Source organism: Papaver somniferum, chromosome 3 (assembly GCF_003573695.1).
Source record: "Papaver somniferum cultivar HN1 chromosome 3, ASM357369v1, whole genome shotgun sequence".
Taxonomy (NCBI): Eukaryota; Viridiplantae; Streptophyta; class Magnoliopsida; order Ranunculales; family Papaveraceae; genus Papaver; species Papaver somniferum.
The window spans coordinates 211,471,994-211,544,082 of NC_039360.1; the positions used below are offsets into that span (position 1 = coordinate 211,471,994).

The following is a 72,089-nucleotide window of genomic DNA, read 5'->3' on the forward strand; positions in this document are numbered from 1 at the left end:
TTTCTTATGCAACTGAAATAAAAGGAGGGTGGGTAGAAAAACTTATTAGATACTAATTACTCAGGTATCTAATAAGTTCTACCTACTATTAGATTTGAACCAATGACTCCCGCCGTATGAAAGCAATACTCTAACCACTAGGTTAGGTAGGTAATTTATCATCACAAAGAGAAAGAAAGGGGCTTGTCATATCGATGAATTATAGATGCAATCTTATTTCTAAGAAAAACCAATTCTTGGCAGGAAACAGATCAGAAGTTATCATGTTGGATCATAGAAGATTCATCTTGACAAGAAATTATTTCCATGATAAACTATCTATCACAAGGGCTATAGCTCAGTTGGTAGAGTAACTCATTTACACGCGCACCAATGTTTTTCAAGGGAGTCCATCATGCAATAAACAAAATTGATCTTATTGATAAATCTGTGTCTTACTCTATATATTCGAGGGAACAATAGCCTGACAAATATTTGATTCGGTCCACTTTGGGTGCCAATTTAGGCTCCAAAAAGAAACCATCATTGATTTGATAATTGATAAGGTGTATACACGGCTCATTCAATGCCAGACATAATGAGTATAAGGACCTCAAAAAAATATCTTTTTGTACTATGAACTTTAAGGTGTATGAAGTTTCATATTTGACTCTTTGAGCAGCGCGATAGAGACTCCATTTAACTTAGGTTGATCTAGGCCAGAGGCAGACCTACGTCAAGGTAACTCTTCTTTGAAACACTTTGGTATTTCTCCTGGATCATAATCTAAATAATGAATCAGAGCACGTGGAGCCATCTCGTTATCTTTCTGTTAAGAAAAAGTATGGCGGACTATCTGACATTTATATCAGTTGATGAAAGAGCCCAATGCAAAAAAAAAAAAAAATGCATGTTGGGTGTTCGGAACAGTTCGAATCATTTCGATAATAAGAAGTTTGATCCGTTTTACCGAAAAGGTCTACGGTTCGAGTCCGTATAGCCCTAAAAATTTGTATAGTTTTCTTTTCCTCATTCCTATTTGTTGGTTGTAGTCGGACGGTCGTTTGGCCCATCGAAATATAATAATAATCACATGCTCCGAGCAACCCCCATGGGTGAGCATGAACCGGAAAAAATTCATTTCAGTAATACGATTATTTAAAATGCCATATTTATTGAAGAGAAAAAATGTCATATTTTTCTACCCGAAAAATCAAACTGTCACTATATTCATTCCTTTTTCTACTTATTAGATAAGAGGAGGTAAAAAAAATCAAACTATCACTATATAAGGGGAGGTAAAAAAAAAGCTTTTTCTCTTTTTCACCGAAAGATTTATTATATTCTGGTGGACCTGAATTCTAGGCCAGACTTTTTAAGAGGCCGAAAAATATTTTTGGGGTAAACTCAAATTTCTCTTTACTCAAGTATTTTTGGCGTTGAATTCTGAGATTTTTATTTCCCTTCGTGTTACTGGCACATTGACGATGTTAGAGGTTGGTGCAAGGTTCGAAAAACGGGTCACGGCCCAGGTCACAGGTACTAGGCGTGACCGTTATAACGTGTTTTGACGGGTGTGAGCACGTTTTGGGTCAAAAACGCGTTATATAGGAATAAAACGCGTTTTTTTGACGTTTTTTTTAAAATAACGGGTGTGATAACGGTTAAATAAGAAAAATAAATAATTTGTGATCTGAATTTCCTATGTAACGGTAATTACAGCTGTGAAAACGGTTACAACGGGTCTAAATAACGTTGTTACTACATTTTTTCATTTTTTTTGGTTTAATTTATTTATTTGATTTTTTATTTATTTGTTTATGGGTTTTTAACATACAAATTTATGGATATCTAGTAAAATTCACTACCCTAAGTCTATGACTTATAACAATGCATTGTAGTTATCGTCTACCGACAATATTTATACACGCATACTATCACTATCCACTTGATATGTTCAAGTTGTCACTCGAATAGTTCAATGCATTCCCCAATATTTCAATAATGCATATTCGGATTCAAAAGCAGTCAAAAATTTGTTGTCAAATAATACTCCTAGGCTCTTAGCTACTTGCTACAAGACTAACCAACAAGGAATATAACAGGAAGAGAGTCAGAGACTAGCTAGAGAAAAAGAGAGTGAGAGAGGGAAGTCAGGGAGTCGATTTATCTTTTTCTTTTGCATTTGGAGGTGTGTACAGTATATGCTACATGTGGTCTGTACTTTAGAGTTCAGACTCAAAAGTTAAAGAAATAAAACAAAAAAATAAAATAAAAAGAGTAGTTGGTTTCATGATCAAAGACATAGCTAGCCTGTGCTTATATACGCATGCAACGAGATTCCAAATGTTTCAAGAATATTTCGATTTGCTAGCTATTATGTCTTCTTGCCCAAAGGAATGCTCTAAAAGGACAAGAAGAGAATTGAAATGAAATCAATACCTCTGGTTCTCTGGTTCTCTGCTTCTTGCTCAAAGGAATGCTTTACATTTTGAATTTCTCAAATACAAGTTTAAGAGGTAATATTAATTATTTTTTGTAGATTTTTCATTCAATTAGAGATATAATTTATTAATAAGTTATTAATTTATTTATTATCGTTTTTTTTTTCATGATGTTAGAGTAGTGAATATAGATGTTTGAGAAATATCAATGTTTTTTTCTTTCATGATGTTTGAGAAATATTGAAGAAATGTTAAGTGAAGAAATGTTTCATTCTATTAACGTATATTTACTTAATAAATGTTTCATTTTTATCTAAGAAATGTTTTAAGAAATATAGATTTTTTGTTCATTTTATTATCATTTATTTAAGAAATGTTTTAATAAATGTTAATATTCATAATTAAATAGTCCATCAACTTGAATCAGTTGGCACGTAAAAAATCATTGTTTCTTTATAAAAATCAGTTGGCAAGTAAATAGTCCATCAACTTGAGGCTACACGATCCTTAATTTCAACTTTTAATATTCAAGTTGAGTAAATGACTAATGCAACTTGTGATTTCTAATTATAATGCTACTCTAACCATTTTTATATTGATGGAATATGTCCACTTAACTTGTATTTATATATGTCACTTATTGTTATGTGAAATTTCCTACTTACAGAATATAATGGAAGGATCAACATCTGCAAAACGAGATGTTTTTCATGCATATTGTACTGTAATGAGTGATGGTAAAAAGTTGAAGTGTAATTTTTATGAAAAAAAAGTGTCTGCGGGAATTTCGCGTTTCAAAATGCATTTGGCACAACAAAGAGATACAATTACTCCCTGCATGCATGTGCCACCTGAGATTAAAAATTTAGCAAAAGTATGGGTGCAAGACAGAAACAAAGCAAAACGGCAACGAGTACTAGAAACTGAATATGAAGATACAGAAATTCAAGATATGTATGAAAATGAACCGTGGAACCCTGTGCATGATATAGATGAAGAAGAACAAGCGCCGATAACACAAAACAAAATGGGCGGGTTATCTAAGTTGAAGAACCTTTTTGGACGAAAAAGTAAGAATACTAATGCCGGAGAAGGTACATCACAGCGTCCACAGGGTTCCACGGTTATACCTAGTTCTTCAATGCGTACACCACACCAAGCACCTAGGATGTCTGTAGATATGGGAGGACAATATAATACTAATAGGGATTCTCAACCTAGCATGGCGAATTTTGGGAGAAGTAAAACATGCCGGGAAAAAGTTGATTCTTCTGTTGGACGTTTTTTCTATGCTAATGATATTCCCTTCAATGTGGCCAACTCAACTCAGTACCACGAGGCATTCAATGCAGTTGCAAATTTCGGAAAATCATACAGAGCTCCGTCTTCCTATAAGTTGTCGAACCCATTATTAAGGCAGGAAAAACAAAGGATTCAGAAGGATGTGGTGTCGGTCCAACGAAATTATTGGAGAGAGTATGGGTGTACACTCATGTCAGATGGTTGGAAAAACAAAATTAACCATACGATTGTAAACTTCTTAGTTTACAGTGGCCATGGGACAGCATTTTTGAAAAGCGTTGACATCGAGCATAATCGGTTGACAGCAGAGTATTTGATGAGTTTGTTCAGACCGGTTATAGAAGATATTGGTCCGACAAATATTGTTCAAATAGTAACCGATCAAGGATCCCAATTCAAAGCCACAGGTAACTATTACAACTTAATTTAATTACAGTTGTTTATTTTTATATATTATTAATTTATTTCTCATTTTGTTTTAATAGGTATGAGATTGGCCATAGAGTATGGTACATTTTTTTGGGTACCTTGTGCAGCTCATGTGTTGGATTTAATGTTGGAAGATACTGAAAAGTTCCCCTTTGTTAAAGGTGTGATTTCAGAAGCTATAAAAATCAGTAAATTTATTTATAATCATGGTTGGGTTCTTGCTAGATTCAGACAACATTCTGGGGACGCAATCTATTGCGCCCTGGCTTAACAAGGTTTGCGACAAATTTTATCGCAATCAAAAGTATCATTGATCAACGTAATGCAATCGAGAGTCTTTTTGTAGACCAAGAATTTGTGAACTCGCCAGAAGGAAAAACTCGTACGGCTAAAGATGTGAAAAACATTATTTTGAATGAGATTTTTTGGCACACATGCCAAAATGCATGCATGATGGTTGGTCCTTTATTGAAAATGATCCGTTTCTTGGATTCAGATAAACCTACCATGGGTTATTTGTTTCATGCACTTGCTACATGTGTGGAAACTATAGAAAGGGGTTTGGGTAAAACTCGAAATAATTCTATTGTAGGTGTGATTAACCGACGATGGAAAGATCAATTGAGTTCTCCTCTTCATGCTGCAGCGCATTTTCTGAATCCATATTATATCTACAACCTAGCAGCCAATCTCATCAACAATGAAATTTCTCAGCCCCAAATTTGTCTCAGTGAAGTTATATCAAAAATGATTAGTAGCCCTCAAGAACAAGCGACATGCATGCTAGAGGTGTGAATTTTTATTAACAATTAATTTCGTAATTATATGAATTTCTATTCACAGTTTTTGATATTTTTAGGCGGGAAGAATGCAAATGATGCAAGGCCAATTTGCATCACCATCAGCAAGATTGGCTGCTCTGCAAGGTGATCCTGTAAGCTGTTGGTTGTCATACGGTGCTCAGTTTCCATCACTCCATAGGATCGCGGTAAAGATACTAAGCCAGACAAACACATCGTCTGGATCCGAGAGGAATTGGAGTGTGTTTGAAAGAATTCACACCAAACTACGCAACCGTTTAGTTTCGTCAAGAATAAACGATTTGGTATATGTTCAGTACAATTTAAGATTGGAGCAGCAAAGAGTTCAAGGTAAAGCAAAGCGACATAACATCGATGTCCACGATGTTCATAGCCTGCTGACAGATGAAAATATGCTTGATTGGATAGCAGGGGATGATGAAACACCAGTTTTACCCCAGGAAGAACATTGATTAAATGAATTGGAAGAGGAAGCAGCTAATAATCCAGAGCCTCTCCCTCCACCATACAAATGGCATGATCCAGAAGTTGAAATCTCATATCAAAGGTTGCCAGTGAGTAACTTTGTTTATGACTTTGGTAACCTAACATTTGGAGACAATACACAAGGTCATGAAAATGAAAATCCCATATACAATTCTCATTACACTGAAGATCGTCCAGAAGAAGATACCCGAGGAATTAATGAAGAATATAATTCCAATATTAATATCAATAATGAAGTAGATAATCGTAATGATAATGAGGAAGAAGACTATGGTTTTTAATTTCAAACTACGACAGCCAAATGCATTACGCGAACCAATATGAGGCGGAGGAAGAGGAGGAGGAATCAACTGAGAATCGTCGAGAAAACAGAAAATACTTGAATAAGTCGAAAAAAAATGCCGGTACAAGTTGGTTTGTCTAAGTTTAAAATTTCAAGCACTACTGTCACTAGGTTACTTATTGTAAGTTTATAAAATTTGAAGTGTTTAATGATTATTTATGAAATTTTAGTTGTAAGTTTGAAATTAAAAATTGTATAAGAATTTCTCCAACTCAAATTTTTTTTTCTTAAAAACGGGTTTAACCGGTATGAAAACGGAAAATACGGTGTAAAAAACGTGTGTTAAAATGTTATTTAGAAGAAAAAATACTGAAATATTAATTTTAGAAAAACGGTAATCACATGTGTGAAAACGGTTATAACAGGTCTAAATAACGCCATTTTTTCCTATTTATCGGTGTTATTTAGGTAAGCGTGTTGGTGAGCCTCACGGGCATGGTATATGAGCGTGAGCGTTATAACGGACGTTTTTTCGGTAAAAACGGCCGTTTTTCAAACCTTGGGTTGGTGAACTAGGAGGTTTGAGGGTGAGATTAAAAGCTCTAATACTAAAGTTGGCCCATTACATTTTAAAAAGAAAGAGCTAACTAGCTTGCCACTTGACAGTTGATATTTTTTGAATATTAGTATTATTTTGAGTTGGATCGATCCAATGGATCATCACTCCAAGACAACTAACAAGGCTTCTCTAAAACTGATGAACCTAATTTTGATGGTGGCCTCTGGCCCACTGATATCGATCTTTGAGTCTTTGACCATTCATGACTCTTCTTCTTGTGTTGCTTTCCTGAATTGTGTTTTGCTTAAGATCAAGGGTACCTAAGTTTCTTTTCCCCGTATTAGTTGTGTGGTCTGGTGTTCTCTACCCAAAAATGACAAAGTGCTTGTACAATTGTCTTGCGTTAATTTGCGTACATGGAGTGCTTTGCCTGTAATCTTTAACAACCACTAACAAAATTGGTCTTTCTCCTAATTTTTGTTTTGGTTCTTATTAAGTGTGATCTTTAGCTCAATTTGATCGGTGGGTGAAGAAAAGTTTATGAATTAATCTTTTGGGTTTGTTCAGTAATTTGGTTATAATTTGTTTTTATCCACTAAACGAAAAGTTAGTATCTTAAAGAATTGGTAATTCTAAATTTTCACCCTCAACGGTCAGAACAAGCAAACTCAAGCAAATTGGTATTACCACAGAACAAGGCAATATTGGTAGTTTAACAAGGTAGAACTATATCGTTTCACTTCATTGATACCACGTCGTCACTTGGATATACCTCAAATCTTTGTCTATATAAAGGCGGAGGTCTTTAGCATTTAGAGCACACAAACCTCGACCTTCACATAAGCTGTAAGAGAAAGGGAGAGAGACAATAAAGATTTCAGTGGTCTTTTTCTTAATTCTATTGGCAGTAGTTCTCTCTTTTTGTCTTTCGGTCGACGGCTCACAAAAGTTCACCGAGAAGAAAGTGAGTACTAGTAGCTATGGTTATGATGACCATGACAAGAAGGATGCTATTGGTTATCCTAATGGTTATCAAACAGGAGCAGAAGTTTACCAGGATGATAAAGCACAGCTAGACAGTTATTATGGTGGCGATAAAGGGGACAAGAAGAAGTGTAAGGACTGCAAGGATTGCAAGAAGTGTAAGGAATGTAAGAACTGCAAGAAGTGTAAAGATTGTTCACATTGCAAAGACTGCAAGAAGTACGATAACTGCAAGGACTGTTATGACTGCAAGGATTGTAAAGACTGCAACGACTATAAAGATGACAAAGACTGCAAAAAGTGCAAGGACGACAAAGACTGCTGGAAATGCAAAGAATGCCAGAAATGCAAGGATTGTTCATACTGCAAAGACTGCAAAGACGGCAAGGATTGTAAGGACTGCAAAGACTATTACGATGACAAGGATTGCAAAAAGTGCAAGGATGACAAAGATTGTAAGAAATGCAAAGACTGCCAAAGCTGCAAGGATTACTCATACTGCAAAGATTGTAAAGACTGCAAAGATTGTAAAGACTGCAAAGACTATAACGATGACAAAGATTGCAAGAAATGCAAAGACTGCAAAAACTGCAAGGACTGCTCATACTGCAAAGACTGTCAAAACTGTAAGGATTGTAAAGACTGTGAATACTATAAGGACGACAAAGAATGCAAAAAGTGCAAGGACGACAAAGACTGCGAGAAATGCAAACAATGCCAAAGCTGCAAGGATTGTTCATACTGCAAAGACTGCAAAGATTGCAAGGATTGTAATGACTGCAAAGACTACAAAGACGACAAAGATTGCAAGAAATGCGAAGATTGCCAGAAATGCAAAGACTGTTCATACTGCAAAGACTGCTATGACTACAAAGATTGTAAGGACTGCAAGGACTGCAAAGACTGCAAGGACTGTAAGGAATGCAAAGACTGCCATAAATGCAAGGATTGCAAAGACTGCGACGACTATAAAGACGATAAGGACTGCAAAAAATGTAAGGACGACAAAGACTGCAAGAAATGCAATGAATGCAAAAACTGCAAGGACTGTTCATACTGCAAAGACTGTGGAGACTGTGGAGAATGTGAAGATTGCAAGGACTGTGAAGACTGCAAAGACTGCGAGGACTGCAAAGACGATAAAAAATGTTATGACGATAAATGCGAGCATGGAAATTGAGTCACCAGTGTGTACGTCACCGGTGACTACAAGGATGTTGTTCGAAATGCGGCACTGTGACTGTGTTAACAAGATTCTTGGGTTGATTTCGATGTACTATTATATAATGATGCACTACAATAAATCAGTGTGAGCGACTGCACGGGTGGATGCCCATGTGTAGGCATAAGTTTACATGCATATCTTATGCATGTACCCTATTTAATCATGTAATGTAATTAATGCTATAATAATGTTGTGTGTTGTGTATTAGATTGTGCTGAAACATACATCTCCTTTTTTTCTTTGAAAGGCAAGGAAATTTGGAACAGACCGACGACAGAATGAGAATTGATCAATCAGACTTCAGGCTGAAACCAACAGGTCCAACACCTATGCTATATCAATAAAATAGAACTAAAGGAAATTTTGTTTTTCTACCTCAAAACGAACTGATTTTGCTTGTCGCTCTAGGAGTCTCCCTAAGTCCCAACCGTACACCTCGAAAGGACATCTAGGATATAAGAGGATTCTACACCTCGCAAGGGCTGAGACTTAGTTGTAGCCTTGTAGGCTCTTCAGATTAACGGAACATTTGGGGTCCAACACCTATATGCGGGGGTCCAACAGTGGTTGGATGTGAACGGCTGAAAGAAAACATATTTAAACCGCTTATAGACGGGGAGAGTGGGGCCCTTCCCTGGAGAAGAGCAGGGGGCCACCTATGGGCACCGCAATTGTAAGATCGAAAAAGTTGGACAGACCGAGAAATAAAATCCCCCCTAAAAAACCGTCTGAAAAGCTGTCACATGGCCGGACTCCCTGTTGTTTTTCGTGGGGTCCATCGGGTCCACAAAAATAAATTATGAGACAAAATTGAAATTCGGTTTTTGTGTGGTTTGACCTAGGGCTGCACAACGGGTAGGGTGGGTAGGATATGACCTATATCCGCCACCCTATCCGTTTACTGGCGGTTAAGAAAAAATTTTACCCGCCATCTTACCCGCCATTAAACGGGTAAGATCCTACCCAACCCATTCTCTGGCGGGTCGGGTAGGGTGGCGGGTATAACCATTTTAATTGCCTTCCAGAACTGAAGGAAGACGTAGCAGGTCGCTCAGACAAGAAGGGTTTATGGCAACAAAGGTCTGATGAGACAAGTTCTGTGGGAAAACCAGCTCACAAAGAGAAGAAGACACTGCTACGAGTGGCACGGATTCAGTATTAAGTTTAGGTTCGCGAGAATTTTCTAATTTAATTGTTGGATATGCTCAGGTACATTCAGTGGTTTCACCAAATTCTCGTACCGCCTCGCTGATAAAGTAAATGACCCGTATCCTTACCCTAGTTAGTAAGTTCGCGAATGATTCGCGAATCATTCGCGAATTTTTCCGTATCACGAATTTTACCGTCTTATTCGCGTACGTTTGCAACTCCGAACCCAAGTCGCGTATTATGTGGCATTCCCGGATTATTCGCGAACCGTTCACGAATTTTACGTATTCCGAATGATACGTCCGCTTAATTCGCCATAAATTCTTTAGCTTTTACTTTTCAAAGACTCCACTTTTTGGGCTTTACTGCCTTCCGAGCATACACGACCGAATATTAGACGTGTTGTAATTTTTACAAAACAAAAACGACTGAAGAGATTTGAAGGTGAAGGTGAAGGTGAGAGAGATCTCAAACTCACTAACCAAGCATCTAAACCACCATACGACGTCCTCTTAGATAACTAATGTTGTATATATTATTAATATCATCATATTAAGTTTATTTTTTCTTTAAATAACTCAGACATATGCATAAAAATTGGTCTATGACCTTATAAATACAAATTATTTGTTATATATAGATACCGAATTTTCAGAGCCGAACTCACATTTATAAATCGAATTATACACGTACGTATGCCGTTCCGAATTACTGACGAATCACGTCCCGTTGACCGAATTTTGGACCGAATCTAGATTTTACAAAACCGTATGATACTCGTACGTTTGCCGTTCCGTACGTTTGCCGAATCCCGAATTGCTAACTAGGATCCTTACTTCCTATTAGCTATTATAATTGAGTTAATATTGTTTTTTGTTTGTTTGCTTTTATAAATAAATGATAATGTATTTAGTTTCTTCTACTTCGTTTTGTTATTACTGTAAGTAACAAGAGTTTATATTTCAACTCACGTAAATGTATCTCAAAGATTTGACAGGATGCGGCATTTCTTAATCAAAAATCGTATTTGTGCTTCAAGAGATGATTGTAATTTCTTCCTGAAAGTACCTTCAGGTTTACTCATCGGACGCGATAACATAACAACTGAGGTAGAACTCATGTAGGGCTGCACATCGGGTAGGGTGGGTAGGATATGGCTTATACCCGCCACCCTACCCGTTTACTGGCGGTTAAGAAAATCTTTACCCGCCATCCTACCTGCCAAATAGTGGATAGGGTAGGATACGATTAAAAAACTGGCGGGTAGGGTAGGGTTGGCGGGTATGGATAGGATATGTGCACCCCTAATTTGACCACATGGTGTGTTTACAACCACTCTTTTAAGATATGTGAGGAGGCAGTTTATTTGTAATTTTCTTCGACGGTTTATTGAGACTTTATGATGCTGTAGTTATATGCATCCATTCTTAAAAGGGAAACTTTTCATATTTCTTTTACAGAACTAGTCATAAAAATCTAAGGTTGTGGTACAAAAACCCCTTTTAAATGTTGGGATCATTAAAACTCCATTTTAAACAAAACTGACACAAAACTCCCAAATTCTTAAAATTTGATACAAAAATTCCAAATTTCAAAATTGGTTTCATCAAACTCTATGATGTTTCTTCAAATTCTATGATGAAACCAAAATCAATTTCATCAAATTCTTTAGCGTTTTGTGTTACTTTTATTTTTTTAAGTTTTTTGTATTACTTTTATTTTGATGGGTTTTTTTGTGGATGAATAGTGACATCTTTGGGGTTATAACTCACAAACCGTTTTTTTATGATTTAATTTTTTTTTACTTCTGTTTGTGCTAGTTATATAAATTTCTTGGGAAGATTTTCAATAAAATAACTGGGAAAATGGACAAGATGTGTGTATGGACGTCACTGGCGTATCTTCATTTACTGGGGAAGGGGTCCATACTTTCGTTCCAGGTCAAGCCATCTCGAAAGATATTGCGCGCAAACGTACTAAATATTTGGAGGTATGTGCTTCACACGGATATGGTTTGGGTGTGCTAGCCTTCACCACCTTGGGAGAGCTTGGTGATGACACTATTTGTTTTTTCAAACGTTTGAAGAATTGTTTAGTTAGCAATGATGCTGGTAGCGGTTTTGGTAGTTTTATTTTTCATAGATTAGGTGTTGTTATTCAAAAAGGAGTTGGTTCCCAGCTTGTTGCTTGGTTACCAACTAAAGCATTGTACGTTTCTCAATAGTTTATTCTTTATTTTCGATATATAATAATATTTATTTAGAAAAAATAAAAATCAAATAACTCATATTTTGTAAAAGGGTTAAATTTAGTGTCTAATTAGGATCGTAGACTAACTAAGGATTATTAAAAAATTATTAGTTAACTTTTTAATTTATGCCAAAGACCGTTGACAATTTAAATATTTTCAAACCATTTAGCTCTTTCATCCTTTCGTATCATCTTATATATATCTATGAGAATTCTCTATTCTTTCAAATTTTTCGTGAGTAAAATGAAAGTTTTTCTGAAATCTCTTTTTTATTATCGTGGTTGAACTTGTAAAGAAGTGTATGGGCATCCAACTCAAAACCAATTGGAAATTAGTGGAGTGGCCCATACTATACGATTTATATAGGGGATCTAGGCTAAACTAAGGGTTGGGTTTTTATCGTAACTAAACTTGTAAAGAAGTGTATGGGCATCCAACTGAAAACCAATGGGAAATGAGTGGAGTGGCGCATACCATACAACTTATGTAGGGGATCTAGGGGTTGGGTTTAAGTTTTGTGTATATAAGGGATCTAAGCTAAGCTAAGGCATATTCATATATGCACATGTCAAACATCAAAATTTGTCACTTTTGCACTCACTATGGGTATGTCAAATTTACAAACGTATGTGCCAATGTGTCAAATATACCACTTAGACATACACGATGGAGTTTCCAGCGAGCGATAAATCTCCATCGATATATGGTCATAACATCGCTCCGTGGTCTGTCCAACGCCAATGCTAGTCAAGTTGTTGCTCGTTGACCAGATCACGCTCAACAGTTTCTCATCCAACGGATATAATTCCCCCTCTATAAATACCCAAGTTCAAATTCGTTTCAACTCACATCTCATCTCAACTTCAAATTTATTTCAACATGTCTAGTGCTCGCATAAACGACGTGGCTAGTTCTCGCTTCACTTGAGAAGAAAATGTTTCTCTATTTCGATGTTGGGTTTCAGTTGCAAGCAATGGAGATTTCAATCTTACGACTTTTAATTTATGGGACATTGTATTTCAAATATTTATGACGTTAGGTCATGTAAATTCAAGAAGAACAAAAGAGTATCTTGAAACTCGTTATGGTTTCACCAATAACGAAGTAAGAAAGTATGCACAAATTATGTGGATGACAAAAGTGGATCATCCTGAGTTATCAATCGAAGAACTAAAAATTAGAGCTCACACCAAATTTTTTGAAGACAACAGAAGATGGTTTAATCATGACGAATGTTGTGAATTCGACAAGGTTCACGTGGAGGGATTTAATTTAGTTAAGTATCATGTAATGCAATTGCGGTTAATTTTTAGTTAAATATTTGAATTTAATGAAATGTAAAATTAGTTTCAATTTGAACACTAATATAAAGATAGTTTTCATTACTTAAAACAAAAAATTACTGTAGAAATATTCAAATTGAATTTCCATAAACTACTCATTTCCCTGACCATTTCCTCCCTGGAAAAAGATCCAATTGCAAGTGCTTTCTGGATCTAGAGTGTTGTTCAAGATACCAGTAATTGTGCCGACTTGAGACTGACTTGGTGGTTGAGTCTCTTCAGAATCATCATAATCTTGAAAAGAAACAGGTTTGCAAAGTGGGACCTGATACAAATCTTGAAATGGGTGAGGATGATCTTGAAATAGTTGAAATGCTGATGTGGTTGAGGCAATTTGGGTAAGCAGAGTCCTTTTCCTAACTGCTTTAATGCTCACAACACCACCACCAGGAGTCATAGTTTCAGGTGGCAATTGGTTAAACAAACGTGCAGAAGTTGTATCCATGTTAATGTCTTCATCACCTTGTACTACTTGAGTATCTAACACTTCATTTGGAGTAGAATTATCTGGTACATTCCGCATAGAACGAATTCTCAAGCTTCTTGTTTCACTTCCACAACTTCGATGACTTGATCCATTTAGGCTCATATCTCTACCATCATGACGCGTACCGCCAACACCACAACTCATACCTCTACCACCATGAATTGAGCGCACACTAGGACTCGACCCTCTACCACCATTACTTGTACCTGTACTACCATGATTTCGACCTCATGTACCATCGTGACCGAAATATTCTAGACCCATCTCAAACATCAGGCTTTCCTCATTATTTGTATCCGAGTCAAGTGGAAGTTATGAAATCCTTGTAGTAAATCATGATAATCGTTCAACTAGTTTTGATACTGCTCCGGTGTAGCATCTGGCCCCCAGTATGAATAAGTTCGTTCAAGTGCACTAGGAAAAATCGGATGAGTAACAATATCTCCATATATATATATATACGCTATGTACGTCCCAAGACAATGGTGGCATAGTTGATGATGAACCCGCTTGAGCAGGATATGCAAATGCGTCGTTTGTCTCTAGTGGAGGTTGGGAAGGACGAATCCATCACCAAGTGGCATCCTATCTAAAGCTGTAAAATCTATCCGATCCAAATTTTACGGTTTCATAGTAATATTGAGCTTGAAAATAGTGTTAAGCCAATAAAGGTAGTCATCTGTAGAGCTCGGATCCTGGACCAAATTGTCAGTTACTTCTCAAATATGACTATCCCTTATCAATTTATCCCAATCAGCTCGAGAAATCTCTTCACTTGGATAGGGGTTGATGGCTATCACTGTTTTTCTCTGCAACTGAAGAAGTAGACTTTCGCCGTAATATCCTTTTCAAAAATAAGACTGGATAATAACACAATCCTTTTAACGCTTAGCTCTAGCATTCTCTGGGCTTCTCCTTCTTCGAAATTAGGGATTGCTTCATACGGCATGGAAACAAGGTTAAGACTTTTTATACACAAATGTTGAATCCTATGAACAATGGAAGTCTGTTTACCATCTTCAATCTGTATTGTTTTTTTTTTTAAATTTTGGCAACGAACTTCAGTGTGACCGGAAAAACATTGGTGGTATTGAGAAGAAAGTGTTCACAATGGTGGAAATATCTATACCACCAATACTGAAAAATATAACATTGTTGGTTAGTGCATTTACCATGCCAAAATAATGCATAAATATTGTGAAAAAATTGGTTTTTACCTCCAAGACTCCCTAAAAAGCATTAAAACTATCTTTGGTACACGACGAGCAATTACCGAGAGCTATGTAAAGTTCTGATAAAACTGGAGACCTGCAATCATATCTTGGTGCTTGCTCTAAATCTTCTAATGCTTCGAGAAAACCAATTAACATCACTGAGCTAGCATTTGGAAACAAACATTGGTCTATTTTCACAGACGTTCGAGCTCCTCATGATGCTTAGGGAACAAATATGGTTTGTTATCTAACCTCAACTCATTCATTTTCCCAACATAACATTGTAATTTTTTTCTTCAAATCAACCACTTTTAATCCATATGCTTTTATTATATTTGAAAAAGCGGGGGTCTAACAACCGTACCCAATATTTCATTTAGGAAATCTGTATGGATTAACTCCAATATATTTCCAAGAGAATCAACTAGACAGTCAGACTCAATCAAGGAAAATACATCCAAGAGTTATTTCTCTATTTCTCAAATCAACCTGCAATCGAACAGAAAGGAATATTTGAGCCAGATCAATATGAGAAACAACTTGAATGGTACCAAAGACTAATGTTCAAGTGTCAATCAATTTATATCAACAACCAAAGGTTGGATTATCTAATTTATTGAACTATGCACAACCTGTGATATTTGAATTATATAGAAAATATAACGCGGAAAATAAATAACACAGACACCAGAAGTTTTGTTAACGAGGAAACCGCAAATACAGAAAACCCCCGGGACTAGTCCAGATTTGAACACCACATTGTATTAAGTCGCTACAGACTCTAGCCTACAAGTTAACTTCAGACTGGACTGTAGTTGAGTCCTAACCAATCTCACACTGATTAAGGTACATTCGCGTTCCTTACGTATCTGAATCCCAACAGGACTCTACGCACTTGATTTCCTTAGATGATCTCACTCACAACTAAGAGTTGGTACGACCCAAAGTCTAAGACTTGATAAACAAATATGTCTCACACAGAAAAGTCTATTGAATAGATAAATTTGTCTCCCACAGAAATACCTACGAGTTTTTGTTCCGTCTTTTGAATCAAGGTGAACAGGGACCAATTGATACATCAGACTTATATTCCCGAAGGACGGCCTAGTAATATCAATCACCTCACAATAATCTTAATCGTATGGTAGCGAAACAAGATATTGTGGAATCACAAGGAATGAGACGAAGATCTTTGTGATTATTTTTTATCTTACCTATCGGATATTAAATCTTGAGAAAATCTTAGAGAAGATAGAACTCAATGCGATAGAACAAAGTAAGACTAGAACACGTAACTACATAGAAAATAGTTGGGCATGGCTTCAGAATCCTAATGAAGTCTTCAAGTCATTAACCTATAATGGTTTTAGGAAAAACCTTGGTTAAAGGAGAATTGAATCTAATCGCAACTAGTATCCACAGGAGGTGCGGGGATTAGGTTTCCCAGTTGCTAGAGTTCTCCCTTATATAGTTTTCAAATAAGGGTTTGCAATCAATGTTACCTTGGTAACAAAGCATTCAATATCCACTGTTAGATGAAAACCTGATTAGATTCAAGCTAATATCTTTCAACCGTTAGATTTTCTTATCTTGTTACACACATGTGAAGTATACCTTCTGTTTTGGGGTAAAAACTGATTCTGCTGTTTTTGATAAGTTTGGGGTGTGTTGATGAGAAACGAATTCAAACCCTAAACAAATGTACTGCACGGGAGTACTTTTGAGTTCGAGAGAAAAATATGTAAGACTCTGGACTAAACCAAGAAATTGCCGTTCCAAATTCAATTCGGTCACAAGGTGAAGGAGAAGGGTTGATCTTAGGGAGGGAAGTGGAGAAGGTGTTTGAGATCAGAATGTTGAATTATGAAGGTGTGGTTGTTTATGACTTGTATCAGAAAAATGGTTTCTATATACTTGTGTTGATAACACTTGTGTCATGTCCTCTGTCGAAATAGATTGAAAACTTATTTATACAAGACATTGGGCGCACCCTGATCTCATAGGAAGTGGAGGAAGTTAAGTAATGGAGAAGTGGGTTTGTGCGGAAGGTGGTGATTGTTAGAGCATTGCTCGGTCGAACTCGCATGCGTTGCTATCTCAAGCATGTTTTTCAATGTTAGTGATCAAAACTATAAGTCTTGATTTCTAGTCTATTATACCTAAGTCTCAGACTAAGATAGAAAGTGTAGTTGAGCTCAAGGACTTCATGGAGATTCATCATACAAGTAGAAGAACTACTCAGGGAACTGGTGAAACTTCTCGATAAAAAGTTATGTGAAGACTTGAACTTATCTATCACTCAAAAGTCTATCTACTCTATCTCCTACTCTTTGAGACAAGAAGTCGTATGCTATATATATAGACTTTGATTATACACATTTGTTATTTCGAGCCGAGTATACCTCGCCTATATATATCTCGAAATATGAGTTGGTAAGATTTTCGCTTTAACCAAGTTTATCTTTACCATGTGACGAAAGTCATGATATGTTTCAATCATCTTGAAAATTGCTTTGACGAGAAATGGTGTAACAACTTTATAACGTCCTCTAAGAATGTTTCAATGATTGAAATGAGAGTTTAGATTACATAACCAATGGTGGGCATAAGCATTATTGTGGAAACACATTTATGTATAAGTCCTATTCCTTGAACCAAAGTTTGCGAACTTTGTTGATCAAGAGAACCGGAAGAATGGCGTGAGTCAAGTCCGCGAACTCAGTCTGCGAATTGCCGAAGTTCTCAAACCCGAGAATTTATGCTGGAGTTGACAAACTACTTGCGTGAAACTAAGTCCACGAACTCAGTCCGCGAACCGACGAAGTTCTCATACCCGAGAATATCTGCTGGAGTTTGTAAACTCTGCCCGGTAACTTAAGTCCGCGAACCTAGTCTGCGAACTTGAGAAGGTTATATATCTGATGATGATTTCTGAACTTAAACTTAAAAAGACTAAGGAATGAAGTTTGCAAACCGTGGATATAAAAGTTCATGAACCAATTCGAGTGAATCAAATCATCTTTGCTTCAATTGTGTCTTGTGTAGTACATGAGATTTCCTTGCAATTGAAAAAATCCCTAACTAATTCATTTGAAATCATTTGAACTAGTTATGGTGAAGAAGAACGTGGTTGGTATGGAATGCTCATATGGCTAACCTTTTGGTTAACTATTGTTGAACCAACAAGTGCATACGTTTGGGTACGGTTAACAAACCTAGAAGCGTATTGTCAAGTGTGTGAAACAAGCTAAGTTTTCGATCTAACGGTTAATAAATATTAGCTTGAATCTAAATCATGTTTTCATCTAACGGTGGATATTGATTGCTTTGTTACCAAGGTAAATTAATTGCAAACCCTGATTTGAAAGACTATATAAGGGAAACTTCAGTATTTGTGCAAAACTGATCCCCACACCTCACGTGTGATACTAGTTTGCATACTAGAGTCGGTTCTCCTTTAACCTTTGGTTTTCTTCTTCTAAAACCAGGTTAACGACTTAAAGACTTCATTGGGATTGTAAAGCCAGACCAATACTACTTTTATCGTAGTTGTATGATCTGATCTTGTATTTTCTATCGTACGAGTACAATCAGATTGATTGGCTTGAGATTGATATCTCCGATAGGCAAGATATAAAAAGTAATCACAAACATCTTCGTCTCATAGTTTGTGATTCCACAACATCTTGTTTCGCTACCATACAATTAAGATTGTTGTGAGGTGATTGATAACTCTAGGATGTTCTTCGGGAATATAAGACTGGATTATCAATTGGTTCCTGATCCTTTAATAGACTTGTCTGTGTGAGACATATTTTTTTATTGTCAAGTCTTCGACTTTGGGTCGTAGCAACTCTTAGTTATGGGTGAGATCAGCTAAGGGAATCAAGTGCGCAGTATCCTGCTGGGATCAGAGGCGTAGAGAGTACAATTGTACCTTGGATCAATGGGAGACTGATTGGGGTTCAACTACAGTCTAGTCCGAAGTTAGATTGGAGTAGGCTAGTGTCTGTAACGCCTTAATACAGTGTATGTTCAATCTGGACTAGGTCCCGGGGTTTTCTGCATTTGCGGTTTCCTCGTTAACAAATTTTCTGGTGTCTGTGTTATTTCTATTTCCGCATTATATTTGTTTATATAATTGAAATAATACAGGTTGTGTATTTGAATCAATCAATTGGAAATCCGACCTTTGGTTGTTTATTGATATTGATTGATCCTTGGATATTGGTCTTTGGTACCATCCAAGTTATTCCTTGTATTTGATTTGAACTCGCAGTTCTTGCTTGAGTAAATCAAATCAAGAAGAGAGATATAAACTCGTTAATATACTTTTAATTGATTGAGTCTTGTTGATTCTCTTAAAATTATATTCGATTTTGTCCACACAGATTGCTAAGCGAAATATTGGGTGGTGCTGTTAGACCCCCGCTTTTTCAATTGGTATCAGAGCATGCAAACACGTTAAAGACTTTATAAGTCTGTGTTTGTAGCGATCTGATTATGGACGAGACTATCTCTTATAACGTACCAGTTCAGAAATTACCAGATGATTTTAAAAGCTTGGATTCACCCGAGAGAATTGTCACATCTAAGTCAATATCTAAACATTCTCTTGATGTAAAAACTGTTGATTGGGAAACTCTCCTAGAAGAACTGTTGGATGAACTTTCTGATGAAGGTGATTCAGATATTGATAGAGATGTTGATGAGGAAGTCTTAGAGTATGTTAAGTTTTTGGATTCGTGGAATATGAAAAAAATTACAACTTCTCATGTCTCACCTCTTCTGACTCCTCTCTGTCGAGAAAACAAGAAATTGAGAAGATGTTACGCAGGTGTTTATTTTTTGAATTGTTCTAACGAATCGATCCTCAAAGATTTTGAGGAAAACCTACGTATGAAGTAACTTGAATGTGGAAATATTTATCAAAAGTACTTTTTGTTGGAAGAGAAACTTGCAGAATCTGAAGTAAGGTTTAACTCTCAACAAATTAGTTTTGATGACAGAGAAAGTGCTTGTCTCGCTCGAGAAAAATGCCTTGAGGCTGATTTAGCTGCTGCTCTTGATAAAATCAAGATGTTGGAAGATGACTTGAAAAAGTTCAATACTAGTTCAAGCAAATTAACCACTATGCTAGGAGAAATTAAAAATCATCGTGATACACGAGGATTGGGCTATAAGGGAATAGATGCTCCAAGTATTAACAAAGAGGTAAAATTTGTCAAGGCTAGTGATTCTTCTCAACAAAAGGTTTCCACTGATGGAAAAAGTGAAGTACCTTCACCGGCAATTAAGGTTCGAAAGAGAAAAGTATATCAACCTCCAAAGTTAGCACACACTGATCGAGGTAAGAACATTCCTTATGTTTGCCACTATAGCGGAAATAAAAGTCACCTGGAAAGGAGATGTCGTTTCCCTATAAGGAACGAGAAAATTCATTATTTTCTTGTTTGGGCATTACAAGAAGTTGTGAAACCAAGATCATACGTTAAAACTGATCCTCTTAACGTTATAAGTTGTAATTGTCCAACCTTTAGGCAAGGGAATCAGTGCTATGATAAACCTAGATTTTCCTATAAACGTCGTATGAATCCTTTTCACAATCGTAATGGTTATCAAAAGGATAACTTCGTAAAGACAAAGAAAAGATCCGATGCTCCCAATTGGAGAAAGACTAACTTGCAAAAGAATAGTAAATCCAAATCTCTTTCGAGAATTCTAGAAGAGAGTAATGGGAAGAAGGTTCCAATTGTTCCTAAATGCACTCAGAAGTGGATACCAAAGAAATTCGATGATGTTTTGAGTGTGAAAAGGAATGATCTCCCAGAAAATTTCATGACTATGGAGAAGGCAATATCCATGATGTTGGAACTTAACAAGTTTTTTGGAAAAATGGAATTGGATGTGAAAGTTTCTAAAAGCGATCTCTTTCATGATAATCCAAAGGTCACTTGTGGTGAGCAAGACATTGTTCACCCCAACACAACTTTATTGTGTTGTAAGTGCATCCTCACCAAGGAATGCCCTGTTATGTATACGGTGAGGGAAGCACGAGAATTGGGGCACACAGATTATGTTCGGTAAGGCTGTAGAATTCGACTGGATTCTTCTAAAAAGGTATGTCTATAAAACTGAGCAAGATTTGTGTTTTTATGATCCATGTACCTTGATTATTGTTCATTTCTACCTAACTTAATCTGTGTTTAAGGTTCTTAAACGTTTAGGTTTGAAAATAGTAGTTCGGGATGTTTGGACTCCATGGTAAACATACTTGGTATGCTTACCATCTTTTAAAATCAAAATCCAGGGGTTTAAGTTCACGGACTTGAAAATTCGTTTGCAAACCCGTATGCATTTTTGCCTGTAGACGTCGATATTCGGTCGACTTGTTTTGGCCGTAACTTCTTCGTCCGAACTCGGAATGAACTTATTATTTTTGCATTATATTACTCTTTGAATTATATTAAAAATGGAGATGAGAATTATTAATTTTGAATGAGTTAAGATTTTTATTTGTCCCGTATCTTGTTTTGAGTGTTTTGCTCCGTTTCGTCGCACTTGTTCCAATTCTCTTGGACTTGGGCACTTGGATTCTTGGAGTACTAATCTTCTAAGATCATTAGTAGCCTTAACAAGAATGTTTTTGGTGAATCACAAATAAGAAAGTTCAAGAATGGGCTGTAGTACGCATTGCTATGGGATTCTTGAATGTTCACAATCATTTTATGTGAACTATGGTGCATAGTTGTTAATGACTTTGTATGTTCTTCTTTGTTAAGAAAATATTTTTATACGCCTTTGGTAGCTATTCTTGGTGTAAATCCGGGCGAAAAAGATTGATTTTACCCTCTAAGGACAAATCATCTTATACATGCATTACGAGTTTTTCTTGTTGCCTAGTAAATCTTCTATTTTTCTTGTTTTTATTAGAAGAATAACTAGAGTTTGGAATAGCCATCATTGTGATTACACGTAGCTATGTCCAACGTTTTTATCTTCATGTTTTTAGATTTATTGGTTTAAATTCTAAATTTGTTTGGAGGATGATGTTTTGCAGTATTAATCTTTATGATTTGTTATATTGCAATTTGTTATGGTATATTTGTGTTTACATCCGTGAACTATGTTTGTCCCATAATTTTTCAAAAGTAAATTCGTTCGTGATCGGTATTCACGTATTGATAAAAGAATGAATGGACTTTTGATAAATACAAAAGTTAACCCTATATTGTCAAATATTTGATGGAAGACAGGTTAAAATCTTTTGTTTTCAAGGATTATGTCTATTAAATATCGTTATGCAAATAGTGATGGAAAATAGAATTAATCCTTGTGTATTCCGCAGTATTGATCATCCCTGATCCATATTTTATGTATTACTCTGAGGCTCCGTAATATATCTTATGTTGAGCACTATACAAACAAGTTGATTTTTTAGCTTAGTTGTTGTTCCGTGAGATATTTTATGTCGAGCATATTGAACTAAATTAATCATCTTGTTTGGTTATTTAGTTATTGCTCCGTAAGTTTTCTTGTGTCGAGCAAAACAAATGACAATTAAATTGATTATTTTTGTGATTAGTTTGGTTGTGTATTCCGATTAGATTAATTATGGGTTCTCTTGTAATTAATCTAGTTGACTATTTTCGTGTCTCCATAAGTTTTCTTATGTTGAGCATAATCAATTGAATTGATCACTTTTTGTGTTTAATTTGATTGCGGATTCCGATAAAATTAATCATGGGTTTACTTGTGATTAATTTGATTGAGTTTTTGGATATAGGAAATCATTCTCATGTTTTTTGTGTCCAATAAAAATCCTTCTTTTCCTTCGAAATTAAGGTCGATCTTGTTGTTCCTTCGGGAATGACATCAAATGGGGGAGAGTTCTTTTGAACTTGTGCTTAATGGTCATATCTTGAGGGGTGTGCGGATGTGGAATTTTAGAGGGGTTATCTTGTATCTTTAAACTCCTTGATGAATGCATTTAGCTTCGGCTTTATGATTGCATCTAAATTAGTTGGTATGTATTTTTACTTTTGTCATGAAATTTCTCTCTCGGAAATTTCATTACGACCCCTTTCTTGTACCTTTGCCAATTTTATTGACAAAAAGGGGGAAAATTAATATGTAGTTCACACTACAAATACATATGGTTTTCGGATCATTGTGTAAGGGGGGAGTGGTTTCCATGTGAGTGTCATGTGCCTAGTATTGTTGGATGCCTGTATTGTGGGTGCCCCAATATTTCCGTGTCTGCCTTTATCCTAAGCCCTGATTGGTAGTTGTTAAGTGGATAGGTGTTGAGTCCTCATTTGTTCTATCTTAGGATTCCAATTCTTTTCGGTTTGCTTTATTAAGATGTAATGAACTTCCTGTGAGCAGTGATGAATTTATTGAAGTAAATAGAGGCTGCTACGGCAGAGTTACTCAGTTCGATCAATTTCCGGTTCTCTGAATTATTAATCGTACTAGTACAGTACAATTGGTATCTAGAGCCGTTCCTTCCTATCAATTACAATGGTTGCTCCGACGTGCAGAGAATTACAGGATACTAACAATAGACAACAGGGAGAAATCGATTCCTTACATCAAAAGGTTAATCAGCTAGCCTTACAACTCAATACAACATCGACTAAGGAGGATGTACAAACAGTGAAGATGGAGGTTGAAAAGATTATACAGTCTCTTCGATCTGAATTCGAGAAGACTTTGAGATCTCAGCTGACAAATTTTTTTTCTCACAATCCATATCCGGGGGAAGCAGAAGGTTCTACAGGTGGTTATGCTCATACTGAAGGTAACGATTTGTTTGCTCACACCAACATTCGTAACCCTCACTCAATTAATCATATTCCTAAGCTCGATTTCCCTAGATTCGACGGAGAGAACCCAAAAAGTTGGATACAGAAATGTGAGTATTATTTTCAGATGCAAGGCGTTCCAGACGTCAATCGAACACGAATGGCTGCTATTCATCTGGATGGAAAAGCAACTAAGTGGTATGCCAATCTCTGTATTACCCAACCCCATATTTCTTGGACTTGCTTTTGTGAAAATATTTATGCTCGTTTTGAGAACCCAGCTCATGATAATATTGTGGGTTTATTCAATAAGTTGGTTCAGTTGACTACAGTTGAGGCTTATTTTGAAGAATTTGAATATTTGAAGGCATTGTTATTGAGTGTTCACCCACACTTCCCTGAAACTTACTTTATAGATAGTTTCATTGGTGGCCTGAAGGAAGAACTAAGGGGTTCAGTACTAATGTTTAACCCACAGACATTGTTAAATGCTTTTTCCCTTGCTAGAATGCAAGAACAAACACTGAGCTTACAGCATAGGGTGACCAAGTACCCACAAAAACAAATTCATACACCCATTAATTCTAGCAGGCCCTCCACTTCAGCCTCCTTCACCTCAACGCCACCTCCTCACCCAGCTCCTACTCCACCAGTTCCAAAGTCTAATACCATCATTCCACTTAAAAAACTTACACCTGAACAAGTGCAATCCAGGAAGGCCCAAGGCTTATGTTTCAATTGTGATGATTATTATAGACGAGGTCACATTTGCAAGAAACAATATCTTTGTGTTCTGATTGATGAAGAACCTTCAGGCAGTTCAGAGCAAGAGGATGGGTTAATTATGGACACAGAGGAAGTACCTGCTGTAGAAAGTGATATGGAGATCTCCTTGCATGCCCTGACAGGGACTGTATCGGCTGATACCATTAGAATTCCTGGTATACTGCACAAGAATCCCATCTCTATCCTCATTGATACAAGTAGCACTAACAGTTTCATTGACAGTGCTCTGGCAAAGGAACTCCAATGTCCAGTGACCCACACTGCTAGCTTACTAGTGACTGTGGCCAATGGAGAGAAAATAATAAGCTCAGGTATATGTTCTCAACTTAATTGGTCAATGCAGGGACATAAATTTTGTGGGGACTTACGACTAATTCCATTGGGGGGTTGTGACATTGTTTTGGGGGCTGACTGGCTCAGAAATTTGGGTGATGTCTTATTCAATCTTTCCAAGCTCTGTATTACATTCACATATAAGGGTAGGAAGATCACTCTTACTGGAGCTCCACAAAAATCTTCTCTGAGCATGATGAGTGGTTCAACAGTTAGGAAATTCCTTCAAAAACACTCACATGGGTTGGTAGGCCAATTATTCTCCATCTCTTCCCAACCTCCTCCTTCACCACCACCCCAAATTTCTTCCTTGTTAACTCATTACAAGGATGTCTTTCATGTGCCAACAAAACTTCCTCCTACAAGGGCCCTAGACCATAAAATACCATTGAAACCAAACTCAGAACCAGTTAATCTCAGGCCTTACAGATCCCCCTATTTGCAGAAGGCAGTGGTAGAAAGCTTAGTCAAGGAAATGTTGTAGACTGGTATAATTCAACCAAGTAACAGCCCTTTTGCATCTCTTATTCTCCTTGTCAAGAAGAAATACAACTCTTGGAGGTTCTGTGTAGACTATAGGAAACTCAACAGTCTCACCATCAAGGATAAATTTCCCATTCCAGTCATTGATGAGCTCCTAGATGAACTGCATGGTTCCAAATTTTTTACCAAGCTTGATCTTAAGTCAGGTTATCATCAAATTAGAGTCTCCCCTTATGATATACACAAGACTGCCTTCAGGACTCACCATGGGCATTTTGAATTCAAGGTTATGCCATTTGGCCTCACTAATGCTCCTGCTACATTTCAAGCTCTTATGAATCACATTTTTCAAGATCACCTCAGATCATTTATACTGGTGTTTTTTGATGATATATTGGTTTACAGTCCAACCATGGATTCTCACTTAATTCACCTCCAAACCACATTGGACATTCTCAGGGCAAACCAGTTAACTGCCAACTTTTCTAAATGCTCATTTGGGCAGCCTGAGATTGAATACTTAGGCCACATCATTACAGGCAATGGAGTTATGGCTGACCCAGCCAAAATCTCAGCTATGGTGGATTGGCCTGTGCCCACCAACATTACAGGGATGAGAGGTTTTTGGGTCTTACTGGATACTATAGGAAGTTTGTGAAGAATTATGGTATCATCAGCAAACCCTTAACTGATTTACTGAGGAAGAACTCCTTTCATTGGTCTCCTGCTGCCACGACTGCTTTTAATGCTCTCAAATTGGCTATGACCAAAACACCTGTACTTGCACTACCTGATTTCAACAAACAGTTTACCTTGGAAACTGATGCATGTGACTCAGGGATTGGAGCTGTACTCATGCAAGATCAAAGAGCTATTTCCTTTTACACCAAACCCCTTGGTCCAAGAGCTGCAGCCTTATCTACTTATGGAAAAGAGCTCTTGGTAATTGTGCAGGTTGTTACAAGATGGAAACAATATCTTCAGGGCTCTCAATTTATCATCAAAACTGATCACCAGAGTATACAATATCTTTTGGAGAAGAAAATTTCCACCATGCTGCAACAAAAATGGCTCATCAAGTTACTAGGCTTTGACTATGTCATCCACTACAAAAAGGGTTCGGAAAATAGAGTGGTTGATGCACTTTCAAGGAGACAACACGACACTTTACAATGCCAATCCCTTACAGAATCCACTCCAACTTGGACTCAGGACATTCTTGCAAGCTATGTCTCTGACCCCAAGGTACATAATATTATTACTCAGCTGCTTCTCACCCCAGAGGCACATCCTAACTACTCGTACAAGGATGGCATCTTGAGATACAAAGCAAGATTATATGTGGGCATCTCAGTAAACACACGGTCTCACATTTTGGAGTCTCTGCATGCCTCAGCTGTAGGAGGTCACTCAGGTATGCAAGCAACTTACCATAGAGCTAAAGCCCATTTCTTCTGGCCTGCTATGAAAAGGGAGATTTTGTCCTTTGTTTCCTCCTGTGATATATGTCAAAGACACAAGGTGGATCACAATTTCAATGCTGGACTACTCCAGCCCTTACCCATTCCAGATCATGCCTGGCAGCATATATCAATGGATTTCATTGAGGGTCTACCAATAAGTGAACGGAAGTCTGTCATATTAGTGGTTGTTGACAGATTGACCAAGTACAACCATTTCATTGGTCTGCATCACCCTTACACAGCTTCTTCTGTAGCTAGATAGTTCATCTCCACTGTGTTCAAGCTCCATGGCTTACCGGCTTCCATTACATCCGATAGAGACAAGATCTTCACAAGTCACTTTTGGCAGGACCTCTTCAAAGCTCTAGGGACTCAGCTAAATTTGAGTACGGCTTATCACCCCCAAAATGATGGGCAGACTGAGCGGGTCAACTATTGTATGGAAACATACTTACGGTGCATGTGCAGTCACCAACCCAAAAAATGGCACAGCTGGCTTCCCTTGGCAGAATGGTGTTACAACTCCACCTTCCACACAAGCTTGAAAATGAGTCCCTTCCAGGCTCTGTATGGTTATGTAGCTCTACACTTGGCTTTTCCTTCTTCTGCCATTTCTACAATCACTGATGTAGCAGATTATATGAAGCAACACGCTGATATTCTTTCACTTCTCAAGGAAAACCTCCACACTGCTCAAGATAGAATGAAGTTTTTTGCGGACTTGAAGAGGACTGAAAGAGTGTTTCAGGTAGGCGACAAGGTTTACCTCAAGCTGCAACCATATAGGCAAGCTTCTGTTTCCCTCAGAAGGAACTTGAAGCTAGCGGCGAGGTTTTATGGCCCCTTCACCATCCTACAGAAAATTGGCACTGTAGCTTACAGGCTAGCTCTTCCACCTGACGCAAGAATCCATCCCGTCTTTCATGTATCCTAACTTAAGAAGCAACTGGGTAACTCCGCAACTCATCTCCCTACACTGCCTACTCTTGACACAGATGCCCAAATTTTGGTAATACCTGCAGCTGTTTTAGACAAAAGGACTGTCATCAGAGGAGGGGTTTCTGTTCCACAATTGCTGATCAAATGGACAAATGCTACTGAGGCGGATGCTACTTGGGAAGACTCTAAACACATAGCTCATCATTTTCCACAGTTCAAACCTTGAGGACAAGGTTTTTCTCATGGGGGAGTGTTTGTCATGTGCCTAGTATTGTTGGATGCATGTACTGTGGGTGCCCCAATATTTCCGTGTCTGCCTTTATCCTAAGCCCTGATTGGTAGTTGTTAAGTGGACAGGTGTTGAGTCCTCATTTGTTCTAGCTTAGGATTCCAATTCTTTTCGGTTTTCTTTATTAAGCTGTAATGAACTTCCTGTGAGCAGTGATGAATTTATTGAAGTAAATAGAGGCTGCTACGGTAGAGTTACTCAGTTCGATCAATTTCCGGTTCTCTGAATTATTAATCGTACTAGTACAGTACAGTGAGATGGAGTATGGACTAAGAGGGAGTGACACATATCACCATAGTATTATTTTTGAAGTTGTGATAAATTGAACTTTGACGTTGTGTAATAATACTATGACACTGTATAACAATGATCGAGAACTATGTTTTCTCATTGTTATGGCTACGGATCTTCAACAACGGTGATGCTAAACTTACAACCTTTGGGATCATTGGAGTACTTGGAAGTGACGAAAATTTCGAGGAATGTTGAAGATTAGACATGTGGAATAGGAGCTACTAAAGTTTCTTTATCTTTTTTTATTCCATATGTATTGATAGTTTTGTCACTAAAATTGACAAAAGGGGAGATTGTTAGAGCATTTCTCGGTCGAACTCGCATGCGTTGCTATCTCAAGCATGTTTGTCAATGTTAGTGATCAAAACTATAAGTCTTGATTTCTAGTCTATTATAGCTAAGTCTTGGACTAGAATAGAAAGTGTAGTTGAGCTCAAGGACTTCATGGCGATTTATCATACAAGTAGAAGAACTACTCAAGGAACCAGTGGAACTTCTCGACAAAAAGGTATGGGAAGACTTGCACTTATCTATCACTCAAAAGTCTATCTACTCTATCTCATACTCTTTGAGACAAGAAGTCGTATGTTATATATATAGACTTTGATTATACACATTTGGCATTTCGAGCCGAGTATACCTTGCCTATCTATATCTCGAAATATGAGTTAGTAAGCTTTTCGCTTTAACCATGTTTATCTTTACCATGTGACGAAAGTCATGATATGTTTCAATCATCTTGAAAATTGCTTTGACGAGAAATGGTGTAACATCTATATAACGTCCCCTAAGAATGTTTCAATAATTGAAATGAGAGTTCAGGTTACATAACCAATGGTGGACATAAGCATTGTTGTGGAAACACATTTATGTATAAGTCACATTTCTTGAACCAAAGTTTGCGAAGTTTGTTGGTCAAGAGAACCAGAAGAATGGAGTGAGCCAAGTCCGCGAACTGCCAAAGTTCTCAAACCCGAGAATTTCTGCTGGAGTTGACAAACTACTTGCGTGAAACTAAGTACGCGAACCGGCGAAGTTCTCATACCCGATAATTTCAGCTGGAGTTTGTAAACTTTGCCCGGTAACTTAAGTCCGTGAACCTAGTATGCGAACTTGAGAAGGTTATATATCTGAAGATGATTTCTGAACTTAAACTTAAAAAGACTAAGGAATGCAGTTTGCAAACCGTGGCTATAAAAGTTCATGAACCGATTCTAGTGAATCAAATCATCTTTGCTTCAATTGTGTCTTGTGTAGTACATGAGAGTTCCTTGCAATTGAACAATTCTCTAACTTGTTCATTTGAAATCATTTGAACTAGTTATGGTGAAGAAGAACGTGGTTGATATGGAATGCTCATATGGCTAACCTTTTGATTAACTACTGTTGAACCAACAAGTGCGTACGTTTGGGTACGGTTAACAAACCTAGAAGCGTGCATTGTCAAGTGTGTGTAACAAGCTAAGTTTTCGATCTAGCGGTTGAGAAATATTAGCTTGAATCTAAATCAGGTTTTCATCTAACGGTGGATATTGATTGTTTTGTTACCAAGGTAACTTAATTGCAAACCCTGATTTGAAAGACTATATAAGGGGAACTCTAGTGTTTGTGAAAATTTAATCCCCACACCTCACGTGTGATACTAGTTTGCATACTGGAGTCGGTTCTCCTTTAACCTTTGGTTTTTTTCTTCTCAAACTAGGTTAACGACTTAAAGACTTCATTAGGATTGTGAATCCAGGCCGATAATACTTTTATCGTAGTTGTGTGATCTGATCTTGCATCTTCTATCATACGAGTACAATCAGATTGATTGGCTTGAGATTGATATCTCCGATAGGCAAGATATAAAAAGTAATCACAAACATTTTCGTTTCATTGTTTGTGATTCCACACTATCTTGTTTCGCTACCATACGATTAAGATTGTTGTGAGGTGATTGATAACTCTAGGATGTTCTTCGGGAATATAAGACCGGATTATAAATTGGTTCCTGTTCACCTTGATTATTATCAAAAGACGGAACAAAACCTTTTAGGGTTTATCTGTGAGAGACAGATTGATCCTTTGATACACTTGTCTGTGTGAGACAGATTTGTTTATTTTCAAGTCTTCGACTTTGGGTCATAGAAACTCTTAGTTGTGGGTGACATCAGCTAAGAGAATCAAGTGCGTAATATCCTGCTGGAATCATAGGCGTAGGGAGTACAACTGTACCTTGGATTAGTGGGAGACTGTTTGGGGTTCAACTACAGTCCAGTCCAAAGTTAGCTTGGAGTAGTCTAGTGTATGTAGCGGCTTAATACAGTGTGTGTTCAATCTGGATTAGGTCCCGGGGTTTTTCTGCATTTGCGGTTTCCTCGTTAACAAAATTTCTGGTGTCTGTGTTATTTCTATTTCCGCATTATATTTGTTTATATAATTGAAATAATACAGGTTGTGATTTTGAATCAATCAATTGGAAATCCGTCCTTTGGTTGTTGATTGATATTGATTGATCCTTGGAGATTGGTCCTTGGTACCATCCAAGTTATTCCTTGTATTTGATTTGAACTCGCAGTTCTTGTTTGAGTAAATCAAATAAAGAAGAGAGATATAAACTCGTTGATATACTTTTAATTGATTGAGTCTTGTTGATTCTCTTAAAAGTATATTCGAGTTTGTCCATTCAGATTGCTAAGCGAAATATTGGGTGGTGTTGTTAGACCCACGCTTTTTCAGTGATCTAATGTAGTTTTTAAGTGGTAGTAAAGTTCGTTCAACTCGGATTATGTAGACTCGATTTTAGACTCAAATTAAAATAAAAAACTTAAAAAGAAATTGTATTCAAGTTTATAAAAAGCACTGAGACTTTGGATTCCACCAATCTCCAATTTTTATGTGATTTAATCTAGTCAATATTTATGCAACTCTTTACGTTTAAAGTGATTCTAATATTTTCGCCTAGACAAGTAGATTCTCAAAACAATAGTTGTAAATCGAAAGCATGGACCATCAAAAGATTTAACCTAAGCATGACCCATCAATTGAGAACACAACCACTTAATCAGAATCATATATTCGATTTCAGTTCAGTGCAAATAATCATAAAAGAATTACGAAAATTAAATTAAATAGAATTTACCACATAATAATTGGAAAAATGGCTTCCTCCGACGCCTCAGCAATGGGGTTTAGCTCCTCGTATTAATCACTTGCTCAAAATATTTGTTTATGGTTCAAAAGTTGATTAAAAGATGAAAAACTATAACTCTGAATGTTTGCAACGGTGTATTGGAGTCGCAAAACGAATGACTGACTGTTACAAAGAAGTTACTGTAGCAGAGTTACAAATTTGAGACGCTGTTCTTATTTGCAACGGATGTTCTTCAGCAGCAGCAACAGAAATACGGGTTTCCTGCAACTTGATCAATTCTCCTCTGTAGTATTACAAACTCCTCTGCGACTGCTCCAATAACTTCGTTTCCTTCCCTGGGACTTAAACACACCTTTTATACTACTCAGAAACCTAAAAATAGCGATTAATTCTCTCTTTTTCTTTTCGTGCAAGCCACGACAATAATCTCTTATGCCGACTTCCTTAATTATTTCTGAGACTTCCAAACCATCCTAAACTCTTCCTTAGATAGAATACTACCTTAGGAAACAATATCACGCGTTTAGTCTCCCTGGAATTCCTAAAATAATTCCACAAAGTTTTCGTGCAAAACTCAAACTCTGTTTCCTTTTTCCGACTTATCCATCCCAATTCGATTGATTCCAGCGAACATAGCATGCATTTTTAGTTAAATCACGTCCAGCCCAGCAAATTTCAGTGATTGAATCTCACTAAAACATCTTCGAAATCCAATCGAAAGTTTGGTTCTTCGCTGGTTATTTCTTCCCGCCTTTTTCTGAATTTAAACGATGAAGATGACCTTCCCCTATCATGTGCTGGTATCCCTTTAGCAGCTGCCTGGAAATGGATGCCCCTTAGTAATTGGTCACCCCTTATCCATTTGAGGGGTCCGAATAGCAAGTGTCCTCCGGGGGTGCCCCGCGCAACTTTTCGACCCGATTTTTCCAAAAATGTTTGTTGGCCAAAAATACCTACACACACATAAAACACCATAATAAGTACAAAAATGAGCACTATCAATATATAAAATCGAGACAAATTAGACACAAAAATGTGTCTATCAAATACCCCCAAACCTCTTATTTGCTAGTCCTCGAGCAAAAATAAAATAAAATAAAATAAAATCCTAACTCACTGACGCAGGCATCGTCGATTGCATTTAGCGTATGCAATAAGCCTTTAAACCCCTAAGTGTCCCTAGTGGCGGAGTGTTGTCTCCGGAGGGCTTACAAGAGGTATACCCACAAAACCTTTACTCCAGACCTTAGCTATCTACGCAGAACCTTGGAAGGCACTAAAGAATCTCCTTGGTTGGCATACTTATTGACTACAGGAGGAAGTACCCTGATGCGAAATTCCAATTGATGTACACGAGTTTGCACTCAAGCATACTAAAATTTATATAAACTGACAGAGCTCTACTCAGATAGTCGCACTATGGACATCAATATCCGGAGTCAAAACTGATCACATGGATAGATCAAGAAGATGGATATAGAGAAAAACATAGATGGTTTTGATGTTTACTAAGTGAACGGCGTTTCCCATATCTGTCTGAAGGCCTCCGCCAAAAGTAACCTATCCTAATGGATTGAGATACTAGTCTGACTAATATCAACACAACTGGCATATACAAGGGAACCAGTGATCGATAATCCTAATTCTAGTTCAACATAATTGGCATATACAAGGGTACCAGTGGTCGACTTTATTCACTTTTTTTCTTTCTTTTTTTTCTTTGTAACTCAATCACTCTAATTCGCCCTAGCATTGGTAACAACTTGAATCGTGGGACCCACCTATCACTTAGAGAAACATGGTTTAAAAACAAAATAAAATAAAAATAGAAGTGAAAAGGACTCAACGATATATGGTGAAACTATCATGTTATTTCTAACACCTGAGCTCTGTGTTTTTATGAATAGACTCTTCCAGATGTTTCCATCTAATCAGATTGGTTCCTCAGCTCCTACGATCAAAATGCTTCCATCCACTTAGATTAGTTAGTGCAATCCTCAATATGCATAAATTTCTAGGTTCTGGAGTTTACTTATTCATACTGCAACTAAAAAGTTTCTCCCATACCCCCAAACTTAAATCTAACATTGTCCTCAATGTTCTAAAGATAAAATTAAAAGATGAACAAGGAGAAACTGTTACCATTTGAAGCAAAAGAGATAAGGAAAGATATTACCATGTTGCATGAGATTGGGTTACCTCCCAAAAAGTGCTAAATTTAAAGTCTTCAGCCAGACGTCAAATACCACAAAATGGCTAATTACCTTTCAAATAATATATCAATAGTCGAAACAACTGTGGGTCAACAAAAGCAAATAAAATTGCCACAATTATCAGACAACTGCACCAAATCAGAAAAATGAACATACATAGCACATCCTCATCCAAGGTTTCCTGCAAGACAACTGGGTTTTTCTGTTGTGCCCATTTGGGCTTCATATGAGTGTCTTGACAAATTGACTCATTCAAACAACAAGTCTTTAGAATTTCCTCCTGGACAATATCAGGAGGATCCGGTTACGGAGTCGGAAGTGACTCAAGTAATACCTCAGGTACACTAGGATCGAATCCCAAGTTAGGGACTTCTAATGGAGATAATTGACCATTACTACCCCCAAACTTAGGGTAGTCAGTATTCTCGGACAAACCTCTAACTATTGCTTGAATTTCTGGATCATCAGAGTCTTTAAAATACTCAAGAGCTTCTTCTAGTTCATTACCCCCAAACTTAGGGTCAACACTACTCTCCGTAAGGCCTAGCACTATGGCTTGAATCTCAGGGTCCGTAGAGTCTTTAAAGTACTCAAGAGCTTCTTCTAGTTCAAAAGTTTGGTCACCTAACTGACTTAAGAGAATTTCCTCATCAAGTTCATCTAAGGAATCACCAAATAAAGTGGCGTCCCAATTATCCTGAGTTAGATCCTGAACTAAAGTGCTAATCATATTCACTTCTTCTAAATCATCGGAAGGTTGTCTATTAACATTAAAGACATTTAGTTCAGAAGTCATATTACCAAAGGATATGTTCATAAGTCCGGTCCTACAGTTGATGACAGCGTTAGCTGTGGCTAAAAATGGGCGACCTAAAATCACCGGTATTTGAGCACTAGGATCCTGAACAGGCTGAGTATCTAGAAAAACGAAATCCATTGGATAAATAAATTTATCAACCTCAATCAGAACATCCTCTATGACACCACGAGGTATTTTGACAGAACTATCAGCTAATTGCAATGTCATTTTAGTCGGTTTCAAATTACCAAGACCTAGATGGTTGTATACATGATAAGGGAGTAAGTTCACACTAGCTCCTAAGTCAAGCAATGCCTTATCTACTGAATAATTACCGATCACACAAGATATGGTGGGGCATCCAGGGTCTTTATACTTAGGGGTTGTTTAGTTCAGAAGGATTGAACTTACCTGACCATCTAAAAAGGCTTTCTTATGGACATTAAGCTTACGCTTTCGTGTACAAAGGTTCTTAAGGAACTTGGCATAAGCAGGCATTTGCCTAATTGCTTCTAATAAAGGAATGTTAATGTTTACCTGCTTAAATATCTCTAGTATTTCGTTGAAAGTCGACTCTCTCTTTGTTGGAGCTAACAACTGTGGATATGGGCCTTTGGGTACAAAATGAGACCTGTCCGGAACCACATTGGCATCACTAGAAATTTTATCGGTTTCTTCAGTTAGTGGCTCCTTCTGGGGCTCATCTTGGGAACTAGAAGGTGGATCTACAGTATATCCACTATTAGGCATGGCTACCTTATTGTCTATCGTTTTACCACTCCTAAGGGTTGTGACAGAATTCACTTGATTAAATGGTTTTTAACCTACTTCATTAACTCCTCTAGGGTTGGGTATCGGTTGACTAGGGAACTTACCTTTTTCTCTTAGAGACTCATTGATCAGACTAACCTGGTCTTTCAATTCAGAAATGGCCTGACTATGTTCTTGTCATATCCTATTACTAGCTTCTATGCTTTGTGAAAGCAATTGAGGCATATTTTCAGTATTTTGAATAAACGAGGTGAGAGTTTCCTCTAGACTTAAGATTTTCTTATCAGACTGATTCTGAAACTGAGTTGATCCTGAAGTATTCTTAGTATAGCCAAAACCTGAGGGCACATTAGAATTACTAAACTGACCTTGGTCCTTAAACCATGAAAGGTTCGGATGGTTTCTCCAACCAGGATTATAGGTTTCTGAATATGGGTCAAACTTCTAACGGTTATCAAACCTAGTGTTATTATAGAGAGCATTGGCTTGCTCTTTATTATTCTGGCATTCCCAAAAAGGCTCTACTCTACCACTAGTGTGACCCAATTCTAAAGCTTCTAACCTTTTTGCTATAACAACAATTTTGGCATCTGATTCATAGCCTCCTTCTACCCTATTAACGTTTCCTCTACCTAGAAGAATTGTTCTCTTGGGTTCCCTACAATATTCCCATTGCTGGGTCTTTTCGGCGATTTCATTCAAAAATTCCATCGCCGCATCAACAGTTTGGTTTTCAAAACCACCAGTGCATAGAGACTCAACCATGGTTGTTGTCGAATAATCTAAACCCTCATAAAGGATTTGAACTAGCCTAACCTTTTCTAAACCATGATGAGTACATTTGGCTAATAAGTCATTGAACCTTTCCAAAGACCTATATAACGATTCTCCCCCCTGTTGAGAAAATGTGCAGATTTGCGTCCTAATAGACGATGTTTTGTGCCTAGGGAAAAACTTGTTCAAAAAGGAAGATGTACGTTGTTCATTTGTTTCTATTGAACCGGAAGCCAAACTATATAGCCACGATTTGGCTTTATCTTTCAGGGAAAAAGGAAATAACCTAAGTTTCAAAGCATCATCATCAAGGTCTCTAATCTTTAGGGTACTACAAATTTCCTCAAAATCCCTAATATGGAAGTATGGGTTTTCATTTTCTTTACCTAGAAAGATTGGGAGCATCTGTAGGGTCCCAGGCCTAAGTTCATAATTTTCTTCAGTTTCGGCTAACCTGATACAAGAAGGACGAGTAGTCCTAGTTGGGTTCAACAAAGCTTTCAAAGTTACCATTGCTGGCACTATCAGGATATTTGGGATTCTATGCAATCACAAAACAAGGCTGACTCAACCAAATCAAACCTAATTTTCTAGCAAACAAAAAGCATGATGGTTCCACTTAGATTGTTTCTAGACCAGCTTCTATTCTTTCGAAAAGGAAATCGTTACAATCTGAGCAAACCCCTCTGGAATCAATCTGAGTCAAAGTAAGTTGAATCGAAGTGAGGGAAGCTCAGTGGAGCTTTGATACCCAAGGCCTCATCGGTTACAAGGCGGCGCATTCACGCATTCAACTCACAGAAACCATCATGAACTTCGAAGTATGATCAAAAGAGTAACCAATATTTTTCGAATGACTTTCCTATTAAGCTCGTTACCCTATCGGTCTCGTTCTAGTCAAAATTTTAGGCTTAGGTTCGCGTTTGGTTTCCTTTTCCTAAGGCGGGCAAGAAGAGAACGGTGATGAAATCTGAACCCTTATCTTGTATGGCCAGTCCTTGCCCTTTACTAGGAAACTAAAGCAGCCGTTTTCAAGTCCTCGGCATATATGCAAACGAAGGAATACAGTAAACCCGCTGACAGGGGATTCGCGGGTGTTTCGAAAAACTTACCTCCCGTACCAGACGGGCGAAGAACCGCTGAAGTCGACTCGGGCCACGACTCCTATGTCATGTACGAACCTGAGGGGCCAAGGAGATATCGTAATCACCGTCCTTATCTGCACACATTTTTATTTAAACCAACCCTTCCGTAGGGTTTAAAAATAATAATGTACCAGTCCAAAAATAAAGTCCAAAAAGTGTCCAAAAATAAAAAGAAAAATTACAAAAAATAAAACCCTATTTATAGTTTCTAAAAATAAACCAAAATAACTATATACAAAATCTTCTTCTTCACTCCTTTCGGATTCCTCTTTTCTTTCCTTCTTTGGCGATGCTTTCCTTTTATATCACTTTTTCTTTCCTTGTAGCTTCGCTCGAAATCTGAAAAGAATCAAAAAATACCAAAGGCGTAAAAGAGAACAAAAATTCTAAAAGAAATAAAATAAATCTAAAACCTAATACAAATCTGCGTCGGCGGCGCCAAAAATTGATGTAGTGTTTAAGTGGTAGTAAAGTTCGTTCAACTCGGATTATGTAGACTCGATTTTAGACTCAAATTAAAATAAAAAACTTAAAAAGAAATTGTATTCAAGTTTATAAAAAGCACTGAGACTTTGGATTCCACCAATCTCCAATTTTTATGTGATTTAATCTAGTCAATATTTATGCAACTCTTTACGTTTAAAATGATTCTAATATTTTCGCCTAGACAAGTAGATTCTCAAAACAATAGTTGTAAAGCGAAAGCATGGACCATCAAAAGATTTAACCTAAGCATGACCCATCAATTGAGAACACAACCACTTAATCAGAATCATATATTCGATTTCAGTTCAGTGCAAATAATCATAAAAGAATTACGAAAATTAAATTAAATAGAATTTACCACATAATAATTGGAAAAATGGCTTCCTCCGTCGCCTCAGCAATGGGGTTTAGCTCCTCATATTAATCACTTGCTCAAAATATTTATTTATGGTTCAAAAGTTGATTAAAAGATGAAAAACTATAACTCTGAATGTTTGGAACGGTGTATTGGAGTCGCAAAACGAATGACTGACTGTTACAAAGAAGTTACTGTAGCAGAGTTACAAATTTGAGACGATGTTCTTATTTGCAACGGATGTTCTTCAGCAGCAGCAACAGAAATACGGGTTTCCTGCAACTTGATCAATTCTCCTCTGTAGTATTACAAACTCCTCTGCGACTGCTCCAATAACTTCGTTTCCTTCCCTGGGACTTAAACACACCTTTTATACTACTCAGAAACCTAAAAATAGCGATTAATTCTCTCTTTTTATTTTCGTGCAAGCCACGACAATAATCTCTTATGCCGACTTCCTTAATCATTTCTGAGACTTCCAAACCATCCTAAACTCTTCCTTAGATAGAATACTACCTTAGGAAACAATATCACGCGTTTAGTCTCCCTGGAATTCCTAAAATAATTCCACAAAGTTTTCGTGCAAAACTCAAACTCTGTTTCCTTTTTCCGGCTTATCCATCACAATTCGATTGATTCCAGCGAACATAGCATGCATTTTTAGTTAAATCACGTCCAGCCCAGCAAATTTCAGTGATTGAATCTCACTAAAACATCTTCGAAATCCAATCGAAAGTTTGGTTCTTCGCTGGTTATTTCTTCCCGCCTTTTTCTGAATTTAAACGATGAAGATGACCTTCCCCTATCATGTGCTGGTATCCCTTTAGCAGCTGCCTGGAAATGGATGCCCCTTAGTAATTGGTCACCCCTTATCCATTTGAGGGGTCCGAATAGCAAGTGTCCTCCGGGGGTGCCCCGCGCAACTTTTCGAGCCGATTTTTCCAAAAATGTTTGTTGGCCAAAAATACCTACACACACATAAAACACCATAATAAGTACAAAAATGAGCACTATCAATATATAAAATCGAGACAAATTAGACACAAAAATGTGTCTATCAAATACCCCCAAACCTATTATTTGCTAGTCCTCGAGCAAAAATAAAATAAAATAAAATAAAATAAAATCCTAACTCACTGATGCAGGCATCGTCGATTGCATTTAGCGTATGCAATAAGCCTTTAAACCCCTAAGTGTCCCTAGTGGCGGAATGTTGTCTCCGGAGGGCTTACAAGAGGTATACCCACAAAACCTTTACTCCAAACCTTAGCTATCTACGCAGAACCTTGGAAGGCACTAAAGAATCTCCTTGGTTGGCATACTTATTGGCTACAGGAGGAAGTACCCTGATGCGAAATTCCAATTGTTGTACACGAGTTTGCACTCAAGCATACTAAAATTTATATAAAGTGACAGATCTCTACTCAGATAGTCGCACTATGGACATCAATATCCGGAGTCAAAACTGATCACATGGATAGATCAAGAAGATGGATATAGAGAAAAACATAGATGGTTTTGATGTTTACTAAGTGAACGGCGTTTCCCATATCTGTCTGAAGGCCTCCGCCAAAATGAACCTATCCTAATGGATTGAGATACTAGTCTGACTAATATCAACACAACTGGCATATACAAGGGAACCAGTGATCGATAATCCTAATTCTGGTTCAACACAACTGGCATATACAAGGGTACCAGTGGTCGACTTTATTCACTTTTTTTTTTGATCCGTTTGGTCTAATTGGTATGGTCTTTTTTTTTTCTTTTTTTTCTTTGTAACTCAGTCACTCTAATTCACCCTAGCATTGGTAACAACTTGAATCGTGGGACCCACCTATCACTTAGAGAAACATGGTTTAAAAACAAAATAAAATAAAAATAGAAGTGAAAAGGACTCAACGAGATATGGTGAAACTATCATGTTATTTCTAACACCTGAGCTCTGTGCTTTTATGAATAGACTCTTCTAGATGTTTCCATCTAATCAGATTGGTTCCTCAGCTCCTACGATCAAAATGCTTCCATCCACTTAGATTAGTTAGTGCAATCCTAAATATGCATAAATTTCTAGGTTCTGGAGTTTATTTATTCATACTGCAACTAAAAAGTTTCTCCCATACCCCAAACTTAAATCTAACATTGTCCTCAATGTTCTAAAGATAAAATTAAAAGCATGAACAAGGAGAAACTGTTACCATTTGAAGCAAAAGAGATAAGGAAAGATATTACCATGTTGCATGAGATTGGGTTACCTCCCAAAAAGTGCTAAATTTAAAGTCTTCAGCCAGACGTCAAATACCACAAAATGGCTAATTACCTTTCAAATAATATATCAATAGTCGAAACAACTGTGGGTCAACAAAAGCAAATAAAATTGCCACAATTATCAGACAACTGCACCAAATCAGAAAAATGAACATACATAGCACATCCTCATCCAAGGTTTCCTGCAAGACAACTGGATTTTTCTGTTGTGCCCATTTGGGCTTCATATGAGTGTCTTGACAAATTGACTCATTCAAACAATAAGTCTTTAGAATTTCCTCCTAGACAATATCAGGAGGATCCGGTTACGGAGTCGGAAGTGACTCAAGTAATACCTCAGGTACACTAGGATCGAATCCCAAGTTAGGGACTTCTAATGGAGATAATTGACCATTACTACCCCCAAACTTAGGGTAGTCAGTATTCTCGGACAAACCTCTAACTATTGCTTGAATTTCTGGATCCTCAGAGTCTTGAAAATACTCAAGAGCTTCTTCTAGTTCATTACCCCCAAACTTAGGGTCAACACTACTCTCCGTAAGGCCTAGCACTATGGCTTGAATCTCAGGGTCCGTAGAGTCTTTAAAGTACTCAAGAGCTTCTTCTAGTTCAAAAGTTTGGTCACCTAACTGACTTAAGAGAATTTCCTCATCAAGTTCATATAAGGAATCACCAAATAAAGTGTCGTCCCAATTATCCTGAGTTAGATCCTGAACTAAAGTGCTAATCATATTCACTTCTTCTAAATCATCGGAAGGTTGTCTATTAACATTAAAGACATTTAGTTCAGAAGTCATATTACCAAAGTATATGTTCATAAGTCCGGTCCTACAGTTGATGACAACGTTAGCTGTGGCTAAAAATGGGCGACCTAAAATCACCGGTATTTGAGCACTAGGATCCTGAACATGCTGAGTGTCTAGAACAACGAAATCCATTGGATAAATAAATTTATCAACCTCAATCAGAACATCCTCTATGACACCACGAGGTATTTTGACAGACCTATCAGCTAATTGCAATGTCATTTTAGTCGGTTTCAACTTACCAAGACCTAGCTGGTTGTATACATGATAAGGGAGTAAGTTCACACTAGCTCCTAAGTCAAGCAATGCCTTATCTACTGAATAATTACCGATCACACAAGATATGGTGGGGCATACAGGGTCTTTATACTTAGGGGTTGTTTGGTTCAGAAGGATTGAACTTACCTGACCAGCTAAAAAGGCTTTCTTATGGACATCAAGCTTACGCTTTCGTGTACAAAGGTCCTTAAGGAACTTGGCATAAGCAGGCATTTGCCTAATTGCTTCTAATAAAGGGATGTTAATTTTTACCTGCTTAAATATCTCTAGTATTTCGTTGAAAGTCAACTCTCTCTTTGTTGGAGCTAACAAATGTGGATATGGGACTTTGGGTACAAAATGAGACCTGTCCGGAACCACATTGGCATCACTATAAATTTTATCGGTTTCTTCAGTTAGTGGCTCCTTGTGGGGCTCATCTTGGTAACTAGAAGGTGGATCTACAGTATGTCCACTATTAGGCATGGCTACCTTATTGTATACCGTTTTAGCACTCCTAAGGGTTGTGACAGAATTCACTTGATTAAATGGTTTTGCACCTACTCCATTAACTCCTCTAGGGTTGGGTATCGGTTGACTAGGGAACTTACCTTTTTCTCTTAGAGACTCATTGATCAGACTAACCTGGTCTTTCAATTCAGAAATGGCCTGACTATGTTCTTGTCATATCCTACTACTAGCTTCTATGCTTTGTGAAAGCAATTGACGCATATTTTCAGTATTTTGGATAAACGAGGTGAGAGTTTCCTATAGACTTAAGATTTTCTTATCAGACTGATTCTGAAACTGAGTTGATCCTGAAGTATTCTTAGTATAGCCAGAACCTGGGGGAACATTAGAATTACTAAACAAACCTTGGTCCTTAGACCATGAAAGGTTCGGATGGTTTCTCCAACCAGGATTATAGGTTTCTGAATATGGGTCAAACTTCTGACGGTTATCAAACCTAGTGTTATTACAGAGAGCATTGGCTTGCTCTTTATTATTCTGGCATTCCCAAAAAGGCTCTACTCTACCACTAGTGTGACCCAATTCTAAAGCTTCTAACCTTTTTTCTATAGCAACAATTTTGGCATCTGATTCATATCCTCCTTCTACCCTATTAATGTTTCCTCTACCTAGAAGAATTGTTCTCTTGGGTTCCCTACAATATTCCCATTGCTGGGTCTTTTCGGAGATTTCATTCAAAAATTCCATCGCCGCATCAACAGTTTGGTTTTCAAAACCACCAGTGCATAGAGACTCAACCATGGTTGTTGTCGAATAATCTAAACCCTCATAAAGGATTTGAACTAGCCTAACCTTTTCTAAGCCATGATGAGGACATTGGTCTAATAATTCATTGAACCTTTCCAAATACCTATATAACGATTCTCCCCCCTGTTGAGAAAATGTGCAGATTTGCGTCCTAATAGACGATGTTTTGTGCCTAGGGAAAAAATTGTTCAAAAAGGCAGATGTAAGTTGTTCATATGTTTCTATTGAACCGGAAGCCAAACTATATAGCCACGATTTGGCTTTATCTTTTAGGGAAAAAGGAAATAACCTAAGTTTCAAAGCATCATCATCAAGGTCTCTAATTTTTAGGGTACTACAAATTTCCCCAAAATCCCTAATATGGAAGTATGGGTTTTCATTTTCTTTCCCTAAAAATATTGGGAGTATCTGTAGGGTCCCAGGCCTAAGTTCATAATTTTCTTCAGTTTCGGCTAACCTGATACAAGAAGGACGAGTAATCCTAGTTGGGTTCAACAAAGCTTTCAAAGTTGCCATTGCTGGCACTATCAGGATATTTGGGATTCTATGCAATCACAAAACAAGGCTGACTCAACCAAATCAAACCTAATTTTCTAGCAAACAAAAAGCATGATGGTTCCACTTAGATTTTTTCTAGACCAGCTTCTATTCTTTCGAAAAGGAAATCGTTACAATCTGAGCAAACCCCTCTGGAATCAATCCGAGTCAAAGTAAGTTGAATCGAGGTGAGGGAAGCTCATTGGATCTTTGATACCCAAGGCCTCACCGGTTACAAGGCGGCGCATTCACGCATTCAACTCATAGAAACCATCATGAACTTCGAAGTATGATCAAAAGAGTAACCAATATTTTTCGAATGACTTTCCTATTAAGCTCGTTACCCTATCGGTCTCGTTCTAGTCAAAATTTTAGGCTTAGGTTCGCGTTTGGTTTCCTTTTCCTAAGGCGGGCAAGAAGAGAACGGTGATGAAATCCGAACCCTTATCTTGTATGGCCAGTCCTTTCCCTTTACTAGGAAACTAAAGCAGCCGTTTTCAAGTCCTCGGCATATATGCAAACGAAGGAATACAGTAAACCCGCTGACAGGGGTTTCGCGGGTGTTTCGAAAAACTTACCTCCCGTACCAGACGGGCGAAGAACCGATGAATTCGACTCGGGCCACGACTCCTATGTCATGTACGAACCCGAGGGGCCAAGGCGATATCATAATCACCGTCCTTCTCTGCACACAATTTTTATTTAAACCAACCCTTCCGTAGGGTTTAAAAATAATAATGTACCAGTCCAAAAATAAAGTCCAAAAAGTGTCCAAAAATAAAAATAAAAATTACAAAAAATAAAACCCTATTTACAGTTTCTAAAAATAAACCAAAATAACTATATACAAAATCTTCTTCTTCACTCCTTTCGGATTCCTCTTTTCTTTCCTTCTTTGGCGATGCTTTCCTTTTATATCACTTTTTCTTTCCTTGTAGCTTCGCTCGAAATCTGAAAAGAATCAAAAAATACCAAAGGCGTAAAAGAGAACAAAAATTCTAAAAGAAATAAAATAAATCTAAAACCTAATACAAATCTGCGTCGGCGGCGCCAAAAATTGATATAGTTTTTAAGTGGTAGTAAAGTTCGTTCAACTCGGATTATGTAGACTCGATTTTAGACTCAAATTAAAATAAAAAACTTAAAAAGAAATTGTATTCAAGTTTATAAAAAGCACTGAGACTTTGGATTCCACCAATATCCAATTTTTATGTGATTTAATCTAGTCAATATTTATGCAACTCTTTACGTTTAAAATGATTCTAATATTTTCGCCTAGACAAGTAGATTCTCAAAACAATAGTTGTAAATCGAAAGCATGCATCAAAAGATTTAACCTAAGCATGACCCATCAATTGAGAACACAACCACTTAATCAGAATCATATATTCGATTTCAGTTCAGTGCAAATAATCATAAAAGAATTACGAAAATTAAATTAAATAGAATTTACCACATAATAATTGGAAAAATGGCTTCCTCCGTCGCCTCAGCAATGGGGTTTAGCTCCTCATATTAATCACTTGCTCAAAATATTTGTTTATGGTTCAAAAGTTGATTAAAAAATGAAAAAATATAACTCTGAATGTTTGCAACGGTGTATTGGAGTCGCAAAACGAATGACTGACTGTTACAAAGAAGTTACTGTAGCAGAGTTACAAATTTGAGACGTTGTTCTTATTTGCAACGGATGTTATTCAGCAGCAGCATCAGAAATACGGGTTTCCTGCAACTTGATCAATTCGCCTCTGTAGTGTTACAAACTCCTCTGCAACTTAAACACACCTTTTATACTACTCAGAAACCTAAAAATAACGATTAATTCTCTCTTTTTCTTTTCGTGCAAGCCACGACAATAATCTCTTCTGCCGACTTCCTTAATCGTTTCTGAGACTTCCAAACCATCCTAAACTCTTCCTTAGATAGAATACTACCTTAGGAAACAATATCACGCGTTTAGTCTCCCTGGAATTCCTAAAATAATTCCACAAAGTTTCCGTGCAAAACTCAAACTATGTTTCCTTTTTCCGGCTTATCCATCCCAATTCGATTGATTCCAGCGCACATACCAGGCCTTTTTAGTTGAATCACGTCCAGCCCAGCAAATTTCAGTGATTGAATCTCACTAAAACATCTTCGAAATCCAATCGAAAGTTTGGTTCTTCGCTGGTTATTTCTTCCCGCCTTTTTCTGAATTTAAACGAAGAAGATGACCTTCCCCTATCATGTGCTGGTATCCCTTTAGCAGCTGCCTGGAAATGGATGCCCCTTAGTAATTGGTCACCCCTTATCCATTTGAGGGGTCCGAATAGCAAGTGTCCTTCGGGGGTGCCCCGCGCAACTTTTCGAGACGATTTTTCCAAAAATGTTTGTTGGCCAAAAATACCTACACACACATAAAACACCATAATAAGTACAAAAATGAGCACTATCAATATGTAGAATCGAGACAAATTAGACACAAAAATGTGTCTATCATGATCATCGTGTTTTCTTTATGAGGGAAGATTAATCACACGTTCACCCACTATCTCATCGTTGTTAACCGTCCATTCTTTCCTGACACTTTCTCATAATGGGCGCTTTGTACACCGTATACTGTAAACCGCCAGACCAATACCCCGGTGAGCATCCCCCAGTTTGTGACATGTTTGATGTCTCGAGTAAGTGGGTCGAGTCGTGGGACTCGTTGCTGAAAGAAGCACACGGTGCTTTTGGTAAAATAATAAATTATTTGTGAAACCAATATTTATAAAGCATTGCTTATAATCGATGTATGTAAAGCATCGCTTTCGAATAAGAAGCTGAAAATAATCGATGTGTTAGAAGCATCGCTGTTTTTGAGCTCAATCGAATCATTCACGGATTGAGCGTCTTAAAAGTAGCAAGACCGGCCATCTTTGGGTGATCGTTTGAGGACCATATGGGCGTGCTATTACTTGGTCGATCACTCCCTATGAAGGAAGAGTGGCCTGCGATCACAATGCTGCTTTGTTAGTTGTCTGAAAATAAATCTAAACCGTCCGACCAGGCTGGCGAAGTTGGACGGTCGTGATTGATTTGCGGCATTTGTATATTTCCGTTGATGTAATTTAGGGTTTAAGGGCCGTGTGGCCCTCCCTATTTTGGCTATTCGAATCAAAGCACTGGGCATTGATTCGAACAGGCCGATTGGCCATGTGTGAAGATGATCCGCTAGTGAGTGCGTTGACATCTCCTGGGTCATCTAAGATCGGATCTAAGCCACTTGATTCGGCTGGCGAAGATGAGTGGTCACGATCGCTTTGCGATAGTAGCATACTGCCGCAAACATGAATTAGGCTTTAGAACAACCGCGACTACTCTAGTTCAATCGAGCGATTCGATGTGTTATTAACTTCTCAAAGGAAAGTCGATCAAATGGTAATGAAGTTGGACCTGCGGTGAACTCATGTCCACCTTCTTGATTATCTGAAACGTGATCTAAGCCGTCCAACTAGGCTGGCTAAGTTAAACGGACACGACTGATTTGCGACAGTTGTATACTGACGCGACCCAATTAGGGTCTTTAGAATAGCGCGTTTGCTCTAGTTTGGATAAACATTTTGGCATTCTCTGGATCTGTTGTGGGAAGGTCGATCGACCAAGGGCGGAGTGGGGACGCCACTGAACACGCCAATACTCCTTTAATCGTTTGTAGGAAAATCTAAGTCGTCCAACTAGGCCGGCGAAGTTGGACGGTCGTGATGTTTCTGAGACCGTTTTGGCCGGTCTAGCTTGTTTGAGCTCTTTCTTTAAAAAACGCGATCACCCATGTTTGGATCAATCATTAAAAGCGTCGCGGATGTACTAGGTAGGATTCGATCGGCTAGGGAACTAGTGGGCCCGTCGGTGGTCACTACGGTGATTGCCTAGTTACGCAAAAAGCGGTATAGGTTCGCTGAGTCGTACAACCAAATCATGTGGCCGTGATCACTTTTGAGACTGATATTGACAGTCTATATCTTCATTAAGGAATTTAAACATGTTTGACCGAGCTATCTTTTTAAATGTGCGTCGATACAAAAATCTCTTGATTAGAGGATGATGCAGCCTGTGTGAGTATTTTTATGCAGATCTTAATACTGACGCTTCGGAAGATTCACGCTACTCTGTTGAGAGTGAACATTTAATCGTCATGTCATGCCAATATTAAGAGTTCGTCTGAGAACATAGCATAGGAAAATACTAGGCGTGCAATGTGTTATGCCGGTGTAAAATAGAATTCACAAAATATTTGGGATATGCACCATTCTGAGTGAATTACATATATATTTATTTATCTATCCGAATATATTGAATTGCTCAATACATCCGTGAGCGAAGAGGTTTATGCACTCATCACCTTCAGATGGATTTCGTTCCTTTGCAAGATAACAACGCATTAAATACAGGGTTTGACAATTTTGACCCTGAACTAAAAACCACCATCAACATTAAGTCCCCTGCTTAGCACATAATGGTGACGCTATTGCGGGGTAAGCAATAGATGGTGATATACTAAACGCAAAAAAAAAACGAAAAAGATAAGGTTTACCAGGAGGAGTTTGATCGATCACCAACACCAGGTCCGTACGGCGGACGGCATCGGCGCGACCATAGCGTGTCAGTGGGCCCGACTGCCTTTCTCCGTGTTCTAACCAAATAGGGAATCCTTCCTTTGTTAGGACTCTGCAAAGTGTTTGGGTATAAAAGGGCGTCGACCCCTTCCCCTCCTTCTTTATTCGCTCGTTTTTGCTTCGTCCGTAACAGCTGGTGTTCGTCTATTGCTGTTGTTAGCAATCTCATTCCAGTCGTCCATCGACAGCAAGGTAAGAGCTTCTTCGTTCTATTCCCTTCCTTTACCCTTTGCGAGCATGAACTACAACTTCTTGCGTTTCTTTCATAGTTTTTGAATTTTGTTCAATCCTGAATGAATCTCCTTTTGTTGACACAGTTGAAGCGAGGATAATCATCGTTAGTAGTAGAGGTGATCACAACAACATGATCATAGTACGTCAGCGAAGTATTTGTGGTAAGTGTCGCGGCTCGTTACTCTTCCTCTTCCTTTTTCTCCTATCTTTCGTTGGCTTCACTTCTATGTATTCGCATTAGCAGCAAGGGCGTGTCAATCGAGACGACCAGCAGAAGGAACAACAGCGATACGAGGAGGCAGGCGTTATTCAGGTATGTACTCCAACGTCTCCTCCTTATCTCGACATTTTTTTTGCGTGTTGGTGTGAACCCTAGTCGTAGGTATAGCTTCCATATACCCGAGAAATCATCACAATATGACTAATCACTCTTTGTAGGCAATATTAACAATACCATAGATAACAAAGTAATCAGCATCACTAAGATGAACAGCGAATCCACAGGCGATCGCCGCTTGTTTGCTCCCCTTTTTTTTTGGTGCTAAAACCTAGCTTTAGCTTTCAACCGTGGGTGTAATACCCATGGTGGAAAAAAATTCTTTTGTTCGAGGGGAGTAAGTCCCCATTCGCATTAGTTGTAAGTGCATTCCGTCTGTAAGCGTGTATCTCGCGGCCAAAGACCTTGCTGCTGGGGTAAACCGGCTGTGTGCGTATATTCCGCGGCCGAAAATGGACGGCAATGAATACGGCTCCTCTATTAGTTTTTTATCCACATGATTCGATATCTGGGTTTTGACCATTAGTTGCATCGAATTCAATAAGAAGTTGTGTGTATGATTCTTCTTTTTGGCGTGAAGTAGTGACTCTTTTCCATTGTGATTAATTGTAGTTATTTGAAAGCAAATGTAAGGAATTCTCGTTAACATGTCACCTGAAAATACTTCTATCGCCAAGCCAGGAAGTGCTAGAAATGCCAAAGATATGCCGAATATAGATGATGAGCTCTTCGTCGTGCCTTATCCGAACGTTAGGACTCATCGTGGTCATAAGATAACCCTCCTCACAGGTTTAGAGAATCAAGAGGCTACTCCGTCAGTTTCTCCAGCGCATGTGATGAGGTTCTGTCTCCAAAACAAAGAGTATCCAGCTTCTCATATTGAGTTCAAAGTTCGTCACACTCCGCTGCGGCTCTTATGAAGGATGGATGAGGCATATGCTGAGTAATAAACGCATCAAGAATAAATTGACTAAAACGCAAGTTATTGAAGCTATCATGGCGCCTGCAACACTTCGTATTAGGAAAGATGTTGCGGGTTCAATCACTTTCATTTCTCGATTGTGTCCTTTCATGCACATGGCCATATGAAGATGGGGGGAGATGACCATCTCTTTAGAAAGCGTAGCCACTTTGTTGAGCCTTCCAGTTGCGGGAAATCTTCACTTTGTGTAGTCCGCTGAAGAGGAGGTGATGTTCGAGGCTCTGTTTAAGAAGGCGGAGGGATATAATCATAAGGAATGTGATGAAAAATGTTTTTATACTTGGTGGGTGTCTGAATGGTTTCATACGCGACCGAAAGCGGGCCATGTGTTGGATGATGTACTCGGTGTTGCCGCGTTTTTATCCCTGTGGATGTCTAGGGACGTTTTTGATGATGGCTCTGGTAAGAAGACCATAAGAGAGAAACTCATCATGTTCGCTATTAAGCTGGCGCAAGGCGTAGTCCTTCCTCTAGGTAGCTTGTTCCTTGGGTCTTTGTACTCTCATCTGGATTCTCTGGCAGAGGACATGTATGCTTCCAACGGATATATGAAGGTGGAGTCACATATTCACATCGCTTTTCTCCAGGAATTATTATGGGAACACTTCAAAGGTTATGCTCATGTCCCTGCGGTTTCATTTTCCAGTTTATATGGAGGTTCCAGAATACTTCATTGGCAAAAGAGGCGTCTGAAGCCCGGGTTGGAGCTCATCAATTTTTTCGATAATGTGCACGCCATAGATTTTCTCCCGTGGGCAACGGTTCATTCTTCTGTGGTCTAGCCAAAAACCTTTGTCGTTGTTCCCGATATGGTATTGCACACTGGAGAGAAAATGAGTCTTGGAGAGATCATATTTATGCGAAGAAGCACGCCAGGATATGTTCCGTCCTTCTTTAATGAATACCTTACTGTAGTTCCGTATAATATCGACAAGGCCGCTCCTCACATGATATTTGATCAGGGTATTCCGTTTTGTCGTCCGCCCATGCCTCCAACGAAGCTTTTGCTGCCTGTTTTTGATACTAACCTCTTCGCAGCGAAGAAGAGCCTCCCCTTCTTGCTCCCAGGAAGGAAATCAGCGGCTACTATAAAGTATAATGATTTCTGGATAAAAGAGATCCTATCTTTTCAAGAGTTCGCTGACGAAGTTGTGGCAGTCCCGCATGAAAGGCCTTCCCCTGAGATCTTGAAACAACATAAGTTGTTGAAGCATCCTTCCTCGAGCAAATGAACCGCAGTTCTAAGCAAGGTGAGCGCAATACCGAGGAGAAAGAGGCACGGTCAAAGGGACGTGCAGGTGGCGCTCGAACGACTCTGACCGCTCCGGTAATCTTCAACTCTTCTAATATGCAGGTGCGTACGTGCATTTTTCCAAGTAATCGGGATTTTGTTTTGAAGTAGTCTTACCGAATATCTTCTTTCTTTAAAATCAGGGTTTTAGAACTGTGAACGCCTTTGCTAGACTTGCTCGTTGCCATGATATGTATGAGGTTGAAGATGAAAAAAACTCAGAATCTGACAGCGATTGAGAAAGCACTTCCAAACGTGCTACGAAATCGAATTGTCCCAGCGAGCTGGAAGATGAACTGGTACGTCTTCTGTACATCTTTATTTCAAAGATGATTCACTCTTTTATGTGAAATAAACATTAACCAATGATTGCAGGAGGAGGCAGAACAAGGAGGTGGTTGATGATGCAGAGAACGCCTCTACCCCTCCTAATGAGAACGGAGACGATGCATCCATGGTTATAGATGTGGTTGTCCCCAAAGAAACTCTCGGAAACGGTACGACATTAGTTGTACATTCTCTCGCTTGAGCCATTTTTGACCCTTCATTGGACGCCCCTTACACAGACCATGTGTTGGTTGGAGGATTCAGCGTGCTGGCTAAGTATGAGGATTTGTACACCAAAATATGGAAGAAACATGGTCACATTGCCACTTTCAAGAATATTAAGAGTCGCTTTTCATTGGTTAAGCGCGTTGAAGAAGCTCTATCTTTCATTCATGATATGTGCAGCGTGACTGGACGCACCGTTTCTGAGGAGGTAATCCAAAGCTGGGAATTCCATCGAGACGTGTTTGTAAAGTTTGGGTTTAACGCCTTCTGGTTCTGTGAAGGATTTTCTAAAGTCCAAGAGCTGCAAGGAGAAATGGATGATGTTCCCTCCATGGACTTTATTACTCAGCAAGAAGCAAAAATCGAGAAATTATCCCAGGAGTTGAAGCTGAAGCAGACTGCTCTCCAAAACATGAAAGATGCCCTTTCCAAGAAGGATGAGTTGTTGATGGACGATTTTCCTTGAATTATTTATGCTTTCTGTTTTATTTCTTAGGTGTCTTTGAGTGACGTGAGGAATTCCTTTCATGGTTTGATTTTTTCTGGTTTTTGAACTACCAAGTGATTGCTTTTATGAAGATATTTAAATTTTCTTTTGGGATAATTCATGAGTAGTTTTATGAAAGGAATTATGCTTGGGTCGACTATTCAGACTGAAATTATGATTTAAGTAATGTAACTTAGAGAAATTGTGCATGTTGCATAAAAATTGCAAACATTACACGAAAAGGGAAATATAACGTGGAGATTGAAAATGGTATTAACTTCATTCTGAAAATGGGACGTGTGCTAGTCCCCAACATATTTCCAAGAGGTCTCTCGCACACAAATAATCGTTTAGCGAGACTTACTTGTTCACAAGGTTCCAACGAACGAAATTTGTCTCTCCTAGACAATTGCTTAAAGTCCAGGTTGCGACCTAAGTTATTGTAAAACGCCTCTGCTAAAGACCTCTGCTAATAAAAAGTCCCCAGCTAATTCGATCTATCCTGTGAAACTACGCACGTTGTCTTGTGGAGAGAGGAAATATTCCCAGTTCATAGGCGCAGCTCCTCTGAATTAATTATCTCTCAGACAATGCGTTTCAGGCCGTTGCATTCACTGGTGGGGTGAAGGATGAATCTGTGGTAATGGAAATATCTTGGATCAGTCATCTTATGATCAGTTGGTGGACGCCATACAGGAGGTAATTGAACTACTCCATCTTGCACCCAAACTCCTAGCAGCTCCAGAACCTTCATCATAGGAAATGGGACCCGGGTCTAGCTTTTCTTGTGTTTGCATCTGTAGTCGTGAGAACTCTTGCGGGATTTGATACGAGGCTCGTTTCTAGAGCGGAGTTGAGGCGTGAGTATGTGCCGACATAGATGCATATCGCTTAGCTTGGCGGTTTTGCTGAAGTGCAACTTCTCTCGAGGGCCCTGCATCGATGACCACAACGCTGCGACGTGGTTGAACCGAGTATCGTTCATTAGCGAAGTTCTTGTCTCCATGGGGGTGTTGGAAAATTTCCTCTTCCTCAAGCGCTTCTCTGCTCAGTAAAGTCAGGGCGGTCGTGGATACAGATTGCTGAACAACTCTCTGAACTTCCGCAAGGGTCTTGAGATATAGACTCTCCAACAGAGTTTCGTAAGCGGGTTCCCTTCCCTTATTATGCGGATATTATGATACTCCTAATGAGTTCTTTTCCTTGTGAAACTTCTTCGGCTCTTCGTCACCGGCTGGATTTTGTTGATCATTTCCTTTCGGTTCATGTTCGATGCGATTACGTATTCCATCTGCATCATTGTTGGCGGAATTCAGATAAATATCCGGTGTCATCTTTATCGTCGATGGTATTCTCCGGGTGAACGCTTTCCGACTCCTTCCACAACTGGTTTACTATACTCCTTAAAAGACGGAGTGTCTCATTTTTCCGTCTTGCGATTTCAGCCTGGATTGCGAGAACATCTTATAATATCCTAGTCATGCCTTCTATGGTGATTGTGCTTCGATTGTTTACGGCTTTCGGAGAATTTGGCTGACAGAGATACATCACAGAGTGGAAGTTGAAATTGGTGATTGAAATGAAATCGGGTTAACGAATGTGTTTATACCTAAGATCCGCCCTCTTGAATTCGAGAAAATTGAAATGAAATAGAAAATTGATCTTTCAACCGAGAGATTAATTTCCCACTGTGGTCGCCAATTGTTTTGGGGTAAAAACTGATTCTGCTGTTTTTGGTAAATTTGGGGTGTGTTGATGAGAAACGAAATCAAACCCTAAACAAATGCACTGCACGGGAGTATTTTTGAGTTTGAGAGATCAATGTGTAAGACTCTATCCTAAACAAAGACATGCAGATTGAAAATCTACCAATCTTCCTTAGGGGGAGTATTAGATTTGTTATTATAATGTCAACAACGACATTTTATATGCAGATTGCTGTGTTGTTCAATTCGGGAATCAAGCGTATGTGTAATGAATTCTTTTAATTTGTTTATCCATATGATGTAAGAGTTTTGCCACTAAAATTGACAAAGGGGGAGATTGTTAGATCACTTCTCGGACGGACTCGAAATCGTTGCTATCTCAAGCTTGTTTGTCAAGTTTAGTTGTCAAAACTATAAGTTTTGATTTCTAATATACTTATATCTATGTCTCGGATTAGGATAGAATGTGTAGTTGAGCTTTAGACTTCACGACGTTCATCGATTAAAGACGAAGAACTACTAAAGGGAGCTTGTGGAACTTCATCAACAAAAGTTATGTGGAGATTTGAACTCATTTATCACTCAGAAGTCTATTTCTATTCCATCTCCCATTGAGACAAAAGTCGAATAGCTATATAGACTTTATATTATACACATTTGATATTTCGAGCTGAGTTTAACTCGCTTATATCTTTCTCGAAATATGTGTTGGTAATCTTTCGCTTTAACCAAGTTCATCTTTTATTCTTGACGAAAGTCAAAAGATGATCATGTGTAAATCTCCTGGTAACATCTTATATGATTTGTGTGAGACAATCATTTGATGTAGACTCGGAATGTTTCGTATTGATCAGTTGATCACTTGAAAATTGTTTTGAAGCTAATAGTTTGTGGGAGACAACAATTCTCGTCTTCCAAGAATGTTTCAATGACTAAAATGGAGTTTAGGACAATTAAACTTTTATTGGATATAGCACGCTATGCGTACTTGTATGCTAACTGTTGCAAGTATATTCCAAGTCTGGGAATTTAGTATGCATACCCGTATGCATACTAATTTTAACTGAGTTCGGTCATGAACGACAGCATGTGTACCCGTTTGCATACTAGCGAACAAGACCAAGTACGGGAATTTAGGTATGCGTACCTGTTTGCATGCCTGAGTGGGTTAAGTTCTATAATCGGTTAAGTATGTTTACATACTCATGAACAAATATATTTATATAATAAGGAATGCAATCTTTGCAAACCGTGCCTATAATGTTCATTAATTGATTCGAGTGAATCAAAACCGATTTTGCTTCAATTGTGTCTTGTATACTTCTATGAGAATATAAACAATTGAACAACTCTATAACTAGTTTTGTTTGAGTCATCTGAACTAGTTGTGATTAAGATGAACAAGGTTGATATGAAAGTATTCATATAGCTAACTTCGGTTAACTATTGTTGAGCCAACTAAGTGTACGCTTTTAGGTACGGTTACCCATATCTAAATGAAGGTACATTTCACATATGTGTAACAAGCTAAGACAATCTAATGGTTGAAAGATATTAGCTTGAATCTAATCAGGTTTTCATCAAACAGTGAATATTGAATGCTTTGTTGCCAAGGTAGCATTTATTGCAAACCTTGATTTGAAGACTATATAAGGGGGAACTCTAGCAACTAGGAAACCTAATCCCCGCACTTTCTGTGTGATACTAGTTGCGACTAGAGTAGATTTTCCTTTAACCTAGGTTTTTTCTAAAACCATTATAGGTTAACGACTTGAAGACTTCATCGGGATTGTGAAGCCAAACCCAATTATTTCCTCTGTAGTTGCGTGTTATGATCTTACTTTGTTCTACCGTATTGAGTACTATCTTCTCTAAGATTTTCTCAAGATTTAATCTCTGATAGGTAAGATAAAAAAGTAATCACGAAGATCTTCGTCTCGTTCTTTGTGATTCCACGATATCTTGTTTCTCTACCATACGATTAAGATTATTATGAGGTGATTGATATTACTAAGCTGTTCTTCAGGAATATAAGTCAGGTGTATCAATTGGTTCCTATTCACCTTGATTTATTAAAAGACGGAACAAAAACTCGTAGGTGTTTCTGTGGGAGACAGATTTATCTATTCAATAGACTTTTTTGTGTGAGACAAATTTGTTTATCAAGTCTTCGACTTTGGGTCGTAGCAACTCTTAGTTGTGGGTGAGATCAGCTAAGGCAATCAAGATTTTAAAGTCCTGCTGGGATTCAGAGGCTTAAGGAACACGACTGTACCTTAATCAGAGTGAGATTGGTTAGGGCTCAACTCCATTCCAGTACGAAGTTAACTTGTAGTAGGCTAGAGTCTATAACGGCTTAATACAGTGTGGTGTTCAAATATGGACTAGGTCCCGGGGTTTTTCTGCATTTGCGGTTTCCTCGTTAACAAAACTTCTGGTATCTGTGTTATTTCTTTTCCACATTATATTTTCTATATAACTGAAATATCACAGGTTGTGCGTAGTTCAATCAATTAGATAATCCAATCTTTGGTTGTTGATATAAATTGATTGATACTTGAACATTGGTCCCGTTCAAGTTATTTCTTATATTGATTCGGCTCACAGATTCCTATCTGTTCGATTGCAGATTGATTTGAGAAATAGAGATATAACTCTTGGATGTATTTTCCTTGATCGATTCTGACTGTCTAGTTGATTCTCTTGGAAATATATTGGAGTTAGTCCATACTGGTTGGATAAACGAAATATTGGGTGTGGTTGTTAGACCCCCGCTTTTTCAGAAACTTTAGTGGGACGGGGGAGCTTATTGAAGCATAGAAGTGGTTGATGGGCATCGAGAAAGTATTTGACGTATTACGAACTCCGAACGAGAATAAGGTTCGACTTTCGACTTACTTGTTTTATGGAGATGCCGATCATTAGTGTAGATCTATGAAATATGTGATGTGGAAAACATGTGCTGAGAACATTTTGTAGTGTTATTTCTTAGTAAGTATTTCCCGCAAACAACTACGACAGTGAAGTGTGCTGAATTTGTTACTTGGAAGAAAGGTAACATGACAGTCACTCAGTTGGATAAGACATTTAGTGAACTCGAACATTATGGAGATAATCTTGTCAAAACCAAGGAATTAAAGACTCGCAAATTAGAAGATGCACTGAATCCAGGAATCCGTGCCAATTTGTTCCACTACAACTACCAACTTGAAAATACGAGGGTACCCAAATACACCACAATCTTTTTGTCTCAACCTATAAGTCCTCTACTGAAAGTGATCGTCTATGGACAGAGTCGAGATAATATAACTAATCGGTTCACACTTCGTGTGATTGTCTATGAATACGAGATCGAGACAATACAACAACAAGATAACTTGTGTGATTGACTATGGATACAAGATGGAGACAATACGACAACGAAGTATGTTACTTGATAATAGGTTCAAACTTAACCAAACTATATAAGATCACTATCAAATAATACGGAGTTAAAAACAATTATAATACGGAAAAGTAAAGTAAATGGCACAACAAGATTTTGTTAACGAGTAAAACTGCAAAGAAAAACCTCGGGACCTAGTCCAGAATTGAATACTCTCAAAATTAAGCCGCTATACAAAATCTAAACCAACTTCGTATAGTTGAGACCAAGCAGACTACCCCTAGATACTTAGTTCCCTCAGTATCTCTGCGCTTCCGACTTCAAGAGTCACGCACGGGTACAATTTATTTGGATCGTATTCCAAATAGCAAAGGAACAACGAATCTGTTTGGTAACAACTTCTTAGATTTTTTTCAAGATAAAGATATCTTAAGTCATACGCAAAGGCTCTTCCGTTTAATCTAATAAAATCCTTAGCCTGGTTAGATCAATCTAACTTTAACTATTGAAACATTCAAGTCTAGATTCACAATCAATCAGTATAGATCTCAAATAGAAACTATAAAGCGATGTCAATCTCACACAACTAATCAATCGAATAAATCCTATTCTAGTTGGATCCCAGCCGATTAAGGTTTTTGCACACAACAAGATGCGAAAACCAATAATAAATCTTCTTCGTCTTCAAATATTCTTTAATCTTCAATAACCTGCACAACACCACTTGAATCTCTTGTGATCAATCACGCACAGAACGAATTCTGTTAACAATGGATTATCATAAGATATCTTTAGATCTCACAACAGTTCTAAAGATCTCGTCGATACTTCGATCTAGTTTGAGTGAATCTTATATCAAAAGAGAAGATTCTAAAGAATAAATAAACTAGTTGCAATCAAATTTTCAACAATCGTTAGTCAATCAAATCAATGGAAAACTAATAACACTGCAATTACCTAGTTTCCCACCAACGTTACTCGTAGAGCTTCTTGATCCCACGGAAGTATTTAAACGAGCGATCGTAAGAGATTTCACCTAATTAGGATACTTTCCTCTCCGAATAGATGGCTCCACCAGAAACAACAAGAAATGAAGTTTTCCTGGCTCTTATGATAGTTTGCTAGAAACACAAACTTAGGTATTTATTGACCAAGGATGTTTGGACATCAAAGAATTTCCAAAACCGAAAATATTCTCAAGATATGCAATGAATAGAAATATTCGGTTTTCATAATTCCAATAAAAGCTTGTTCAATATTTCCTAAATCTCTCAATAGAAAATATCCAATTAGTGAATGCACATTACTATTTTTCATTCTCTAGAGATATGCATTTAATTGCTGGTAATTAAAGCATATAAAACCAAAAACCTTAATTAAAAGATTCTCAATTTATTTTGGCACAAGATCTCTTTGAGTACTAAGGAATATTTTTGAACAATAAATGATAAGAGTTACTTCTTGTGTTCAAAGTATGTTGACATCTTTTCACTGTAAATCCTTATTTCATATTCACATGGATTTACATTCTTGGAGTCGTCATACCACACTTCCAAACAAGTTTAGAATTGATTTCACTATATTCCAAGACAACTATGTGATTGAGCAGTTACCAAATTACATACATGGGTTCAATCGGTTCTACCAATCACTAGGATCGATTATACCTCAATATGGAAATACTTGTGATCGGTTACACAAGTTATCATGACCGGTTACAAGGATCGGTTCCATATTCACATGATAATTCTTGTGACCGGTCTCACCAGTTACCAGGACCGGTCACACCAATTAAAATAATCGATTACACCAATTACTAGAATCGGTTACACTAATTAATAAAAATCAGTCATACCAAATCATAAGTCAGGCATTGTGATTAGTTATACCAAGATACATAACATAGTTACGATCGGTTCTACCAACTCATACATATTGGTCATATAAATATTTGCAATGAATAACTTGACCAATAAGCCTAATGATTTCCCTTTCGATTCACGAAACAAGTTCACGAGTGTACTTCCTTTAAACGAATGTAAAACATTGCTTCCTGATAAAATCTTCACCATAACCCATTCACGTAATCATAACATTATATACAAGATTATGTCGATGTCATATCTACGAAGTTCAAAAGATAAGCGTTATACTTCGTAGTCTAATTCCCTAATACTAAGATCATACTATTATGATCACGTCACATCACTGGAGTATTACATAATATGTACAGTACATATAGCTTCGCAGTTATGTTTTCAATATAGCATGACTTGAAAGATATGTTAAGAATGAAACAGTTCAAGTCAATATTACTAATATCAAGTAGAAGGATGATGTCGTCTTTGTAGTTCGCTACTTCTTCACATTCTTCAGGTCTTCGAGTAATACTTGTATGTCTCAACATTCCTAGACTTTCTAGTCTAACCTAAACAAAGTTGACTCTAGTATTTAATCAAGCGACTTTAGAAGAGTTTTGACACACTAAAATATGACAACCAAACTTGACATACCAGCGCTTGGTGAGTTCAACTGAGTTATGCTCTAACATAACTTATAATAAAGTTTTGGAAACTGCACTAGCGATTGAAGCCAACTGGATTAGAGCACAAAAGAAAAGGGAGGAAAGTTAGCCTAAAAGGAAGAACAAGAACGAATCATCACCTCAACAAAAACGTCACCGTGTTTTCATAGTGGAAAGATCAACGATAAGATCAAAGGAAAGATCAGTTTTTATCTATGTAGAGGAGATCACCACATCAAAAATTGTCATATTCTAGCATCATACGCACCAATGAAGCCACAAAATGTTAATCCACCTAAACAACCGAATGAACAGAAATAGAATTTCTATGTTAGACAGCCTTATCATCCTCGCAGCAATGCACCATTCCAGCCAAGGAAATAAAACTTCTTAGGGAATATTGCACCACCCTTCCAGCCAAGGCAACAAAATGTCCAGGTGAAGGTAAATAACATCAATGAGGTTAAAGGGGAACCTATAAATGCCGTAATTTAGGGTAATTTTCTAAGTTTTAGTTCTCGTACTAAAATTTTATTTGACACCGGTATTACTCATCCGTTTGTATCCCTTCATTTAGCTGCATATTTAGGTTTGTTACTTGATCCCTTAGGTTTCACTTTAAATATATCTTGGCCACTTAGGAGTGTGGTAAGTCGCAATAAAGTTTGCAAAAACTGTGAGATGACGTTGGGAAACCACAGAGTGAATATCAATCTTATACCAATGAGAATGCAAGAGTAAGATGTTATTGTGGGTATGTATTGGATCTCGCAGAATCAAGCTACTTTATGTTGTGCTAAGAATAGAGTTTCTTTTGTGACGGGGGATGGAATTTTTGTATCTGTTCAAGGAGAGAAATGGAAAGTGACGAACCCATCAATTCCAGGAATGAGGAGAGGAGAGGAGATGAAACCGAATAATGTCTCTTCTCGCTCATCTTAATGAAGGTGACAAAGTCGTTGATACGGGAGAAGAAGTTCTAGTGGTTAGATAGTTTGCCGATGTTTTTCCAGACTCTTTGCAAGGGTTGCCCCCAAAAAGGGAGATCGATTTTAATATTTAGTTACATCCAGGAACATCACCGATATCTGTACCACCTTATCGTATGACACCTACATAAATGAAAGAATTGCGCAAACAACTTGATGAGTTGACTGAGTTGGGTTTTATTATGCCGAGTACATCACCATGGAGGGCACCAGTTCTGTTTGTGCTCAAGAAAGATGGATCAATGAGAATGTGCATAGATTATCTACGGTTAAACAAAGTTACGATCAAGAACAAGTACCCACTGCTAAGAATTGATGATCTTTTCGATCAGTTGAAGGGATCAAAATACTTCTCCAAGATTGATCTTCGATCTGGTTTCCACCAACTAAGAATCCGAGAACATGATATTTGTAAGACTGCTTTGGTACCTATAATGGGCATTATGAGTTTCTTGTGATGGCGCCGCTTGGATTGACTAACGCACTAGAAGCATTCATAGACCTAATAAACAGAGTTTTTCGTTCGTTTCTGAATAAGTTTGTGGTTGTTTTCATTAATGTTTACTCGTTTACTCCAATATCAAAGAATAACATAAAAAAAATTCGATTAGTACTACAGACTTCGAAAGAACATCAATTATATGTAAAGAGGAGTAAATGTGAGTTCTGGAAACCGAAGGTATTGTATTTGGGTCATGTAATTTCAAGTCAAGGTATAGATACAGATCCTGAAAATATTTCAGCTGTAGTATAATAGAAGCCGCCTAATAACGTAACTGAAGTCCGAAACTTTTTGGGTCTGGCCGGATACTACCGAAGGTTTGTAGAGAACTTCTCAATATTGGATGTACCACTTACTTGTTTAACAAAGAAATGAGTTAAGTTTGACTGGACAGTAGAGTGTGAGAAAGCATTCGAGGAGTTGAAGCGCATACTTATAACGGTATCAATTCTAACAACACCAGTTTTCGGCCTTGGATATGAGGTTTACTGTGATGCATCAGGAACTGGTTTAGGTGGAGTTTTTATTCAAAAAGGGAAAGTAATGACATATGCTTCACGACAGTCGAAGACCCGTGAGAAGAACTATCCAACTCACGACTTAGAATTGGCAGCAATAGTATTCGTACTCAAGTTGTAGAGAAATTATCTTTACGGTGAGAACTTTGCGGTTAACTCGGATCACAAGATTTTGAAGTACATATTTACATAGAAGGACTTAAACATGAGGCACCGAAGATGGTTCGACTTATTGAAGAATTATGAGTTCAAAATGAACTACCATCCAGGGAAAGAAAACGTCGTAGCTACCGCACTTAGCCGAAAGGAAACTGATTTCATGGAAAATTTGCAAATGTTAGAAGTTGTGAAGGAACATCAATTGGTGGTTGAGAAAAACATCATTACAGCATATTTAGCACACAATGCCAGTTGTACCTGAAATTGTGAAGAAAATAATTGAGGCTCAGGCAGTGGGCATCGGGATACAAGACGTGAGAGTGAAGTTGGGTTCAGCAGATGCTCCTAGTAGGTGACCCTTGGAAATAATGGAGCCATATATATTTTAAAGGAAAATTATGTGTACCTGAAAACGATGCATTGCGAAAGGAAATCTTGACCATAGCTTATGAGGCAGTATTTACACTCCACCCGGAAAGCATAAAAATGTACCATGACTTGAGACAGAAGTTTTGGTGGAGGAGTATGCGAAAGGATGTTGCATAATTCGTGTCGAGGTGTTTGAATTATCAACAAGTAAAGGACGAGCATCGGCGTCAAGATGGATCATTACAACCGTTACCATTAGCCGAATGGAAGTGGGATTTCATCGTAATGGACTTTGTAAAGGGTTTTCCTAAGTCACCGCAGGGAAAGGATGGTGTGTGGATAATTATCGATAGGCTCACTAAGTCAACACATTTCCTTCCCGTGAGAAACACAGTCACAATTCTCGCCTTATGCAACCTGTACATCAAGGAGATTGTTAGACTTCATGGGATGCCTTTGTCTATTCTTTCAAACAGGGATCCACTCTTCACATCCAATTTTTGGGATAGTTTTCAAGAATCCATGGGTACAAAGTTAGATATGAGCACTTCTTTTCACCCACAAACGGACGGTCAGTTAGAGAGAACCATCCAGATATTGGAAGACACGTTACGAGCTTGTGCAATCGATTTCAAGGGAAATTGGAGTGAACAACTACCTTTAGTGGAGTTTGCATACAACAACAGTTACTAATCCAGCATTGATATTGATAGACGCATTTATGTGTCTAATATAACCCAATTGTATATATTGTTAGTATCCATTTTTGTACTTATTATGGTATTTTATTTATTTGTAGGTGTTTTTGGAAAAATAAGGTTTTGCGGCGAAAGTGACTGAAAATGTGGCATTTGGACCTCTGTAAACAGTGAACCGGAAGTATCCCGGAAGTATGCCGGAAGCACCCCAGAAATGTCCCGGAGGAACCCAGAAAAATTACTATTTCCCCAAAACAAAGGATGTTTCCACCCCAGTTGCTAAAGGGACACCCAACAGTGGTTAGGGGGACACCCTTTCTTCACGATTCAAAAAATGGCGGGAAAATCTTATGCCATGCACACTTCACTGGCAGTTTAGGGTTCGATCTTGTGTGGGCTTTGAGCGATATTCAATCGCTGGAAATGATTGGGATGGACCTAATATAGCCTAACAGGCTTGGTACAATGAATTGGATTGAAAAACTTGGGCCAGAAATCCGAGTTTGGAAGTAAACAGGGGACCGAGATATTTTAGAAGATTATGTTAATTACAGAAGCTGTGTGAAGATTGTGAGAAGATATTTGGGAAGATATTCTCTCATGATATTATACGAACAATTTAAGACAATCCAGAGACGCGTAGAAGAGTTAAACAGGGAAGAAAATCCCATATCCTGCATAAAATACAAAGAAAATATTCCCGACGTTAATGGAGATTTCTGGGAGTTATTGTGAAGATTTGAAGGCATTAAACAGTATATAAAGGCTCTTTGGGTCTACTAGAGAGGGTGTCGAGAGTTGGGAGAAGATAGGAGAGCGCAGGAAGCAGAAATCACGAGTTGAGTTTCTGCTGCTGCTGCCACTGATGAAGGCCAAGAACACGAAGAACGGACTTGCATAGACAGTCTTTCTCCAACAGTGTTTACGACGCAGAGCAGTGGGTCGTAGTATGGGTCGTAGTTTGGGTATTGCAACAACATAACATTTGTATCGTCCTTCTTGTAACAGTTGAACAACGCCTTTGCAACAGTTATTTCTGTTGCAATTTTTCTGTTCAATTGTTTTACTCCCTTTAATCAACTTTTGAGCTTTATACATGTATTTTGAGATTATGATTAATATGAGGAGCTAAACCCCAACACTGGGGCGACGGAGGAAGCCTTAATTCATCCATGTGGTAATTTTATTTAATTCTTTATTTACTTTTTGCACCAATTTTAATTGAATTAAGATTTTAATTAATTATTTGTGATTTCATTTGATGGTTTATGCTTAGTCCTAGGGATTTTTTATATGCCATGCTTAAGAAATACAAGTAATATTTTATAAAATCTACTTTGGCAAAGAATAGAGTTAATATTCATTTTGTTTTGAATTATAATTGCCTAGAATTAATTTCTGAACCATTTAAGAAATGAATTTGGCCGAATCCTAAGCCCCAGTTTCTCGCACCAGTGTTAATATTTTTTGTATATATTTTTATTTTTAAATCTTTACAAGTCCGAGCAACGAACTTTTACTACCACTTTTAAAACTATAACAAAATGGCGCCGCCGAAGCGGACTTGTATATAGATTTATTTTTAATTTTTTTTAGGTTTATTTTTTTTATTATTTGTTCCTTTTTACTTTGTCTTTTTTTTCTTTGATTTACAGATTCTAAGTGGAGCACTAAGGACTTTGAGAGGAAAAAGCTTAAAGCGAAAAGCGAAAAGAGAAGAAAAAAAGACAATTTTAGGATTTAATTTTTAATTTTTAATTTTTTTTAGAGTGTGTGAGGAAAACTGCAATTTTTATTTATTTATTTTGGACTTTGGACTTTAAACAATTGGACTTTATTTTTTTAACCCTACGGAAGGGTATTATTATTAAAAAAAAAATTTATATAAACTGTGTGCAGGGAAGGACGACGATTACTATATCGTCTCGGCCCCTTGGGTTCGTACACGGCATAGGAGTCGTGGCCCGAGTCGACGAAAACGGTTCATTGCCCGTCTGGTACGGGAGGTAAGTCCAATCGAAACACCCGCGAATCTCCTGCAAGCGGGTTACTGTCTGCCTTAAGGTGATAATTGTTTGAGGACGAACCGGACTATTTTTAAATTCCTAGTAAGGGGAAAGGCCTGGCAAATACAAGATAAGGGTTCGGATTTCATCACCGCTCCCTTCTTGCCCGTCTTAGGAAAACGAAACCTAACGCGAACCCAAGCTTAAAATTTGGAATAGAACGAGACCGATAGGGTAACGAGCTTAATAGGAAACTCGTTCGAAAAATATTGGTTGCTCTTTAAGCACACTCCAAAGTTCATGATGGTTTCTGTGAGTTGAATGCGTGACTGCGCCGCCTTGTGATAGCGGTGAGGCCTTAGGTATCAAAGCTCCACTGAGCTTCCCTCGCCTCAGTTCAACTTATTTTGACTCGGATTGATTCCAGAGGGGTTTGCTCAAATTGCAACGAATTCCCTTTCGAAAGATAGAAGCTGGTCTAGAAACAATCTAAGTGGAGCCATCATGATTTTTGTTTGCTAGAAATCTTTAGGTTTGTTTTGGTGGAGTCGAGTCGGCCTTGTTTGTGGTTGTGTAGAATTCCCTTGCATTTAAGAATGTCGAGCTGGTATGATAGAAGCCAATACAATGAATATCGACCTGAATTTGAATATGGACATCATCCTTTTTATGACCATGTTGGGAATAGTGGTTGGGAACGCCATCCTTTGGAAGGATATGGGTCATACCCTGGTGAGCCCAATTACTATCCACACATGCATCAGTCTTACGAGCAAGAAGATTATAGTACGAGTTCTTCGTCTCTAGAGGATACAATCAAACTATTGAAAAGTAGTCCTTTTTATGATCCCTCTGTTCCTATTCCTCCTTTAGAAGAGTCCCTCAGGAAGTTAGCTGAGTCGACGCGTAAGTTAGCTGAGATGAATAATATAATTATAAACGAAAGAACTACAACAATGAGTGAACCTTCTTTAGAAGACCACCTCAAGCGGATAGCTGAGACGAACGAAAGAATTGCTCGAAATTACTTGAATTGCCAATATAGTGTATCCAATAATACCCTTGATGTAAATAGTGAATATTTGCCTAATTTAGAGGACGAGGTTAGAATAAAAGACACTACTTATTTAGATAAGGTTCAATCATCTTCGTACTATGATGATGAGGATAGAAGTAATGAAGAATCTGAAATATGTAGGCATAGTGATCAGGAGTCTAGTAATCCAATTGAGATGTATAGTGATTATATTATTTCTAGTTCAAATCCAAATAATTTTTATGATTATTCACCTATTCAAAAGGACGAGGATTTTATTAGGGATACCACCGTTTTAGACGATGTAGATTTTCCTTTTGATTACGAAGCCGATAGTGGTTTAGAGGAACGGGTTCATTTCGAAAATACTGTTTTAGAGTCTAGCGACTTAGAAACAATAGTCTTGGAATAAGAAGATAGACCCGTAGAGATGAGTAAATATGCACTACCTGATAATAACTTAGAAGAATCTCTTGAATATTTTAAGGACTCTGAATATACGGAAATTCAAGAAATAATTAGAGGTCTATCTAGAGACACTGAAAACTCTAAGTTTGGGGGTGATTATCACTTCCCTAGTGCCTTACCTTTAACTCTCAGAAAGTCCTCACACTTAGGACTTGATATCTGTGCCTCGACCATTTTACAAGATTACCTTCATACTCGTTTTCCCGAGCCTAATGATGTCCATGAAGGAGTTCAGTTATTAAAAACCCATCCTCTGGTTGATGTGGTTTGCCCAGGCTATGATACCCAGATTGACTTTGTTTTCCCACCAAATAGTTTTCTTCCAACTTTGGGAACGTTTCAAATGAGTCGAATATTAAGTTCTGAGACTAAGCCTAAGTACTTTAGGTTAATAGAATCGACACATTTTCCTAAGAATGACCACTACTCTCAATGTGGTCAACTATGTAAGTCATATCTGATTGACTTAGAGGATCCGCAATTATTTAGGTTATTACTTTGTGATTCTAAGTTCGTATTTGAGTTTTTACAGACTCTAAGACCTAGTGATTCGGATCCCATCTATGAAGAAACGCAGCCAATGAAAATATTCTATTTAGACCCTTTCATAGAACCTGAACCTGAACTGCAATTAGCTATAGTTTTCAGGAAACTAGGTAAGGGCATGCTATTCTTGTCCACTTTCTTGGTTCATTGCAGTTTCCTTTGGTCATCTCTATTTAGTTTTGAGGACCCACAGTTATTTCGACTGTTACTTTATGGTTCGAGTTGACTAATCCTTTCCTAAGTATGGCTGAAGACTTTAAACTTAGCACTTCTTGGGAAGTATCCCATGCTCATGCAACACGGTAATATCTTTCCTTAACTCTTTCGCTTAAAATGGTAACAGTTCTCCTTATTCATGCTTTTAGTTTCATCTTTAGAACATTGAGGACAATGTTAGATTTAAGTTTGGGGGTATGGGAGAAACTTTTTAGTTGCAATAAATAAACTCCAGAGCCTAGAAATTTATGCGTATTTAGGATGGCACTAACCAATCTAAGTGGATGGAAGCATTTTGGTTATAGGAGTTGAGGAACCAATCTGAATAGATGGAAACATCTAAAGAGTCTATTCATAAAAGCACAGAGCTCAGGTGTTAGAAATAACATGATAGTTTCACCATATTTCGTTGAGTCCTTTTCACTTCTATTTTTATTTTATTTTCATTTTAAACTATGTTTCTCTAAGTGATTAGGTGGGGCACACGATTCAAGTTGTTACCACTGCTAGGGTGAATTAGAGTGATTGAGTTACTACAAAAAAACAAAACAAAACAAAAAACAAAAAAAAGTTAAGACCGGACCAGTTAGACCAATCGGAATAAGTATTAACACTTGGATAGCAATATGCGTGTGTTCTCCCTGTTTCCGTCGCCTAAGCAAGCGTGGAATGCAGGACCCGTGGGAACTATCGTGTAATCTGCTGACAAGAAGCATGCGCTTGGATCAAAAAGATCTATTCATGTCGTTAAGTTAAAAAAAATGGTTATTGTTCTGTGTAGTCAACTGCTGGTTCCCTTGTATTTGCCAGTTTGTTGATCTAGATTTAAGTTATTGACCGCTGGTTCCCTTGTATATGCCAGCAGTGTTGATATTAGTCAGACCGGTATCTCAGTCCATTAGGATAGGTTCATTTTAGCAGTGGCCTTCAGACAGATATGTGAAACATTGATCATTTGGTCAACATCAACACCATCTATGTTTTTCTATTTCCATCTCTTAATCTTTCCATGTGATTAGTTTGACTCCGAATATGATGTCCATAGTGCAACTATCTGAGTAGAGCTCTGTCACTTATATATGAATTTTAGTATGCTTGAGTGCAAACTCGTGTACATCAATTGGAATTTCGCATCAGGGTACTTCCTCTTGTAGTCAATAAGTATGCCAACCAAGGAGATTCTTTAGTGCCTTCCAAGGTTCGTTGTAGATAGCTAGGGTCTGGAGTATTAAGGTTTTGTGGGTATATCTCTTGTAAGCTCTCCCGAGACTATAACTCGGCCACTAGGGCCACCTAGGGGTTTAAAGGCTTGTTTCATACGCTAAATGCAATCGACGATGCCTGCGACAGTGAGTTAGGATTTTATTTTCTATTTGATTTGCTCGGGACTAGCAAATAATAAGTTTGGGGGTATTTGATAGACGCATTTATGTGTCTAATATAGCCCAATTGTATATATTGTTAGTACCCATTTTTGTACTTATTATGGTATTTTATTTATTTGTAGGTGTTTTTGGAAAAATAAGGTTTTGCGGCGAAAGTGACTGAAGATGTGGCATATGGACCTCTGTAAACAGTGAACCGGAAGTACCCCGAAAGTATGCCGGAAGCACCCCAGAAATGTCCCGGAGGAACCCGGAAAAATTACTATTTCCCCCCCAAAAAAAGGATGTTTCCACCCCAGTTGCTAAAGGGACACCCAACAGTGGTTAGGGGGACACCCTTTCTTCACGATTCAAAAAATGGCGGGAAAATATTATGCCATGCACACTTCACTGGCAGTTTAGGGTTCGATCTTGTGTGGGCTTTGAGTGAGATTCAATCGCTGGAAATGATTGGGATGGACCTAATATAGCCTAACAGGCTTGGTACAATGAATTGGATTGAAAAACTTGGGCCAGAAATCCGAGTTTGGAAGTAAACAGGGGACCGAGATATTTTAGAAGATTATGTTAATTACGGAAGCTGTGTGAAGATTGTGAGAATATATTTGGGAAGATATTCTCTCATGATATTATACGAACAATTTAAGACAATCCAGAGACGCGTAGAAGAGTTAAACAGGGAAGAAAATCCCATATCCTGCATGAAATACAAAGAAAATATTCCCGACGTTAATGGAGATTTTTGGGAGTTATTGTGAAGATTTGAAGGCATTAAACAGTATATAAAGGCTCTTTGGGTCTATTAGAGAGGGTGTCGAGAGTTGGGAGAAGATAGGAGAGCGCAGGAAGCAGAAATCACGAGTTGAGTTTCTGCTGCTGCTGCCACTGATGAAGGCCAAGAACACGAAGAACGGACTTGCATAGATAGTCTTTCTCCAACAGTGTTTACGACGCAGAGCAGTGGGTCGTAGTGTGGGTCGTAGTTTGGGTATTGCAACAGCATAACATTTGTATCGTTCTTCTTGTAACAGTTGAACAACGCCTTTGCAACAGTTATTTCTGTTGCAATTTTTCTGTTCAATTGTTTTACTCCCTTTAATCAACTTTTGAGCTTTATACATGTATTTTGAGATTATGATTAATATGAGGAGCTAAACCCCAACACTGGGGCGACGGAGGAAGCCTTAATTCATCCATGTGGTAATTTTATTTAATTCTTTATTTACTTTTTGCATCAATTTTAATTGAATTAAGATTTTAATTAATTATTTGTGATTTCATTTGATGGTTTATGCTTAGTCCTAGGGATTTTTTATATGCCATGCTTAAGAAATACAAGTAATATTTTATAAAATCTACTTTGGCAAAGAATAGAGTTAATATTCATTTTGTTTTGAATTATAATTGCCTAGAATTAATTTCTGAACCATTTAAGAAATGAATTTGGCCGAATCCTAAGCCCCAGTTTCTCGCATCAGTGTTAATACTTTTTGTATATATTTTTATTTTTAAATCTTTACAAGTCCGAGCAACGAACTTTTACTACCACTTTCAAAACTATAACAGATATCGCACCTTACGAGGCATTATATGGAAAACCTTGTAGAACTCCTCTGTAATGGGAAGAAGTGAGTGAACATAGTGTGGTGAGTCCTGACGTGATTTAAGAAACTACTACAAAGATCAACATCATTCAAGAACGATTACAAATGGCACAAAGCCGACAAAAAAGTTATGCCGACTTGAAAATAAGACCATTAGAGTTTCAAGTTGGAGAAAACATTTTCTTGAAAGTCAGTCAAAGGCCCGACATTAAGGGTCTGTTTGGCTGCTTGGATACAAAATACTTTGTCCAGGTTAGGAAATTCTTTGGTTTATCCAAGACTATCATGGCAATGGTTATTTTAAATGGTGTTTGTTTTCCATTGTGGGTTAGTGTAGTATGTTGTTTGTCAAAAGACTTGTATACAAACTGAATTAATTAATTGAAAAGAAAATAAAAAATTAAACCATATAATTATCTAGTTTTGAGCATACAAAATATTTAAATAAAAAAATTAGTTATAAAAGTAACCGTCTAACCCAGGAAAGGATTAAGGTATTCCAGGTTTTATATGGAATTCCAAAACTCCACCTTTTTAGCCTCCTAAAATTTAGGTAGGATATACTATCCTTATCTTGATATGGAATAAGCACCCACACATACACATTATACAGTTATTTAAGAGATAACCCAACCTAGGTTAGGATATCAAGACTACCAAACACGACCTAAGAGATTTTGGAAGAAAATTAAGTTGTCTCCACGTTTCATTTGACCTTTTGAGATTCTTGAAAGGGTTGGTAAAGTCGCATATCGATTAGCTTTACCACAACGGTTAGTGTACTTTCATAACTTATTCCTTATGTATCTATTCTACGAAGGTATAACGCATATCCATCTCATGTGATCGATTGGAGATACTTACAGTTGAATGACGGTATGGGGATCAAAGGAGCAGGCTCTTCGAACTAGAACCATCAAGATGATGAAAGTGGTATGGAAACATCACTTTATAGAAGAAGTTACTTGGGAGCTCGAGTCCGACGTGAGAGACAAGTACCCGTAGCTACTTAAAGGTAACCTTCATAACTCTTTCTTTATTTTTGAATTTTGGGACCAAATAATTTTTGTAGGAGGTTATAATGTAACACCGTAAAAAATTATTAAAGGCTTTGGACCTTGTCCCAGCTCAGTACAAATGTTTTGTGCAATATGGTTATCTCTTGGTAAATATTGGTGATCATGGATAGTAATTTTCTAGGATAACACTAGAAATTATGAACACGTGTCACACATGAGCAGCTAGGTGTACATGTGCCTTTTTTTTGTCTAGTATAATAACTGGAACTCATTTCTTTCATCATGGTGGAACCATAATTTTTTTCTCCGTTCCCGCTTTTTTTTACCACTTAAAACAATATTAATCAAAGAAATTTTCTGCTTTTAAATCCAAATCTGAACTTAACCCCGTCACTGGAAATTTGCTGAATTTCTCTTCTACAGAAAGAGTACAAGAGCTTGCAACAGTAAGATGGGAAGGGCTTACGGAAGGCATTGAAAGCATACAAAGTTAGTATTTTGTCTTGTTTAATATGTATATCAAGGGGAGGGATCTGGGATAGTTCTAATATTGTCTTGCGACCCATGTTTCTTTGCCGTATTTTGGTGTGTACATAAAAAGAAATGCTAGGATTTTATATTGATGTATGATAAATTTTCTCTGAATTTGGGTCTGGACATACACATTTATGTATTTTTGTGTGTTTAACTGTTGCTTGGGAAGTGATGACATTTCAAAGTGTTTTACTATGTTGAAGTTAGTTTCCCTTGTATTAGTTACTCAAGAAAAAAATGCATAATCCCCACTACACTATCAAGACTGTTACATATCAATTTAATTAGTTAAATACTTTGTATGTTGTCTATCATTAGACTACTGCATACCTCTGTATTCATGTATGTGACATTTCTTATGTTTTTCCCTTTCTTCCTGTACTTTGATTATTCAGTGTATGTATATGTGTCTATAATTTCAACTTCTATAAAAGTGTATTATGATTCACATTTGCTTATCTGTGTTTAAATCTAAAGAACTTAATTAAATTTGCCTTGTTATATTTATACAATTGTTTTCTAACTGAACCTTAAACTATTGTTGTGTACTGAAGTGTGTTGTATATGCATACAGTACCGGAAGTGAGCTATTAAGTGTACTAAATAAAAAAACGTGTACTCTCCCTTTTTTAAAGCTTTTACTTGTCAGATACAAAATGTATTTGTAGCCACTATATATCTATGTTAACAGCATTTTGATTTTGGGAGTATTTTCATTTCCCATTTTTTTTTCTTTTTGATATTGAAAATTTTATTATTACTTCATTTTCAGAATTAAACGTACTGTTA

At 37.7% G+C, this 72,089-nt stretch overlaps 2 protein-coding genes across 2 annotated transcripts; both read left to right on the top strand.

Annotated features, from left to right (window-relative positions):
• The first annotated feature begins 7,388 nt into the window (after window positions 1-7,388).
• Window positions 7,389-8,600, top strand: LOC113360592. The gene has a single exon (XM_026604088.1). The coding sequence runs from the start codon at window positions 7,389-7,391 to the stop codon at window positions 8,598-8,600; it is 1,212 nt and encodes a 403-aa protein (XP_026459873.1).
• A 14,879-nt stretch (window positions 8,601-23,479) lies between these two features.
• LOC113360593 lies at window positions 23,480-26,023 on the top strand. The gene is made up of 2 exons (XM_026604089.1): window positions 23,480-25,336; window positions 25,427-26,023. The coding sequence occupies exons 1-2, from the start codon at window positions 23,480-23,482 to the stop codon at window positions 26,021-26,023; spliced, it is 2,454 nt and encodes an 817-aa protein (XP_026459874.1).
• Window positions 26,024-72,089: the final 46,066 nt, after the last annotated feature.

What these genes read in the sequence shown, in the direction of transcription:
- LOC113360592 (XM_026604088.1), top strand. Translation starts at nt 7,389, where the DNA reads ATGGTGGCGATAAAGGGGACAAGAAGAAGTGTAAGGACTGCAAGGATT.
- LOC113360593 (XM_026604089.1), top strand. Translation starts at nt 23,480, where the DNA reads ATGGTTGCTCCGACGTGCAGAGAATTACAGGATACTAACAATAGACAA. An exon ending in CCTATTTGCAGAAGGCAGTG is followed by an intron (nt 25,337 to 25,426) that starts GTAGAAAGCTTA and finishes CTTGTCAAGAAG; the next exon opens with AAATACAACTCTTGGAGGTT.